Source organism: Petromyzon marinus, unplaced genomic scaffold (assembly GCF_048934315.1).
Source record: "Petromyzon marinus isolate PM22_M1 ecotype Great Lakes invasive population unplaced genomic scaffold, UKy_Petmar_22M1.pri1.0 PM_G_Scaffold_21, whole genome shotgun sequence".
Classification (NCBI taxonomy): Eukaryota; Metazoa; Chordata; class Hyperoartia; order Petromyzontiformes; family Petromyzontidae; genus Petromyzon; species Petromyzon marinus.
In genome coordinates, this window is record NW_027422773.1 from 1 (window position 1) to 72,089 (window position 72,089).

Below are 72,089 nucleotides of genomic sequence, written 5' to 3' on the forward strand. Positions count from 1 at the left end.
AATAACAGTACTCACTGGGCTAATGATAAAATAACGGTACTCACTGGGCTAATGATAAAATAACGGTACTCACTGGGCTAATGATAAAATAACGGTACTCACTGGGCTAATGATAAAATAACGGTACTCACTGGGCTAATGATGAAATAATGGTACTCACTGGGCTAATGATAAAATAACGGTACTCACTGGGCTAATGATAAAATAACAGTACTCGCCGGGCTAATGATAAAATAACGGTACTCGCTGGGCTAAGGATAAAATAATGGTACTCGCTGGGCTAATGATAAAATAACAGTACTCGCTGGGCTAATGATAAAAAAACGATACTCGCTGGGCTAATGATAAAATAACGGTACTCACCGGGCTAATGATAAAATAACGGTACTGACTGGACTAATGATAAAATAACAATCCTCACTGGGCTAATGATAAAATAACGGTACTCACTGGGCTAATGATAAAATAACGGTACTCACTGGGCTAATGATAAAATAACGGTACTCACTGGGCTAATGATAAAATAATGGTACTCACTTGGCTAATGATAAAATAACGGTATTCACTGGGCTAATGATAAAATAATGGTACTCACTGGGCTAATGATAAAATAACGGTACTCACTGGGCTAATGATAAAATAACCATACTCACTGGGCTAATGATAAAATAACGGTACTCACTGGGCTAATGATAAAATAACGGTACTCACTGGGCTAATGATAAAATAACCATACTCACTGGGCTAATGATAAAATAACGGTACTCACTGGGCTAATGATTAAATAACGGTACTCACTGGGCTAATGATAAAATAACGGTACTCACTGGGCTAATGATAAAATAACGGTACTCACTGGGCTAAAGATAAAATAACGGTACTCACCGGCCTAATTATAGAATAACGGTACTCACTGGGCTAATGATAAAATAACGGTACTCACTGGGCTAATGATAAAATAATGGTACTCACTGGGCTAATGATAACATAACGGTACTGACTGGGTTAATGATAAAATAACGGTACTCACTGTGCTAATGATAAAATAACTCTACTCACTGGGCTAATGATAAAATAACGGTACTCACTGGGCTAATGATAAAATAACAGTACTCGCCGGGCTAATGATGAAATAACGGTACTCGCTGGGCTAAGGATAAAATAACGGTACTCGTTGGGCTAAGGATAAAATAACGGTACTCGCTGGGCTAATGATAAAATAACGGTACTCGCTGGGCTAATGATAAAATAACGGTACTCGCTGGGCTAATGATAAAATAACGGTACTCACTGGGCTAATGATAAAATAACCATACTCACTGGGCTAATGATAAAATAATGGTACTCACTGGGCTAATGATAAAATAACGGTACTCACTGGGCTAATGATAAAATAACCATACTCACTGGGCTAATGATAAAATAACGGTACTCACTGGGCTAATGATAAAATAACGGTACTCACTGGGCTAATGATAAAATAACCATACTCACTGGGCTAATGATAAAATAACGGTACTCACTGGGCTAATAATTAAATAACCGTACTCACTGGGCTAATGATAAAATAACGGTACTCACTGGGCTAATGATAAAATAACGGTACTCACTGGGCTAAGGATAAAATAACGGTACTCACTGGCCTAATGATAGAATAACGGTACTCACTGGGCTAATGATAAAATAACGGTACTCACTGGGCTAATGATAAAATAACGGTACTCACTGGGCTAATGATAACATAACGGTACTGACTGGGTTAATGATAAAATAACGGTACTCACTGTGCTAATGATAAAATAACGCTACTCACTGGGCTAATGATAAAATAACGGTACTCACTGGGCTAATGATAAAATAACAGTACTCGCCGGGCTAATGATGAAATAACGGTACTCGCTGGGCTAAGGATAAAATAACGGTACTCGTTGGGCTAAGGATAAAATACCGGTACTCGCTGGGCTAATGATAAAATAACGGTACTTGCTGGGCTAATGATAAAATAACGGTACTCGCTGGGCTAATGATAAAATAACGGTACTCACTGGGCTAATGATAAACTAACCATACTCACTGGGCTAATGATAAAATAACGTTATTCACTGGGCTAATGATAAAATAATGGTACTCACTGGGCTAATGATAAAATAACGGTACTCACTGGGCTAATGATAAAATAACCATACTCACTGGGCTAATGATAAAATAACGGTACTCACTGGGCTAATGATAAAATAACGGTACTCACTGGGCTAATGATAAAATAACCATACTCACTGGGCTAATGATAAAATAATGGTACTCACTGGGCTAATGATTAAATAACGGTACTCACTGGGCTAATGATAAAATAACGGTACTCACTGGGCTAATGATAAAATAACGGTACTCACTGGGCTAAGGATAAAATAACGGTACTCACCGGCCTAATGATAAAATAATGGTACTCACTGGGCTAATGATAAAATAACGGAACTCACTGGGCTAATGATAAAATAACGGTACTCACTGGGCTAATGATAACATAACGGTACTGACTGGGTTAATGATAAAATAACGGTACTCACTGTGCTAATGATAAAATAACGCTACTCACTGGGCTAATGATAAAATAACGGTACTCACTGGGCTAATGATAAAATAACAGTACTCGCCGGGCTAATGATGAAATAACGGTACTCGCTGGGCTAAGGATAAAATAACGGTACTCGTTGGGCTAAGGATAAAATAACGGTACTCGCTGGGCTAATGATAAAATAACGGTACTCGCTGGGCTAATGATAAAATAACGGTACTCGCTGGGCTAATGATAAAATAACGGTACTCACTGGGCTAATGATAAAATAACGGTACTGACTGGACTAATGATAAAATAACAGTACTCACTGGGCTAATGATAAAATAACGGTACTCACTGGGCTAATGATAAAATAACGGTACTCACTGGGCTAATGATAAAATAACGGTACTCACTGGGCTAATGATAAAATAACGGTACTCACTGGGCTAATGATGAAATAATGGTACTCACTGAGCTAATGATAAAATAACGGTACTCACTGAGCTAATGATAAAATAACGGTACTCACTCGGCTAATGATAAAATAACGGTACTCACTGGGCTAATGATAAAATAACCATACTCACTGGGCTAATGATAAAATAACGGTACTCACTGGGCTAATGATAAAATAACGGTACTCACTGGGCTAATGATAAAATAACAGTACTCGCTGGGCTAATGATAAAATAACGGTACTCGCTGGGCTAATGATAAAATAACGGTACTGACTGGGCTAATGATAAAATAACGGTACTCACCGGCCTAATGATAAAATAACGGTACTCACTGAGCTAATGATAAAATAACGGTACTCACTGGGCTAATGATAAAATAACGGTACTGACTGGGTTAATGATAAAATAACAGTACTCACTGTGCTAATGATAAAATAACGGTACTCACTGGGCTAATGATAAAATAACGGTACTCACTGGGCTAATGATAAAATAACGCTACTGACTGGGCTAATTATAAAATAACGGTACTCACTGGGCTAATGATAAAATAACGGTACCGTGCATTAGTGCACCTGTGTGGTGCCACAACAGCGAAGCCGCTCCGTCGAAACCGGGGCAGTCGCTGTGCTGCTGCGACCGAGAAGCCACCCGGCTCCCGTCACAGCACTTCCCCCCCCCCCCCCACATAAACACACACACTCACGTAGGGCCTCGTGGGGAGGGGGCGGGCACCTGCCCTGAGTTTTTACCCGAGAGGCCCCCTCGTGGGGGTGCTCCACGGTTTCTAAGGGCCAGGGAATTGGCAGGCACCCCCCCCCCCCCCCAGGCCAAATGACACTGGGGCGCCGTGGCTTAACTTAAATGACCACGGCGAACTCGCTGAGAACCGCAGTGAGGAGATGCCCAGGACACACGCGGACCAGCAGGCAGGTGGGGAGTGGGGCAACGCGGGTTTAAGCTTCTCTACCCATGGTGCACCACGGGTTAGCATCTCTACCCATGATGCACCGTGGGTTAGCGTCTCTACCCATGATGCACCGCGGGTTAGCGTCTCTACCCATAATGCACCGCGGGTTAGCATCTCTACCCATGATGCACCGCGGATTAATGGTTCTACCCGTGATGCACCGCAGATTGGCGGCGCGAGGGCTTTGAAGATCAACAGGAGGGAGGGATCGAGGAGCCGTCACCTCACTGTTACTCGCACGTCCGTGAGACGGGGCAGAGAGCAGCCAGATTCCGTTTGCAGCATCATCTTGCCGCGACCTCCATCGCCGCGAGGTCGGACCGCAAGTACGAGGGAGAGGGGTAAGACTAAAGGTGGCGAAATTCGGAGAGAAAATAGAGAGAGCGGACAGGTCGATTAAGCATCGGGCAGTAGAGAGATAGGTTAGACCTGTCCTGCTGGTCCGCACTGACATGCACAGTCTAGTCTTCTTTGGTTATTTCGGTAAAGTCACGTAGAATGAGAATAAAATAATAAATTGATAAATAAAATAACACAATAATATTCTCACGACGTTTCGGCAACAACACAAGCAGCCTTCATCAGGTGAAGGGACGAGACTGTCTGGTAGGACAGCGCTAGAGTGAAAAAAGGCCACGCTCAGATCACGACCTTTAAGCTGTGTCAGAACAAACAAAGCACCTTTACAAAGGAATTAGCATATAATTTAGCATTGAAATGGCTGAGTGATTAGCTTGTGATTGGTCACAGAAATGGCTATGTTAAAGTTAAAGCATACACATCCGCAGAGGCACCCCTTGACAAAGGAATTAGCATAGAATTTAACATTGAAATAGCTAAGTTAAAGCATACACATCCGCAGAGGCACCCCTTGACAAAGGAATTAGCATAGAATTTAGCATTGAAATAGCTGAGTGATTAGCTTGTAACTGGTCACAGAGATAGCTATGTTAAAGTCAGAGCATACACATTCACAACACACATACTTCACCTGGAATGGAACTTTCTACAAACAAACTGAGGGCACCCCAATGGGCTCCCCTTATCTCGGGTTGTAGCCAACGTATTCATGGAAAAATTTGAAACTGACGCCATCCAGACTGCCACTCTACGCCCGACCTTATGGAAGAGGTACGTGGATGACACCTTTGTCAGCTGGCCACATGGCCAGCCTGCTCTAGACCAATTCCGCGACCACATCAATTCCATACACCCAGCCATCAGATTTACCATGGAGGTCGAAAAAGATGGCAAACTACCCTTTTTGGATGTCTTAAGTAAAAGGAGACATGATGGTTCAATGAGCCACTCTGTCTACAGGAAAGCCACCCATACAGATGCTTACTTGAAACCGGATTCCCACCACCATCCATCCCAGAAGAACTCCCTCATCAAGACTCTATACCATAGAGCCCAATGCATTTCCAACCAGGAACACATTACCAGTGAACTCAATCACGTACACCAGGCTCTCAGGGCTAATGGTTACTCCGACTACACAATTCGCAAAGCCATCACTCCAGTCATAAAGAAGGATTCTCTTGTGGAGCCACTCAAAACCATCACCTTACCCTACATTGCAGGGGTCACTAAAAATATCTCCAAAATCCTGAATAAACACAAGATCCAGGTCCGATTCAACACAATACATAAAACGACATATCTCGGACCGCATCCGCGAACATAAAGCAGACTTGAAACACGGTAGGACGAACTCCTCTGCCGTGGCAGATCACTGTTATAATTCAGTGGGCTCACATGACATTGACTTCTCCAAGACGGAGGTTCTTTGCAAACTAGCCGGCTACCATGAGAGATTCGTTCATGAGGCCATTCACATATACAAGCACAGAGACAATTTCAACCGAGAAGATGGATTCTGGCTTAGTAACCATTGGAAAGATGTTTTAAACCATTTCCGTTCTTAATTAATTGTATTTCACGATGACCTTCAGACCGCAGCTCTTTCGCCAGCATTGACTCTTAATACCTCTCACACCACGGTTAATGGTATGGTTTACAACATGGAGTATAATAGCGCCTCGCAGCTGTCTCTCTCCCCCTCCTCTGTTTCGACCTTGGATGAACTCGTCCGTCTGAACGGGGCCCGTAGCTATCCGTGTTGCTAAAGTTGAGGGTAAGAATCCACCCATTTTTTTTTCACCATATAGCATTGTGATATATAACGACTTATTGTTGGTAGCTTAGCTGATTGGAGAATATAGAGTTTATTGATAACATTAAGGTAATTTATATTTTAGTTTTTTATTGGTTCACTATGTAGTATTCATTATACATTGTATTGTATACCCAGTTACTGTGAATAGCTCAGATGTATAGGCCTTGACTTCAACATAGCCATTTCTGTGACCAGTCACTAGCTAATCACTCAGTTATTTCAATGCTAAATTCGCCTAGTTATTTCAATGCTAAATTCTCCTGTTTGATTTGTACTAGGTGCCTCGGTGAATGTGTATGCTCTGACTTTAACATAGCTATTTCTGTGACCAGTTACAAGCTAATCACTCAGCTATTTCAATGCTAAATTCTATGCTAATTCCTTTGTCAAGGGGTGCCTCTGCGGATGTGTATGCTTTAACTTAGCTATTTCAATGCTAAATTCTATGCTAATTCCTTTGTCAAGGGGTGCCTCTGCGGATGTGTAAGCTTTAACTTTAACATAGCCATTTCTGTGACCAGTCACAAGCTAATCACTCGGCCATTTCAATGCTAAATTATATGCTAATTCCTTTGTCAAGGCGCTTTGTTTCTTCTGACACAGCTTAAAGGTCATGATCTGAGCGTGGCTTTTTTCACTCCAGCGCTGTCCTACCAGACAGTCTCGTCCCTTCACCTGATGAAGGCCGCTTGTGTTGTGGCCGAAACGTCGTCAGAATATTATTGTGTTATTTTATTTTATCAATTTATTATTTTATTCTCATTCTACGTGACTTTACCGAAAGAACCAAAGAAGATGAATCCTTGCAGTCACGAAAGCTTTAAATCGAAACAGTCTAGTCTGTTTATTCGTGGAGAATAAATAATCGACGGTAAAATAAAACAAGATTATGCAATTCAAGTGCGTGATGCTGCTGCTGGCGGTGGTTACCGCGTGTGTGTAGAGCTGCGCCGTGAGGTACCCGGGTACGCGCGTGCATAATCATACAACGGTTGTTGCGGTTGTGGCAGTGGTAGTTGTGGCTATCGTGGTGGTGGTGGGCATTGTGGTCGGTGGCATGACTGGTGGTGCTCGTGCGGAGCCGCGGTCGCGCATCTTTACACGGCTATTTATAGCGCGAGTCGTAGCGGACGAAGGGAGCGACGCGCGGGCAGCCGCCGCGCTATTTTTAGCGTGGGCACGTGGTGGGTAACCGCGCATGGCCGAGTGTGGGCAGCGGCGTATACCTGGGTACGTGTAGGGGAAATGCACGCGGGGAGCGTGTGTGTGCGAATGACCCGAGGTGGCCGAGAGCCAGCCAAGAGACGTGTCTCGTAGGAGTTTGCGCGGAGGCAGCGAGCTCGGAGCTGCGAACGGCAGCAACGAGGAGGGAAGAGGAGGAGGAAGAAGATGAGGGGCAGCAGCCCCCACGCACTTGCCACTAACAGAAAATCAATCTCGTGTTCCGGTGCCACAGCCGTTCCGTGTATTTGGACTCTTTCAGCTCGCTGTCGCATCAATGCGCACGCCTCCAATGCCCCGGAGGAGAACTCATTAGCAAGCACGGCCAACGCCACTGCCTGGGAATGTGCTCCAACAGGACAAAATTAATCCGCGACAGAATGAATAATAAATTACGGTCGCATTTTAGGCCCACGTATGGAATAATCAGGCGTGGATTTACCCATATGTGGAATACCGCTACGGGAATCGACGTATTTTAACGACCCAACAATCTTCAAATAAACGGGGAATCGACCGATTTTTTTTTTTACCATGCAAAATCTCGAACACTGCTTGATCCATGCTCGAGCAGAAAGAAACAGGTGTTCAAAATATCACAGCTTGATCCATGCTTGATCATTCCGCCGCGGATTCATTATCTCCCGTTACAGCGCGCCTGTCGGGAAGCACGTGTTTTATTACAGAGTGCGGTGTAGCGCACGCGCCTGCAGACATTACGTAATCCACCGGGTATTAATAATAGCAACTCTGCCCCTGCCGCGCGCATGTCACTTGCGGAGATGCGAGAGGCGCGCAGAAGTAAAACTATGACCCAGTTCAAAATGTCCATAAAGATTGATTCCTTTGAGAGAGAAAAAAAATGCCGTGCCATTTATTACTTACTTATCCATCTCTTATCCATCTCTTGTCCATCTCTAATCCGTCACTGTGCCATCACTCCTGGCATGAATCGTCCATGCAGCCATTATTCATGAGCTGTAAAAATAATAATGTACAGCCTTTAGTCAATCCACTGCTGAACAACATACAGCGGTATACAACAACATACCTGTCCTGGGCCTTCCCAAGGTCAACTCAGCCTTAAATATCCGACTGATGTCGTGTGTGAACATCAGCACTGGGGAGACAAAGGTGGCGAGGCCATGCTGCAGATGACACCACAATTGATGTGCTATGCTGGTCTTTATAGGTGCCTGCAGTCTGCATGTGTCTCTGTGGTATATTAAAAGCCAAGTAAGAGATCTGGGTATTTGTTTGCTTGATGTATGCGCTATGCAATGTCAGACTGAAGCACACATTAACATGAATAATAAATGTCATTTAACATTTATATACAGCCTAAAACCAAAACAACAGTGAATCTTCACCCACTCACTCACCACTCACTCACCACACTGCAGGTCACAACAACACTCACTCACTACTCACTCACCACACTGCAGGTCACGACAACACTTACCCACTCACCACCCACTCACCACACTGTAGGTCACAGCAACACTCACTCACCCACTCACTCACCCACTCACCACACTGCAGGTCACACCAACCACTCACCACACTGCAGGTCACAACAACACTCACACATCCACTCACCCACTCACTCACCACTCAGGTCAGGACAACGGTCACTCACCCATTCACCCAGCCACTCACTCACCACACTGCAGGCCAAGATGATGATGATCATCATCATCTTGATCACTCACCCATTCACCCAGCCACTCACTCACCACACTGCAGGCCAAGATGATGATGATCATCATCATCTTGATCATCATCCAGCGGTGGACTGACAGAGTGATGTGAGAGAGACAGAGAGAGATTAAATGAAAGCCATTTCATTTAATCTCTCTCTGTCTACTCGTATTTAGATGGATTCACACTGTTGATATTCTCTGTCAGACACTCAGATATCTCTCTCTATCAATATAGATGGATATTAAAAATAAACCTGCGTGTGACGCTGTTGGGCCACAAGGGCTGTTAGAGAGGCACCGATGGAAGCTCCCACACCCGTCCGCCTTTGTATTCCCAACTGCGGATATTAAAAAAATGTTTTTTTACTCCACCCGCACTGAAGGCCGAGGGGAGCTCTATGGGACTCACAGAACCGGTTCCGACACCGTTCGCCACTGATGACAGCCGTGGTCGGTAATGGAACTGCTCTTAGTAGAAGCTGCTGCTGGGTTCGTGGAGCGTAGATACGCTAACCACTGCGCTACCGCTCCCCGTACACACACACACATATACATAACTACACGCGTGTCTATTCGTACTTAATGTGTACATGACGTTATCATCATGCACACTCGACGTGGTCAATCCACTGCTGGATGAAGTCTCCGTGGGCTCCATGCTACAGCCATATCCCACCATCCTGCCAAGCGACACACACACACAAATATAATAATAATAATTATTTTTTTACTTAAAACTTTCGTCAATGCCGACATTCGTATTCTGGGTTCTTTCGGTAAAGTTACGTAGAAGGAAAATACAAAATAAATTTTAAATTCAAAATAATAAATGTAAAATAATAAAAGCTGTTTCTTTAGGTCATTCGGTAAAGTCACGTATAAAGGTTCAAAGGAAATAACAAAAAAAAGTTGTAAGTCTAAAATTGTATTTCTTACACTTGGCCAAAAGAATGGGGGAGGGGGGTATCGCGTGATTTCAAGAGGACATTTGGAAACCATATAAAGCAACACAGACGGTCGGTCTGTGTTGCTTTATATGGTTTCCAAATTTTGCTAAAACCTGTTTAATTTAGTGTGCTCCTCTGTGTAGATATCTGCAGTTATGTGTTTCCTCTCTCTCTTAAATTTAGCTCTTCTGTACCTGATGATTGCTTTTGTTGCAATCAAAACGTCGTACGCTATTATGTAATTTTATTATTTCTTATGCCTACGTGACTCTACTGAATGTTATTAATTAGGAACGGGGGCGTGACCAAGGGCGGAGCCTGAAAAGGGGGCGTGGCCAATGGATGGTCCTGGAAAGGGGCGTAGTCAAGGGGCGGGGCCTAAGAAGGGGCGTGACCAAAGGGCCACGCCCACGAAGGCCGAGTCCCGGGAGCGATGGCGTCTGTTTGCCGTCTCTGAGAAGGATTCCGCCTGCTCCGACCCCGGCTCCTCGGCGTCGGCCTCTTCGGTCTCCGCTCTTTGCGCAGCAGGTAGAGTGTCACGACGAGGAGCTGTCCTCGTCACCATTGCATCGTCATCCCCGTGGAGTGTGTGTGTCTCGTTACCCGTGGTGGTCACCACACACACGCGGCACGCAGTAGTGAGCTGCTAGATGCCAGCCAAGAGCAGTACAAAGTGGAGCCCTCTCTCTCTCCATCTCTCTCTCTCCCTCTCTCTCTCGCCCTCTCTCTCCCTCTCTCTCTTTTTTTACGATCAGAAGAAACAAGGAGATGCTCGGTGTAGTCGGCTCTTTGCTCCGTTCATCATTTCGGTTTTTTTGTGTTTTTTTAATGCTTTGCTTTATATAAACCACCCCCCTTTTAAGTGAAAGACCCAAAAAAAATATTTTTTTTCTTTCCCCTTCCCTCTCTCTCCCTCTCCCTCTATCTCCCTCTCTCGCTCTCTCTCTCCCTCTCTCGCTCTCTCTCTCTCCCCCTCTTTCTCTCTCTCTCTCCCTCTCGCTCTCTCTCCCTCTCTCTCGCTCTCTCTCTCGCTCTCTCTCCCTCTCTCTTTTTTTACGATCAGAAGAAGCAAGAAGATGCTCAGTGTAGTCGACACTTTGCTCCGTTCATCATTTCGTTTTTTTTGTTTTTTTTATCTTTGCTTTTTGTAACCCCCCCCCTTTTAAGTGAAAGACCCAATTTTTTTTACTTTTTTTTCCCCTTCCCTCTCTCTCTACCCCCTCTCTGCCCCCCTCTCTGCCTCTCCTCTCTCTCTACCCCCTCTCCGCCCCCCCTCTCTCTCTGCCCCCTCTCTTCCTACTCCATTTGGCTCTCTCTCGCTCTCTATTTTCTTTATAACTACGACAAGTGCTGCACCTGCACGCAGCCCTTCCCACAGTCAAACGGCCTCCGACGGGTAGCTCAGATCTGCATGCAGAGCTCTCCGTCATCTGCCACCGAGCACACGGCCTCCTCCAGCGCCCACTGCTCCTTGAAGGCCGGCACGGCGTGGGTCAGCCGGGCGTGGCGGAACTCCAGCCACACCCTGGCTCCGACCAGAGCGCGGAAGATGCCCAGGCTGCTGGCCGGACGTTGCCCCTCCAGGGCCACCTTCCTCGCCCTGTATATGGCAAGCTTGGCGTAGCCGAAGAGCACGTTGACCAGCCCCTGAAGATGTTGGGGTCCGTCGCCCTTCGGGTATCCAAAGATGAGGACCATCGGGGAGAAGTGGAGGCTGAACCTTAGGAGGATGTTTCTCAGGACCTTGAACAGCGAGTCCAGGCTCTTGCACTCCACGTATTGGTGCGCCACCGTCTCCACTTTACCGCAGAACCGGCACTCCGGGGACGTGTCGGTGAAGCGCGCCAGGGAGACGTTGGTGGTGACGGTGCCGTGGGCGATGCTCCAGCTGAGGTCGCCGATGCGGTTGTGCGTCGGTCTGCAGTAGAGTTGCCTCCAGCGAGGCCTCTCCGGAGAGACGCAGGGCAGGGCTTTCCTCCAGGCATGGTCCTTGTGGCTCCTCAGGGTGTCCTGTTGGTGGAACCGGACCATGTAGGAGTAGAGCACCTTCCTCTTTACATTTGCGAAGGCCACCTCCGGTAGGTCTTCTAGCCGGCACAGGTTGTGATCCGCCTTCGTTTGTCGGCATTGGCGATGCAGTGGCACGACTGAGAGCTCCGGTGGAGGGGGATCGAGAGGGGCCTCGTCATCCCCAACGCCGATGGGGGGCGTTCTCCCCGCTGCCGCTGAGAAGGCCCCTTTGGCTTCGGCCAGGATCCAGGCAACCACCCGGAGCGACTGCAGCCCTGTCTTTGCGGCCACGTCTGCTGGTCCGAACCACCGGCCCCTTGTTTCAGGCTCCACAAGATCTCCCATCCTGGTGAGCCGCGCGTTGGCGAGGCGCCTCTCTATGCCAGGGGTGGTGGTGGTGGATGGCAGCTTTGTCTGTGGGTTCCTGAGGATCGGTTCGAAGACCAGATCCTCGGCCGATTGCAGTTGGTTCAGCCTCCTGACGGCGAGGGAGCTCCATGTCTGCAGGACGCTTCTGTAGAAGGGTGGCAGCTGTCCCAGTGGGAGGCCCTGCAGGTCCATGTAGAATAGTTACTTGGAGCACTGCAGACCCCCCAGCTGTTTCAGGAGGAAGGAGGCCGTGACGCTCCAGGCCAGTGCAGGGGCGGCGTGCAGGAACTTTTGCGCTGCCTGCAGTCGGAAGGTGGCCAGCTGACTCCGCACGCACACCAGCCCATGACCGCCCTCGTCCAGTGGCAGGGCCAGGACCCCACCCGCGACCCGGTGTCCTCCACCCGACCAGAAGAAGTCGAGGACTCGCTTCTGAAGTGCGTTGACGAGGCTCATGGGGGGGTGCAGGGAGAAGAGTCGGTGCCACAGCATGGACGTCACCAGCTGGTTCACCACCAACGTCTTTGTCCTGAAGGTGAGGAACTTGCACAGGCGACTCCAGGTGGCCAGCAGCTCCTTCACCTTCTCCTCCAGCTCGACCCAGTTCCTCTGCGGTGGTTCCTCCTCTGGTCCGAGGAACACCCCCAGGTGGTGCAGCGATGTTGTGCTCCAATTGATGGCTTTTTCCTTCTCGGGACACTCGGTCATGTCCCACGCTCCAACCAGCAGGCCGCTGCACTTTTGCCAGTTCATCTTTGATGAGGAGGCTTTCGAAAAGACCTCCTGGCACTCATGCAGCAGGGCGACATCAGCCAGGGAGCGCAGGATGAGGAGGACGTTGTCGGCGTATACCGTCAGGACCAACTTGACGCTTGGTTCCCTCAGCACCAGGCCGCTGAGTCTCCGCCTTATGAGATTCAGGAAAGGCTCTAATGCCAGGGCATAAAGTTGGCCCGACAATGGGCATCCGTGTCTCATTCCTCGCTCGAATTTGACCGGGGCAGTGAGGGCGCCGTTGATCTTGATCATGCACTCCGCCTTGGTGTAGAGTAGGCGGATCGTTCGGACAAAGGCATCCCCAAAACCCAAGGTCTTGAGGGTTCCCAGCAGGTACTTGTGGTCCACTCTGTCAAAAGCCTTTTCCTGGTCAAGAGCAAGAAACGCAATTGGGATGCCCAACCTCTGGGACACCGCGATGAGGTCCCTGACCAGGAAGATGCCGTCGTGGATGGTTCGTCTGGGGATGGTGTAGGACTGGTCCCCGTGTACGACTTGTGCAATCACCCCTTTCAGTCGCAGGGAGAGAGCCTTCGTCAATATTTTGTAGTCTGTGTTCAGGAGGGAGACCAGACGCCAGTTTTGTAGGTGCCTCAGGTCTCCGTTCTTGGGAAGCAGAGTGAGCACCGCCCTCCTCCAAGACTGAGGCATCACCCCAGTGACTGAGGCTTCCTCCAGCACCTCTCTGTAGTCCTCCCGCAGGGATGGCCAAAAAGCGGCGTAAAATTCCCCTGTTAGGCCGTCTAACCCTGGGGATTTATTTGGGGCCAGTCCTCTTACAGCTGCGTCAAGGTCAGTCCTGGTGAGCTTTTGCTCTAGCAGCTCTTTCCCGTCTTCCCCCAGGGTGGGTAGACCACTCCATGCCTCCGCCTGGGCCGGTTCCGATGTTTCTTCAGGGGAGAACAGGCTGCCGTAGAAGTCTCTGATGATGGTCGACTTCTGCTGGAGTTCGTGCACCAGGACACCGTCACCATCAAAGAGGCACTCCATGGATTTGCGTCTCCCATTCTGCCTCCCGAGGAAGTAGAAAAGCGGGGATCCCGTGTCGAGGTCCGTGATGAGCTTCACCCGGGATCGCACAAACGCTCCCCTCGTCTGCTCCTCATGTAGCCCTTTGAGACGCTCCCTATTCTCCTCGTATTCTTGGAGAAGAGCAGGGTCGCTGTCCTCGGCGAGGCGACCCTCCAAATTGAGGACTCGGGCTTCCATGTCGGTGATGTCCGCGTTCTTCGGTCTGGTGCTCCCCCAGGTGTATTGTTGGCACAACAGCCTGGTGTGCACTTTGCCCATATCTCTCTCTCTCTCTCCCTCCCCCTCTCTCTCTCCCTCTCTCTCTCTCCCTCTCTCTCTCCCTCTCTCTCTCCCTCCCTCTCTCTCTCCCTCTCTCTCTCCCTCTCTCTCTCTCTTTCCCTCTCTCTCCTTTTTTTAGAATTCGGTGTTTGATGGTCTGCAACCTTTTATACATCTTTCAATGAAAATAACTGAAAGTTACAATCTCCTGTATACATTGGCAAGGTTTGTTATTCGAAAAACACGACTTGCACGAAATGCTATTTTTTTTTTACTCGCGGCTCGTAACTGTAAAGTAAATTGTGACGAGCAATTTGGCAGTAGACTCGCAACGATTGAGGGTTGAGTCTTCTCCATGTAGAATTATTCAGCGGGAAAGTCTGTCAAGTACTTCTTTAGCTCGTCAGCCCAATGGTTTGTCCATCAGAATTTTCTCGAGGGCGTCGTTCACGACGGACGCGTTCCCTGGTGATGGCTCTCGTCACGACCGCGAGCTTCTCCAGGGACTCTGAGACCGAGGAGGACGCATTCCCTTTAAGAGTGTGCTCCTAATCTCAGCTCGTTACCTGTATAAAAGACACCTGGGAGCCAGAAATCTTTCTGATTGAGAGGGGGTCAAATACTTATTTCCCTCATTAAAATGCAAATCAATTTATAACATTTTTAACATGCGTTATTCTGGAATTGTTTTGTTGTTATTCTGTCTCTCACTGTTCAAATAAACCTACCATTAAAATGATTGACTGCTCATTTCTTTGTCAGTGGGCAAACGTACAAAATCAGCAGGGGATCAAATACTTTTTTCCCTCACTGTACATAGGCGTTAAGACAAAATCCCTGCCGAGTACAGTGTAGCTTCACTGTAATACAGTAGGCGACACTGCTAATGTAAATGGCTCCGTTGTGATCAGGGGAACCAAGTGTGTGGGATTATTTTCAGCAGTGTGAAATGCACTGCACGACGACTCCACTGCAGCAGCATACTTGAAATTGGTTTTGGCTAATCAACGTTGATATATGGTGCAATGTATGCTCAATAAAAAAAACGTGTTGTCAAATATCAGACTGGCCCAGTCCGGAATGGTTTTTGAAACTCCTGAATGTTTATATGTATTGAAGACTCTGAATGCATTGTGTTTACTGCCAATACCAATTAGGACATGTATGCATGCCATTACTACAAAACTTCCTTAGTTTGGGACAATGATTAGCCAAAGTTAAACCCCTGCAACTCGTGTTTTCAATTATTTGCTTTTTCGAAGAAACAGTTAACAGTTAAGCCCAACAATTGAAAACTATAAAAAAACATACTTTAGAACAGTAAACACAACAAAGTCTTGCTTCTGATTCAATGCATTCTATCAAGATCGCGGGTTTATTGAAGACCAATTTCGAAGTGAAGTCTGCGCGGGAATTAAACGATACAATTGACAACATACCTACCCCCAAGTGAAATTTAAAATCAATAAAAAAAACACCAGCTTCTCCTCCCCAGTTGCAAACAAAGTGATAGATGTGTATGCAGAGGAGACGACTGACAATAGTTTAACTCGTTGGTGGTTTGTTCATCGTGGCAGGGCGCTGAGAGCCATCTCCTTCATCCGGCGCCGGCTCACGGTGAAACGACCACAAGTCCTGTTAAAGCTGTCACCAAAGGGGGCCACAAAACAAGAGGAAGTTATCACGACAGCAGTGTATGAAACAAACCCATTTTTACGACGATTAAGGCACTGGAGAGCAAGAGCAGGCAGTGGTTAAAACAAAAACCTAGATTTTTTAAAAAGATTTATGGAGCTGTTAATCAGAACAAAGGATGTGTTTGCATTTTAGTCAACTTTAAAAAAAGAGCAAATGAGACGTGGAAACCAAGTACATTTGTTGGTAATGATTAATAATTTGGATATATATAAACTCCCAGAAAACAGATTGTACGTGCTGATGTAAGATATTATTTTCATATAAAAATATTCTGTTCTGCACCATCACTGAACCGCGTCTTATCTCCCTCGCTCTCTCCCTCTACCCTCTCTACTACCACCACTATCACTACTACTACCACCACTATCACTACTACTACCACCACTAACTACCACTACTACTGCCACCACTATTACTACCACTACTACCGCCACTATTACCACTACTACCACCACTAACTACTACCACCACTAACTTCTACTACCACCACCACTATTACTACCACCACTAACTACCACTCTTACTACCACTACTACCACCACTATTACTGCTATTACTACCACTACTACCACCACTAACTACTACTACCACTACTTCCACCACTAACTACTACTACCACCACTCTCACTACTATTACTATCACTACTACCACTACTATCACTACTACCACTACTACTACCACCACTATTACTACCACTACTATGATCACCACTATTACTACCACTACTATGATCACCACTACCACCACTATTACTACCACCACTACTATCACCACTAACTACCAATACTACCACCATTATTACTATCACCATGCTACCACTACTACTACCGCTACTGCCACTGCTACTACACTCTATACTAATGTGTAGTGTACTCTATACGCGACTGTGCACAATTCTGAGTCACTTTAACTGCTTTGCCATTACTTATTGCCAATTATGGACTCGGACTAATATTCTATCATCTCATAGAGTCCCTGGCACATAATAATATGCTACACAGTGGCAGTGGGTGTCGCAAAATGTTGATTTACTACTAATAAACCCCAATGATTCGATCATTGGGGAGGGCACGTGCTGTTGTATATGCCGGGTATGAAAATTTTGATGAAAATAATAAAAATTAAATGAAATTTTGAAAAATGTGTATTTATCCAAAATTATAGTATTTGATGTAAATATGTGCATAAATTATGCTAATTAGAGAATCGTATTATTTTATGTGATTATGCTAATGTGGGCAGTTATGATAATTAGGCTTCGCTTCGTTGCTCAGGGCCGTATCATCAATCGGGATCATACAATGAATTGTATGAAGTTATGCAGGTGTGTTGTAAGTATGCTAGATTAAGCTCAGCTTCGTTGTCTAAGTTTGTATTATAAATCATAATACAATTATTCCTGCTTTAACATTTACTGATTATGTATTACTGTTTATGTCAGGTCTCCAAATTCAAATCTCACCGCAGGATACAGTTCTTATTATTAAGATTATTACGCATGAACTCAAGAAGGAAACACTCAAACACTTCTGTGTTAAGAAATTTTAATTATGAACAAAAACATGACACTTTAATATGCGAACTCTCATGTTTGGAATTACCCCCGGTACCATCGGGGAAATTTCCTTCAGTGAGCAGTACATTTAACCATCAATGGTTGCGTTGTTTGACTTTGGCAACCGCACATATGATTAATTCCACCGCGTAACTCGAGCTTAGTTGGTGATAGGGAGAGTCTTTAAAACAGGCATGCAACGATATTTATACGAAAGGCAATAAAAGCAAATTATTATACCCCAAAGGCAAAAGTATACATCAATAGATTCATCGGCAAGATTATATAATTAACTAAATGTCTTGGAATAAGGGTGTGCAGCAGGGTGCGTGCCCTCCTACGGGAGATTCTTATCTTTGGCTAAGCTTTAATTAATTCGTAGACAAGATTACATGCTAAAGAAACGGGTTTAACACGATGTTATCTCTGTGAGCGTGTAGATTCGTGATGAAGATTTCAAAAGTTTAGTTTGTATCGATGAATCTATTGGTAATTTATGTGATTAGAAGTAAATTCACATAAAACAAAATAAGGAAAAATTAATGTACTTATAAACGGCGTATTCTTATCACTCGCTGAGCCGCGATGCCTTCACGGCCAGCTGATGGTTCATGCACTTTTATAATTAGTCTTCTTATTGTGTGGATTGTCTCTTTGGTAAATTATTGTGTGAGCAGACGCCGGGAGCGTCGTGGGTTTGTGAGGGTGGGGGAGGGTATACGAACGACGGCTGGTTCCCTATCTCTTGTCTTGGTTCCCAGCTGGTGCTGGTCGGTATGCGTGCGGGTCGAACCCACTGCGCGCTCGCTGGCGCTGCCACTCACACGGGCGGCTGGTCAGGCTCTTTCCCCTGCTGGATGAGCCGAGTTGGCACAACGCTTGGCAGCTGGCACCCTTGCTTGGTGGCGCTGGTGGCGCTGCTGCGCGCTCTTGCTCCGTCTCTCTCTGGCGGTGCCGATTGCGTGTGCAGATGGTTTTCTACAAGGCTGGCTTGGCCGATGCTTGGCCCTCTCCGCCCTTTCTAGAGGTTGATTGCTTGACGCTGAGAATAACTTTCAGCGATACTCTGTCGGTCCATGCCGAACTCAGCACAGAGCATCACCTCGCCCCTCTTCTCTGCGATGCACCACACGCATTGTTGCTCTCGAGGCCATGCCCCGGAGCTGGCTTGCTGTCCTCTTCCGAGCTGCTGTGTCTTCTTGTCGAGCTGATGGTCGCCGTCTTCTGCCGCTGGTAGCTGCGATTGTGATGTATGGCCCGTGTCTCTCTTTTTATGCCAAAATTTCTTGTTAGTATCTGATATCCCGAGGATAGAGGATTCGTTTTGGCTTAGGAATAACCCTGACTGCTAGAATTATTCTTGATGCTTCGGTCAGGTGTAGAAAATTATTAAAGGTGAAAATAACATTAGTATTGAATTCATAAATGAGTAATGATCCACTGATGTAGATTGTGGCTTGGTTTTTAAGTGGAGTGAGTGTGAGGATCGATAATGTTAGCTTCATCTTTGGTCGCTAAGTTTTGGAATTTTTACCATTTGTTAGCAGAAGCATGAAAAAGTTCACCAAAACGAAACGCCTGTTTGTTATTCTTCGTCGGGGGGGCGGGGGGGGGGCGTGTGTTTTTTTAATTGGACTTTATGACTGACCGTTTCCGTTGGTGGGAGGGGAGGGTGTCATTATCTTTGCGAGAGTGATAAGACAGCTGCTCGAAAGGGGGGGGGGGGGGTTCTGTTTGTTTGTGCTCCCAGCGACCCCGCGAGTGATTATATGAAAAAAAATATTGGCAAAATCATTAATATAAAAAAATGGAAAAAGGCCTATATATACAACAGTGCCACCCCACCCCCCACTGGCTCCGCCACTGCGAACGAGCGAACGTTGAGGAGTAATTTGGCCGCCGCAAATGTCTACGTTGGGGATGGGTCTCTGGAAAAGGTGGTCGGGAGATGTCACCTCCCTCGCCTGGTACGCAGGAGGTCGTGGGTTCAATCCCAACCCTGAAGACGCCTGCTGCTGTAGATTTGGAGTTTGCATCTCTCATCATCATCACGGTGGCTAGGAGATGTTAACTACTGCGCCTGGTATTTGGCCACGTGACGACGATGATGAGCCACTTTGCTGAGCTGTCATTTACGACGGCCAGTTCGCTACTGAAAAAGCGCTACCCGGTCGCTCGGTGGGGGGGCGCCTTGCCTGGCAAACATAAAAATTGTTTGGTTTATGTTTGGTCTTGATCTGACATGTTACAGGATGAGGAGGACCCATACCCTATTGGGAGCACCGAACGGACCCGGAGACTTTCGCGGCACCCGCCTTTCCGACCGCTGCTCGGTGTCGTCATTGTCGTCATTGCCTCTCGAGTGCAGACCATGACGCCCAACAAGATGGCTTCGGTGCTCCTCCCGCTGCTGCTGCTGCCGCCGTGCGGCGGCCAGCCGGAGCCGCCCTTAGCCAGATATTTCTACAATGCCACCGTCTACGAAAACTCCGCGCCCAGGACGTATGTGGAGAGCCACAGCAGAATGGGGTTCTACATCGGCCTCTGGGGCTTCATACCCACGTACTCCATCGTATCCGGGGATGAGGGGGCCGGGTTCACGGCAGAGGGGTTGCACTTGGGTGAGACTTTAATCTTGCGCATCCGCACGGGGAATGTGCCGTTGAACCGCGAGGAGCGCCGCGGCTACGTACTGGGGATAAGGGCGGTCACCTGGAGCCGCCGTTGTCTGGCGTTCATCACGGTCTACGTCCGGGTGATGGACCGCAACGAATTCAGCCCGCTGTTCTCGATGTCATCGTACGGCACGAGAGACTTAAAAGCGCCGGCGAGCACCGTCGGCCTCTTCGTCACCGACGACGCGCCGGCGGGCACCGTCGTCGTTCGCGTCGCCGCCACGGACGCTGACGAGGGCCCCAACGGGCGCATCCGTTACGCCCTGGCAAATCGCGTGTTCGCCGTGCACCCGACGAGCGGCGCTGTGATGCTCGTCAAGAGGCTGAAGCCCGATGATTGGGGGATATACATATTGAAGGTGCTTGCTGTCGACAGCGGTGGCCTGTCCAGCTCGGCGCACATCACGGTGTCCGTGTGCTTGACAAACCACGACTCCCCGCGTATTGCCGTCGTCGCGACCCGCGAGCCGCGGGCGTCATTTGCTAACCCCGCCGCCTCGTACGCCGAGCTCGCCGTGAAGGACGCCGATATCGGCCCCGCGGGGGAGATCAGCGCCGTGGAGATCATCGCCGGCGACCCCCTCCGGGCGTTCTCCGTCACCCTGACGGACGGAGCCGACCCCGACTCGACCTACGCGGTGAGGCTCTCGGGGCGGCTAGACTGGGCGGACTTCCCCTTCGGGGTGAACCTCACCGTGCAAGCTCGCGACAGGGGGAGGCCGCCCAATTACTCGGGGCCCGTCACGGTCACGGTCCGGGAGGGCGGCGCCGCCGGCGCGTTCGAGCGGAGCGTCTACACAGGTGCCGTCGAGCGGCGGTCTCCGCCCCGCACCGTCGTGCTCGCGGTCAGAGCCTCTTGCGGCGCGCGGAGCTGCCGGTACGTTGTCCGAGGTGGCGCCGACGGCGACTTCTTCGCCGTGAACCCCGCCACCGGGGTCGTCTCCGTCCGCAAGTCTCTGGCGGCGGTCGACAGACCCCGCCTCGCGTTCGACGTCGGTACCGACGTCGGCTCGGGCATCGCCAGCGTCACGATTGACGTCGTGTACTACAACGACCACGCCCCGGTCTTCGAGCGGCACAACTACTTCGCCTCGTTGAGGGAGGACGTCCCGGCGGGCACCTTTGTGCTCGTCGTGTACGCCACGGACAAGGACGAGGGGTACGACGGCCGCGTGACGTATGGCCTGGCGGACTCTGACCCCGGCCCATTCGCCGTTGACCCCTTCACGGGCATCGTCGTCACGACGGGGCCGCTGGACCACGAGGAGACGGCGGGGGTCTACTGGCTGCACGTGCGAGCCTCGGACTGGGGGACTCCGTTCCGCCGGGAGGCGGAGGTGATCGTGACTGTCCGCGTCGTCAACGTGAACGACAATGCGCCCGTCTTTGTGAGGAACTGCGTGGGTCAGATCCCCCGGGACCTCCGGCCTGGCGAGCCGATCTTCACCGCATTGGCCATCGACGCCGAGCTCCAGCCGGTGCTCTACGGCATCGCGTCCGGGAACGAGGGCGGCTTCTTCGCGCTCGACGACGCCCTCGGCGTCGTGACGCTCGCGCGTTCCCTCGCCGACGTCGCCGTCGGGCCGGTGGGGGCCTTTCACCTCGGCCTCACGGCCACCGACGGGGAGCTCTCGGCAGAGATGTTCCTGAACATCTCGGTCCTGGACGCCAGTCCCGGTTCGGGGCCGTCATTGCGGTGCGTGGCGACGGGGATTGTCCGGAGGATGGCCGAGATTCTCCACCGGGCGGACCAACAGCGAGACCGCCCGCGGCCTGTCGCCGCCAGCACCGTCAATCGGCACGCGCCGGCGTTCGCCACCCCGGCGGCCGCCGTGGAAGTCCGCGAGGACCTGCCCGTCGGGGCAGAGGTCATCCGAATGGAGGCCGAGGATTCGGACGACGGCTTCGAGGGGAAGCTGCTATACGCCCTGACGGACGACGGGGCGAGCGGCTTCACCGTGGACGCAGAGACTGGCATCGTGAGGGTCCTGGTGCCGCTTGACCGCGAGGCCGCCGCCTCCTACTCCATGAACGTCGTCGTCCACGACCTGGGGACGCCGCGGCGTTCTGCGAGCGCCACCCTCCGGGTCGTCGTCTTGGACGTCAACGACAACCGGCCGGAGTTCTCGCGGCGCGCCTACGCAGCCCGGGTGCCGGAGAGAGTGCGGCCGGGCCACGAGCTGCTCCGGCTGGAGGCCGCCGACGGCGACGAGGGCGACGCGGGCTCCGTGCGCTACCGCCTGCTGTCCGACACCGACCTCTTCCGCGTGGACGCCGAGACAGGCGCCTTGGAGGTGGCGGCGCCGCTGGACCGCGAGCGGCGCGCCGAGCACGCGCTGCTGGTGGAGGCGTCGGACCTGGCGCCGGAAGAGAGCCGCCTCTCTTCCGTCGCCGCGGTGATCGTGACGGTGGATGATGTGAACGACCACGCGCCCACGTGCGCGCCGAACCCCCTCCGCCTCCGTGTGCCCGAAGACGTCACGGTGGGGGCCGTCCTCGGCTGGCTGGACGCTCGAGACCCCGACGTGGGGCCGGCCGGGGAGGTGCACTACACGCTGGTTAGCGTGGACGGGGGGGACGGCACGTTCACGGTGCACAGGACGAGCGGGGCAGTGCGGCTGGCGCGGCCGCTCGACTTCGAGAGACGACGCCGCTACGACCTAAAGGTGGCCGCGCACGACAGCGACCCCAGGGGGCCACCGTCGACCATCTGCCGGGCGACGGTGGAAGTGACGGACGTGGACGAGAACAACCACGCCCCGCGGTTCGCGGATTCCATGGACAGCACACGCGTGCCGGAGGACGTCCCCATGGAGACCGCCATCTTCACCGCCACGGCCACGGACCACGATGAGGGTCTGGACGGGGAGGTGCGGTACTCCCTCGTGGGCGGATCCGACCTGGGGGTCTTCAACATTCATGTGGAGACCGGTAGACCACACCCACTACAACCACCACTACTACCCTCCTTCTCCCCGCTCCTCACGGTTCATGATGCTGGCTCACAGTTGATGACGCCGGCTGAAGGCTCACGCCGGCGCCCGTCTCTGCTGCGTGTCGTTCACGGCGTTTCGCGCCGGCAGGGGTGATTGTCACGACGCGGCCGCTGGATCGCGAGACGGTGAGGAGCTACTGGCTCGAAGTGCGCGCTACGGATCGCGGAGTCTTCCAACGCTTCTCCACACTGCACATCTACGTGGAGGTGCAGGTACGGAAATTCACGCGCACTCACACGTGCGTATGCACCGCTGCGTTTTAAAACGCCACGATGAGAGTACCGTGTGTGGTTCCCCCCCCCCCCCTACCCAAGGACGTGAACGACAACCCCCCGTGGGTGTCGCAGACGTGGTACCAGGCCGACGCTATGGAGAACTCTCATTCCGTTATATTCCAAGTGAAAGCCTGGGACCCAGACAAGGACAGCGTGCCCCGGGGCAAGGGCCTCACGTTCAACATCGTTAGTGGAGACCCACAGGGAATGTTCACCATAAACAAAACGTCAGGTGCGGGCGGTGGTGGGGGTGGAGAGCAAATTCACAACATTTACAATTGTAGTGTATAGTGGACACTACACGACACTTCTATACACCACAGAACGTGCCAATTCATTACTAGTACAGCACTAACATACAGCAACATTTACTATCGACGCATTTCCATTTGACGCGATGTGACTCAACAGAGTCCGACATCACAGTAACGAGCTCCCCCCCCCACCGCGTGCGTGCATGTGCCGGCCGGCATATGGTTGTGGTTGACCTCCGGTGAACCGACTCGTCACAGGCGCCATATCTAACGTCCCCAACAAGTCGCTGGACAGAGAGACGCAGGCGGAGTACGAGCTGGAGGTGAGAGAGTCACCGTGAGGGTGGTGTTGGTAGTGATGGGGAGTCCCTGACCCTTCATGATGGTGAGCGGGCCCAGGTAAAACTACGTGGCCGAGAGTCGGAGCCGTTTCCGCGACAGGAATGTCCTCTGGCTCCTACAGTATTTTATCTAACCTACTAGCAGGAAGTATCTGGCGTTGCCCGGGTAAAACAAATTATTTCAAAACTTCTCTTAAAAACCTTACATATACATACACAGATACTAAGGTATTGTGAAAGCCCGGTGGGCCGTTTGTCCATTTCTCCACCAACAAAATTATAAGAGGCTTGCACAAGTCCAAAAAGTCATAGAAAGTGTGGGGTACATAGTTGATCTAAAAGGTTTCTGAAAATTGTCGACCCACCCCCTCAAAAAATATCTTTATCCCTGCGTAGGTATATAAACCTACACACCCTTAATACAATAGAGTAAGTAGTATCTCTTGCCTCTGTAGTTGTATCTACTGACTGTATAGTAGTATCTACTGAGCCAGTAGTAGCTACTGACTGTTTAGTAGTATTTAGTGACTGTAGTAACTACTGACCGTAGTAGTATCTTTTGGGCCTACAGTAGTATCTACCGACTTTATAGTAGTAACAACTAACTGTATAGTAGTATCTACTGACTGTGTCGTAGTATTTACTGACTGTAGCAGTATTTACTGACTGTAGTGGTATATACTTACTGTTAGTATCTACTAACTCTATATAGCAATATCTACCAACTGGATAGCAGTTTCTACTATCACTACAGGAGTGCATACTGGCTGTGGTTGGACCTGCTATGATTACAGCAGTACATACTGTGGTGGTTCCTGCTTTCACTACAGCAGTGCATACTGACGGGTGGTATCCTGCTATGACTACAGCAGTGCATACCGACTATGGTGGTTCTTGCTATGATGACAGCTTTCACTACAGTAGTACATGCTGACTCTATCTTATATATGAAAGGGAAATTTGTGAATGTGTGTCTGTTCGAATTGTTTAGCATACTTGCCGACATGCAACCAACTTACTGTATATTAAACGAGAATATGCGATTCTAAAGAAATCTACAGTCTTCGATTCCTTTGCGCGAGATTCTTGGTGCGCTCAGGTTGAATTTAAAATGACTGAGTTATATATTTTCATTGGTATGTTATGTTTTTAAGTTTTCAGAAGTTTTAAAATATATTTTTGCCCCGGGCAACGCTGGGTATATCGACTCTATAGCACAAAGTCCTCACCTGACAAGTGTGGCGTGTTGAGGCCTAGTACCGTGCAGAGCCCCCGGCCTCGCCTAGATTGCCCCCCCCGCCCCCGCGCTAGAATAATCGTGTAAAGGCGCGATAATTTTAGTATCTACCGACCCTATAATAGTAATTGCACACATTGGGGTGGGGGGGGGGAGAGAAGAGCACGTGACACTTTGATGAATTTACCTCGGCGTCGCGTGTACATTTTGTTTGCATTTAGAAGGTGAATGAGAAATGGCGTCCACCCTGCAGCGACGGCGTGCGCGCCCATTGTCAGGGGCAACTCGCGTCAGCGTTTCGCGCATGCGCAATGGCGTGCTTTGTCGCGAGCCGGTCGGCAAAAGTAAATTACTAAATTAAGATAGATCGCACCAAAACGCGATTTTAACCACTTTTAAGGTGAAGGATGGGAAAACGAAATGGCCTATTCCCACTGTGGGGCCCGGGGCGTGCCCCCCGGCAAATTTTTTTCGACGTCAACCCCACGGTCCGAGAGCCAAATCCCCCGCAAGTGAGCGTATGCAGACAGACAGACAGAGACAGACAGACCAAAAATGCCTTTTATAGGTTAGATAGCGTATGTGGGGATAATGGGAAAATGTCGTTCGTCGCCAAACAAATGGCAGAGTCGTGTCGGTGGGGGCCAAGTCGACTCTGGGAATCGACACCGAAGCGTAGGTTTGCAGTGGCCCCTGCATGAAAACGACGGAAAGTGCAGCGTTCATCACAGATAGGTAAAGTCGTGCGCTTATTTATATAAATGGCTGTTATTGCGACCACGTCTTTATGCGCGAGGGAATGACACTTATGCAGACGTTTTCTCTTTAAGAATAGCTACTTTTCTAAATATCACTGTCCTGCTCACAAAACAACTACTTTGAGGGGAATCATCGCGTTTCCTGTACTCTGGAGGAACCAGCAGCCACCTCATATCACTGCACTGAATGCTATTATTACGTCTTCTTCATTCTAACATATTTACACTTGCCCCCTCAGTACGGGGGATTGAGCGGCGACATGTCAATTATGCTTAATTGGTGCACATCAGCTCATAGTTACGGGTAGGATAAGTTGAATTTTTTTTTCCGTTGACTTTAATTTATTTACCGATTTATTTATTTTTTTGCTCGCGCAAAATGTTTGCACAAAAATGTTGGGACACCATCGCCCTCGCTCTGAATTACTCATGGCACACGCCTGCATTTCCCCACCTTGCTTCTTTCACTTAAGTCACGCAGATAGAAAACTATTATTTTAAAAGTTAGTAAATATGAAAGTAATGTGTGTGCGAGTCCATATACGTGTGCGTCGTATGAGTGTACAAGTCGATGTGTGTGTGTGTCTTTTTCGCCCAGGCAACGCCGGGTACTTTTAACATCTATTTCGACCATGTAGTTTGAAGCCTTCAATAGCTATACCGGAGGAATTTCCATCTGGTACAGATACGATGAAAGGCTGATCGATGCCCAGGTGCGGTCAAGGGATGGCTCACTATTGGTCAACCGCGTTATGTATGCCGATGATCTGGTAATTGCTGCTCGCTCAGAGGAGGAGTTGGAGGCACTGCTGCTGAACCTGGAGCTTGCCACTAAGAGGTGTGGCCTTACCATCAGCCCCATCAAAACTAAGCACCTGCCTGGGTTTTTTGTACCATCAGACATTCCACCCCCACAACAATTGGTGATAGGGCAGTTGTGGGTTGGAGAAGAGATGGAGTGATGTGGTGTAGGAGAATGTGGAGCTGTGTGGACTTGGTACCAGAGGTGTCAAGATCGGCCTCTGTGGAGGAGGCTCGTGAAGGACGCTACTGGGCAGTTGGAGGCAGTCCCCCTCCAACAACAACGGAGGGCGGAGGAGCGATGCTCAACATCGAGCGGAGTGCCGGGTGGCTAAAGCACAGCAAGTGGGCACATGTTGTGCATCAGCCAGTCAGTTGACCCATGGCACCTGCTGGGTTTGCCCCGTGACCTCGTGTTAGCAGGCGTTCGATGCTTCACGTGGCCTGAACGTGCACGTGCACTTAGCCTGGCACAAGCATCGTGGTGATGTCACCGCCACTTAGTGGCTGAATGGCGGTTGTTGTTGTCCATGTGTGTCTGTGCGTGCATCCGTCCCACCGGTGCCAGGTGTCCATCGTGGATACCGGCGTGCCCCCGCGTGAAACGAGGGTGGCGTTGTCGGTGAACGTCTTGGACAGAAACGACCACACCCCACGCTTCCCCAGGGACCTCCAGCACGTCTACGTGGTGGTGGCGGATGACGAAACGGAGGTGGAAATCGCACGTTTCTATGCCACCGATGCCGACTCGGGCGACAACGCCAGGATAGCGTACGACATATCGCCACAAATAAAATATCGCGTGGACAGCTATCAAGGAATCGGAATCCTCTTCACCCGGAGAAACTTGCACCGTGCGGGGACATCCGACACCATGGAGGTCAGGGGCATACTCCATCCTCCACCCTGTTCCCCCCGCATCCCGCTTCCTCCCTCCTCCACACGCAGACACACATGATGATATCACCCCGACCTCTTATCACCGCGATGATTCGACCGCGAAACGGAACTCTCCAATCTCTGTTGCCGGCCCCGCAGCTCACCGCCATGAACATGGATTTGGACGCAAGAAAGGTGTCTACCAAACTGCGTGTGAATTGGGTCGCCACTCCTCTGCCGCCGGAGACGCCCCCGGCCTTCGCCCAGAGTCGGCACGTGGTCACCGTGGCGGAGACGGCCACCGTGGGCTCCGTGGTGATCGCCCTGCCCACGCAGAGCACGGCGGGGAGCCTCCTCTGGTTCAACATCACAGGTCACGTGGTGCCACCACACACCTCCCCCCACCCCAACACACCCCAACCCATCACAACCCACATCATGATGTGTTAACGGTGACATGATGATGATGATGGGGTTAACGGTGACATCATGATGATGGGTTAACGGTGACATGATGATGATGGGTTAACGGTGACATCATGTTGATGGGTTAACGGTGACATGATGATGGGTTAACGGTGACATTATGATGGGTTAACAGTGACATGTTTATGGGGTTAACAGTGGCATCATGTTGATGGGTTATCGGTGACATCATGATGATGGGTTAACGGTGAAATCATGATGCTGGGCTTAACTTTGACATGTTGATGGGTTATCGGTGACATGATGATGGGGTTAACGGTGACATGATAATGATGATGGGTTAATGATGACATGTTGATGGGTTAACGGTGACATGTTGATGGGTTAACAGTGACATGATGATGATGACGGTAGGGGCACCGCGTGTTGACAGGCGGTAACGTGGAGGACCGCTTCTATGTGACGCAACATGGCGGTGTTGTGGAGTTGGCCCAGCCGCTGGATGCCGAGCAGCGCACCTCCTACGAGCTCACCATCAGGCTCACCGACGGGACCAACGCTGCAACCACCCTGGTGGGCGGGCACGCGTGTCTGTCTGTGTGTGTGTCTGTCTCTGTGTGACTGTGTGTGTCTGTCTGCGTGTGTGTCTGTCTCTGTGTGACTGTGTGTGTCTGTATGTGTCTGTCTCTGTGTGACTGTGTGTGTCTGTCTGTGTGTGTGTCTGTCTCTGTGTGACTGTGTGTGTCTGTGTGTGTCTGTCTCTGTGTGACTGTGTGTGTCTGTCTGTGTGTGTGTCTGTCTCTGTGCGACTGTGTGTCCGTCTGTGTGTGTGTCTGTCTCTGTGACTGTGTGTCTGTCTGTGTGTGTCTGTCTGTGTGTGTGTCTGTCTCTGTGTGACTGTGTGTGTGTCTGTCTGTGTGTGTCTGTCTCTGTGTGACTGTGTGTGTCTGTCTGTGTGTGTCTGTCTCTGTGTGACTGTGTGTGTGTCTGTCTGTGTGTGTCTGTCTCTGTGCGACTGTGTGTGTCCGTCTCTGCGGGTGACGTGGTGACGTCACGAGGCAGGGGACGGCCGCGGTGGCCACGTGAGACATGCCTGGGGCATCGTCACCTCTGACCACTTCCTCCTCACCGCCACCCACATCACCGCTGTACTCACCCCTGCTACCCTTGCCCCCCCACCCCCCGCTAGGTGGAGGTGACGGTGCTGGACGTGAACGACAACCGGCCCCGTTTCTCCCGTGGCCGCTACAATGCGACCGTCGCCGAGGACTCTCCTGGCGCCGTCGTCAGCCTCCGGATGGAGGCGACCGACGCCGACGCCGGCGACGCCGGCCAGTTATCCTTCTCGCTCGTTGGCTTAGGCGGCAATAACGCCGCCGAGAGCGTGCGTCTGTTCCGCATTAACCCCGTCACCGGCAAGGTCACAGCTGCCGTGGCGCTGGACCGAGAGGCCAAGCAGAGCCACGTACTCACCGTCATGGTGAGGGGGCGCCACGCCGGGTGTGTCTTTGTGCGCACCGAACGTAGTCGACTGCTGAATCGAAGGTGCCGACGATGATTGTGACGACGACGATAACGACGACGCCGTGACCATCGTCTTGCGTGGTGACCATAGTGTACTGCATAGTAGCGTGTAGTGTAGTTTGTCATGTAAACAAACCGTGTCACCGATCGCTACGTTTTGTTAAGGTGACGCCAAACCTTGCCGATCGGCCGTGTCGGGCGGCGGTGGCGCAGTTTGACGGCACTGCAGCGCCGGTAACGTCGCACGCGACCAGCACGACGTGCCTCCGCCGCGGATGGCGTCGGCCGCGAAAGCCTCCTCCTGTCCGGGGGGCGTTCGAAGCAAGCACTCCCCTCGGCTCTCACTCTCTCACACTCTCTCACACTCTCACACACTCTCACACACTCTCTCACACTCTCTCTCACACTCTCTCACACTCTTACTCTCTCTCCCCCTCTCTTACTCTTTTTTACAATCGGAGGAGGATGGTCGGTTTAGTCGGCACTTCTTTTAGTTCATTTCGGTTTCTTTGTTTTTTGTTTTGTGCTTTCCCCCCTTTTAAATGAAAGATTTTACGTGTTTTACCATTGTGCAACAAAATCAATCTGTGCTACTTTTTTTGTGGACGCAAAGATCAACACGAAGAAGCACGCTCTGCTCCTGCTCCCATACCCCTCTCTCTCTACCTCCCCCACCTCGCGCTACTTTCTCCCTGTTCCCCCTGTTTTCAACTACGAAAAGTGCTACATCTTCACCCAGCGCTCCTCGCAGTCCTGTGACATCCGACGGCAGCTCGTATCTGCACGCGGAGCTCTCTGCTCTCCGTCTTCTTCCGCCGGTCACACGGCCTTGTCCAGCGTCCACTGCTCCATGAAGGCCGGCACGGCGTGGATCGGCCACACCCTGGCACCGACCAGCACGATAGATGCTCGGGCTGCTGGCCGGACCACCTTCCTCACCCTGTATATGCCGAGCTTGGCAAAGCCGACGAATACGCTGACCGGCCCCTGAAGATGTTGGGATCCATGGCCCTTGGGGGTGTCCAAAGATGAGGACCGTTGAGGACCGTTGAGGAGAAATGGAAGCTGAACCTTAGGAGGATGTTTCTAAGGACCTTACTCTGTCACTCACTCTCTCCCGCGCGAGCAGGTGCAGGATGCCAGGATCCCCGTGAGGCGAGCGTACACCACGGTGGTGGTGAGCGTCATCGATGGCAACGACAACTGGCCCCTCTTCAACAGCTACCCCTACGAGGCCTACGTGGCGGAGTCGGCGGCCGTGGGCTCCGCCGTGATACGCGTCGTGGCGTTCGACTGCGACGACGGCCCCAACGCCAACTTCAGCTACAGCTTCAAATCCGGTGACCACTTCACCACCACTCCCTGTCCCGCCGCCACTCCCATCCCACCGCCGCCACTCCCACCCACCCGGGGGGAGTTTTTCTGCACCGGGGCACATTTCCAGCATTGTGGTTTCTTCGTGGCGACGCTCTGTCGCATCTCTCTCCCCGAGCGAGTCGCGGGTCCAACTTGGATCGCTGGGGGGGGGGGCCAGGCAGCCGACGGGGCGCCGAGGCTTCCCCCGCGTCGTTTGTCCTCGACAGCTCCTTTCGGTTTTGACGACGCGAACTCGCGTACGTCCGACGACGACGATTCAAGACGCCCTCCGAATTCTCCTGACAGGAAACGTGGGGAATTCCTTTGCCGTCCACCACACGCTGGGCGTCGTCTCCGTGGCGCGGAAGCTGGACGGTTCCGTGGTGGAGAGCTACGAGCTGATGGTGAGGGCGAAGGACCACGGGCGCCCGCAACGCTCCACGGTCGCCACCGTCCGCATCGTCGTCAACGCGTACGGCGTTCCCCCCAAATTCGCCTTCGGAGACGGCGGCGGCTCGGCGGAGGTCGCCGAATGGGCCGCGCCCGGGAGCTTCGTGCTCGCGGTGAGCGCCTCCAGCTGGTCGACGGTCACCTATGAAATACGGGAGGGCGATTCCGAAGGCGCCTTCGACATCCACCCGACGTCCGGGGTCGTTGCCACCAAACGGCCGCTGGACCGCGAGCGGACGCCGTCGTACCGGCTGACGGTGCGGGCCACGGACGCGGCGGGCCTCTCGACGGACACGTCGGTGTCGATCCGCGTGCTCGACGAGAACGAGAACGCGCCCGTCTTCGACCGCCCGCGCTATCGCGGGGCCGTCAGCGAGGAGGCGTCGGCGGGAACCCTGGTACTGGACCCCGACGGCGTCCCGCTCGTCATACGAGCCGCCGACGCGGACGACGGCGAGGGGCCCGCGACGGTCGCCTATCAGATCGTCGAGCGCGAAGCCAGAAAGTACTTCTCCGTCGACCCGCGCACGGGGGCCGTCAGGACGGCCGGGGCCCTCGACCGCGAGACGACGGCCGAGTTCCGCTTCCGGGTGGCCGCATCGGACGGCGGCAGCCCGAGGCTGTCCGCCGAAACGCCGGCCGAGGTGACCGTCACCGTGCTGGACGCCAACGACTGCCCGCCGGCGTTCTCGACGGCCGCGTATGAGACGGCGCTGATCGTGCCGACCCTCGCCGGCGTCCGCCTGCTGACCCTGGCGGCCTCCGACCTGGACGTCGGCGCCGTGTTGACCTACCGCGTCGCCTCGGGAAACGTCGGCGGTGCGTTCGCCGTCGACGCGCGCACCGGGAACGTCGTGGTGCGGAACGCCTCCCTCCTCGCCGCCGGCTACGACCTGCGGGTCGAGGTGTCCGACGGGAGGTTCTCGAGCGCCGCGCGGGTGAAGGTCTCCGTGCTGGAGGCGGTCGACGGCAGGCTGCGGGTTCCGCCAAAGTACTCGGCGCGCGTCCCCGAGAACAGCACGGCGATCGTCGTAGTCGCCGTGGTCGTCGCGACGGGGGGAGATCTCAACGAGCCGCTCGTCTTCGGCTTGCTCGACCCGAGCGGCGCGTTCCGGATGAGGCCGACGGCGGGCGTCCTGGAGACGGCCGGCGTCGCGTTAGACAGGGAGGAGCGCGATCGCTACGAGCTGCTGGTGGATGTGAGGGACGGCTCCCGGGCGCGCCCGAGCGTCGCTCACACCGTGGTCGAGGTGGACATCGAAGACGTCAATGACAACGCCCCGGCGTTCGTCGGCCTGCCGTACCGCGCCGTCGTTAGGGTGGCGGCGGCTTGGGGGAGCGCCGTGCTCACCGTGGCGGCCCTCGACCGGGACGTCGGCGAGAACGCCAGGGTGAGGTACTCCTTGAGGGATGGCCACGATGGCCGCTTCGTCATCGATCGCTCCGGCGGCAACGTCTCGCTAAGGAGGAGATTCGCCCCGGACGCGTCGGGCAAGGACTTCGTCGTGACCGTGGTGGCGACGGATTGCGGGGTTCCTCCGCTGTCGTCCGCGGTCGACGTCACGGTCACGGTGCTCGACGAGGACGCGCCGGCGTTCGAGAGCCTCTCCCACGTCGCGTGGGTGCCCGAGGACGTCGTGCCGCCCGCGCCGATCGCTCACGTCCGCGCAACGGCTCCGGGGGGCCCGCCTCTCGTTTTCTCCATTGTCGACGGCGACCCCTTCGACCAGTTCTCCGTCGACTTCGGCACGGGCGTCGTGAGCGTCGTCGGCCCTCTGGACCGCGAGACGCGGGCCAACTACCGCCTCGCGGTGCGGGCCGCATCCCCGGCGACGGGCCTGTACGCCGACACGAGCCTGGACGTCGTCGTCGGGGACGTCAACGACAACCGGCCGCTCTTCGCGCGGGGCGCTTACGCCGCCACGCTGTCCGAATTCGCGCCCCCGGGGACCTCCGTCGTCCAGGCGAGAGCCGCCGACGCCGACTCGGGCTCCAACCGGGCGCTCCGCTACGAGATCGTGGACGACGGGGAGAAGGGCGGCGAGGGATTCCACGTGGACCCGGACGGCGGGCTGGTCGTGACAACGGCGCCCCTGGATCACGAGCGAAGCCGGCTTCATCGTTTCTCGGTGCGGGCGACGGACGGCGGCTCCCCTCCCCTCGCCGCCTACGTTCCGGTGACCGTCACCGTCGAGGACGAGAACGACAACGCCCCGGTGTTCGAGCGGCCGCTGTACGAGGCGTCCGTGAACCGGCTGGTCTTGGCCGGGCACTTCGTGGCCGCGCCGAGGGCGTTTGACGCCGACGCGTCGGACGCCCACCGGCTCCGATACGCCATTGTCTCCCCCTCCAGGGACGACATTCGTGAATCATATCGCGACATCGAGACCAGCTTCGCGATCGACGTCGAGACAGGCGTCGTCTCCGTCATCGGCGACAGCCTGCGATTAGGCCTCGGCAAGGTAAGGTAATTTACCTTTTTTACCGGGTAAAATGGTAAAGGCTAAAGGTGTCGACATGCCAAGGGGTAAGGTAGTTTAAAGGTAGCTCGGAAGAATTACCCGATAGGGTAAAGATAGAGCGAAGTATTACCCGGTAAATACGGTGCCTTGTTTACTGCTAAAAGCTCCGTGGCGCAGTCCGTGGCCTTCATTGAATAAGTCATATTTTTTAAAAACTTTTTTAAAACACGCTGTTATGAAATGTACCGTAGAAGTAATGTAAGAACTCCAGGAAGTGGCCCCGAAGCTTGCCACAACGTAAGGGGCCGTGGCCAATTACAGCCAACGTCAGTTGACAGTGGGCAATTAGACCCAAGCCGAAACACAACATATAAAAAATAATGTTTAAAAATATTTTATTTTATTTTTAATGATAGTATATAGTATTGTCATCAGTATGACATAAGTATACCAAGTTTGCAGTCGAAACCACATTGGGAAGTAGGTTAAAATTGAGTTAAAAGATTTGAGGCTACAACAATGACAACAACAGAGTGAGTTAATAGAAAGCGTGTAAAATTGGAATAATCGAGAATATTCTATATGATAAAAGCGCTCTACCTAGCATTTACCTGTTTTAAACCTTTTTCATGTGTAGTACCCCAGTAATTACTACCCTGTAATCGGGTAATTTGTATGGGGTAAGGGTAAAAGGTAGGGTAAAGGTAGGCTCGTTGCTTTTAACCTTTTACCTTACCTGCTGAAGGGTAAAAGGTAGGGTAGAGTGATTGTATTGTGGTAAGGTAAAAGGTTGGGTAAAGGTAGGCTCGTTGTTTTTACCTTTTACCTTACCTTGCCGAGACCTACCTGCGATGGCAGCTGCCCGCCCTCTACCGCTTCCGGGTCTCGGTCACGGACGGAACGTTCGTCAGCGTAGCCACGGTGGCGGTCGACTTGCTGCCCGCCTTCGAGTGGCCCAAGTACGCGATGGAGATCCCCGAAAACTCAGAGGCAGGGACCCCGGTGGTCTTGCGGCGGGCCATGGACGCCGACGCGAGCGGGCGCATCTTAGGGAGGGCGCCCCCCGCCGAGGTGATCTTCGCCACGGGCTACGCCAACGACCGCCCCCCGCGGTTCTTGGACTCGGTGGTCTACGTCCGCGTGCCGGAGGACGCGGAGCCCGGCCTGGCGTTGGCCGTCATCCGGGCGGACGACGCGGACGCCACGTCAGAACACCTGCGGCTTACGTACCACCTGACGGGTAGTGTATAGTAGTTAGTAGTGTATAGTGTAGTATACCGGTACAGCACGACACACGTTGCGTTGGAGAGTGAACCCACCGCTACATTTACAGTCGGCTGCGGAGACCCCCCACGTTAAACCGACTCTCGTCGTCAAACTCTCGGTCACATTCTTTGGGTCTTTCGGTAAATGAAAAAATTATAATAATAAAATATCATGACGTTTCGATCGCAACACAAGCAATCGTCATCGTGAGAGAGAAATTAAAACTCCCTGTCCGTCACGACGGCGATCGCCGACCGCGTCCTACCCACCGCAGGCGGCGACCCGCTGGGCCACTTCTCCCTCGGCCCCGTCAACATGGGGGGCGAGTGGACGCTGCGCCTGGAGCGGCCGCTCGACCGCGAGGAGAAGGAGTACCACATCTTGCAGGTGACAGCCACGGACTGCACCTACGCGAGGACGGTCGTCGTGGTCGTCATTGTGCTGGACGTCAATGACAATGACCCCGTGTGTGACAAGGTACCGGTGGCCGTAGACTCGCCGCACAGACCCACACACTATAACGACCACCGCCATTCGCCACTAAGTGGTGGTGACGTCACCACTAATACGTGACCTCACCACTAATACCAACACCACTACAAACACTAATACCACCACCACTACTACCACGACTACCACCACCACTACTACCATACTACTGCTGTGCCCCACGGTGCCCCCCCAGCTGTGGTACAACGTCACCGTGCTGGAGGATGTCGCGCCAGGATTCTTCATGCTGAGCGTTTCCGCCCGTGACTCCGACCTCGGCCCTAACGGCACCGTCAGATACTCGCTGCACGACGCCGGAGCAACGCCCTTCCGCTTGCACCTCGTCAGCGGTAACACTTATCCTGTCACTCGCATAGTCACACTCCTCTCACACCCCTCTCACTCTCATAGTCGTTAGGGTCGGGATCGAACCCACGACCTCCTGCGTACCAGGCGTGGTAGTCAACATCTCATGGCAACCGTGGTGATGATGATGAGAGAGACACAAACTCAAAATTTACAGCCGGGGTCGGGGTCGGGATGGAACCCACGACCTCCTGCGTACCAGGCGAGGTAGTTATCATCACCACAGTGGCCATGAGATGTTGAGAGACGCAAACTCCAAATATACAGCAGCAGGCATCGTCGGGGTCGGGATGGAACCCACGACCTCCTGCGTACCAGGCGAGGTAGTCAACATCTCCTAACCATCGTGGTGATGATGATGAGAGAGACGCAAACTCCAAATATACAGCAGCAGACATCGTCGGGGCCGGTGTTGTATATGTGGTGTGTGAAATTTTTTAATTTGCATAATGTATCCGAAATTATGTTAATTATGCATATAAATTATGCTAATTTGAGAGATTATTGTGTTAGTTTATGCGAGTGGGTGTGGTTATGTTAATGACAGCCTTTATGATAATCAGCCCCCGCCTCGTAGACGAGGTGGGGTTATCAATCTGGATAATGCAATCAATCGTATGCAGTTATGCTAGTGTCAACTCGGCTTCGTTGTCTAAATTCGTATTATCGATCAGTGTAATGCAATTATTCTCGCTTTAACGTTTACTGAGTGAATTAGTGTGTTTATATTTTAGGTCCCCAAGTTCATATCTTGTCGCAGGATACAGTCCTTATGCAAAAATTATAGAAAAGAATCACACGACCGCTTCTGCATTAATCAATTTATTTTCTAATTAAACCTTAACTCTAACATAGTATGTGACTCTCAATCTCGGAATTTTTAACACTGTATCAATACAGTATCATCAACATCTGTATGATTTCACTTTGACAATGGCACATGGATTCCTTTCCCCGCATGACGCGAGCCATTGTAGAGATAGAAATTTAAAACATGCATATAATATTCGAACCAAAAACCTTCACTTATAATATGCAAGTTCATATATTTGAACTTATATATATAGCCCACACCGTCCTGCATTCATTTATAGTTCCATAAGCAATTCTTGCAGGCAATTCTTATCCATTGTTTCCCTTTTGGTATCGGAGCTATTAATTCTTATACAGCATAACACGAGCGTATAGAAAATATGAATAAAGTCCTTAAGATTATGCGACGGTATTCATACGAAAGACAATCAAAAAGTTATTTCCATTCCTAAAGGCACGAATATACGTTCATAGATTCATCAGCGATGTTGTATAATTAAGAGATGGCTTGGTGTGCGGCGGGACGTGCTTCTCACGGGAGATTAATTAATTCGTTCCGACCATGGATGAACTCGTCCGTCTGAACGGGCTCGTAGCTATCCGTGGTGCTAAAGTTCAGGGTAAGAATCCACCCATTTTTTTCGCCATATAGCATTGTGATATGGTAGCTTAGCTGATTGGAGAATATATAGAGTTTATTGATAACATTGAGGTAATTTATATTTTAGTTTTTTTATTGGTTTACTATATAGTATTCATTATATAGTGTAGTGTATACCCAGTTACTGTGAATAGCTCAGATGTGAAGGCTGTGACTTTAACATAGCCGTTTCTCTGACCAGTCACAAGCTAATCACTCAGTTATTTCAATGCTAAATTCTCCTAGTTATTTCAATGCTAAATTCTCCTGTTTGATTTGTACTAGGTGCCTCTGTGAATGTGTATGCTTTGAATTTAACATAGCCATTTCTGTGACCAGTCACAAGCTAATCACTGAGCTATTTCAAAGCTAAATTCTATGCTAATTCCTTTGTCAAGGGGTGCCTCTGTGGATGTGTATGCTTTGACTTTAAAATAGCCATTTCTGTGACCAGTTAAGCTAATCACTCAGCTATTTCAATGCTAAATTTTATGCTAATTCCTTTCTCAAGGCGCTTTGTTTCTTTTCACACAGCTTAAAGGTCGCGATCTGAGCGTGGCTTTGTTCGCTCCAGCACTGTCCTCCAGACAGTCTCGTCCCTTCACCTGATGAAGGCCGCTTGTGTTGTGGCCTAAACGTCGTGAGAATTTCATTGTGTTATTTTATTTTATCAATTTATTATTTTATTCTCATTCTACGTGACTTTACCGAAAGAACCAAAGAAGATGAATCCTTGCCGTCACGAAAGCTTTAAATCGAAATAAGTCGTTATATATCACAATGCTATATGGCGAAAAAATGGGTGGATTCTTACCCTCAACTTCAGCACCACGGATAACTACGTGCCCCGTTCAGACGGACGAGTTCATCCATGGTCGAAACGGAGAAGGGGGAGAGAGACAGCTGCGAGGCGCTGTTATACTCCATGTTGTAAATCATACCATTAACCGTGGTGTGAGAGGTATTAAGAGTCAATGCCAGCGAAAGAGCTGCGGTCAAGGTCATCGTAAAATACAATTAATTAAGAACCGAAATGGTTTAAAACATCTTTCCAATGGTTACTAAGCCAGAATCCATCTTCTCGGTTGAAATTGTCTCTGTGCTTGTATATGTCAATTGCCTCATGAACGAATCTCTCATGGTAGCCGGTTGGTTTGCAAAGAACCTCCGTCTTGGAGAAGTCAATGTCATGTGAGCCCACTGAATTATAACAGTGATCAGCCACGGCAAAGGAGTTCGTTCTACCCTGTTACAAGTCTGCTTTATGTTCCCGGATGCGGTCCAAGATATGTCGTTTGGTTTCTCCAATGTAGCTACTACCACAGAGGCACTTTAGTTTGTAAACGCCCGGGTACTGTATGTCTGGAACTGCATCTTTTACAGATGGAACCAGATCACGGATTTTATGTACTGTGTTGAATCGGACCTGGATCTTTTTTGTGACCCCTGCAATGTAGAAGGCCACTTGTGTTGTGGCCAAAACGTCGTGATAATTTTATTGTGTTATTTTATTAATTTATTATTTTATTCTCATTCTACGTGACTTTACCGAAAGAACCAAAGAAGATGAATCCTTGCAGTCACGAAAGCTTTAAATCGAAAAATAGGTTGGCGTAGGTCGAGCAGTTGACACGCTGTTGCAGTTGTGGAACTCGGTCGGTAGATGGCGCACGCAGCTTGCTCGCAGCGTGCTCGGTGGTGTTGTAGAGTGTTGACACCGGTTGCGCAATCGGCGCTGGCGATGCACGTTCGTTGCATTACTACTTTTGATGATGCTGACTCGCACCATGTAGCCTCGTCGGACGAACTCAGTTGAGGTGATGATCTCCTTGCTGGTGAGCTGAGGAGCTGAGGAGCTCCGTTGAGGAGCTCCGTTGATGAGTTCCCCCGAACTGAGGTTTCAATGCTGCAGTGTCCTCTTTTATGCCAAAATCCTTCCTGTTGGCTCCTCCCCACCAGGTGGGGCTTCTTTTGATTTAGCGGTGTGTCATGGTCTGGAGCGCGTGTCCGTATGCGTGTCCGTATGTGTGTCCATCCGTATGTGTGTCCTTGTCTGCGCCATATGTTGTCCTCTTTCTATAAACCACCAAAAGTAAAACAAACATGTTACAAACCGTCTCGAAGGCGTCTCTCTGTCTGCCGGTGCGAGAGGGAGGGCAAGCTTCCCTCCCTGCATGTCATATTCCCGACACACAAAGGAATGGTTAAGGTCTAAAGTTAACACTTATCCCTCACAGTTTGGTATCGCACCACCCGCAGCCATGATTCTGTATGTAACCCAAGGTCTGTGTCAGCTTTCCATTGTGGTATTTGACTCATGTCAAGGGAAGGTGTTTTCCCGAGCGTATGCACACTCCTACCCCGCGCTGCTGGGAGACAAAGACGGCCGGGATCTCTTTCTCTCTCTGACCCTGGGTTTAACATCACTTAAGTCATGTAGTTTATGTTTAACAAAGTTGTGTAAGCGGAGTATAGTTTACGGTGAACAGCGTTAGCATTAATGTTATGTATGAAATTTTGTATTGTGATTTTTTTTTAACTTAACTTTGCCTGGTGTCTTGGCTGACACGCTGCCATTCCAAGCATCTCTTCCCCCCGCCCTTGGGTTTTCCAGGCTCTTTAGCTTACGTTTGCAGTTTTGCTGTGCGCTTGTTTTTTCCTCTCTAACCTTATATTAACTCTACTTATTATGTCTGGAGGTTAGAGAATTCATTTAGACTTAGGAAAATTCTTATTGTCATATGCTTCGGGTCAAGTTGTATAGAAATGATTAAAATATGGAAATAACATTTCATATTGAATTAATAGATGGGTGATGGTTCCATGATATAGCTTGTGGTCTGGTTGCCAATTGGAGTGAGCGTGAGGGTCGATAATTTAGCCTATTCCTGTTGTTGAATTTCGAACTGTACGTTACTTTAATAGTAATGCAGGATAAATGGTTGGCTGTTTGGCTTGGCTGTCTGCGGCTAGCACAAACTCTCAGTGACCCTGGCTTTGTGTTTACGTCAGTCTCTTGCAATTCGCTGCTCTGCACTCTGTCTGTTCCCTTGACCCTGGGAGTTTGTAACTGTCAAAATCATGTCAGTAGGTCATGGTAAATGGCTTTTCCATGACCTCCACATACCATGCTGAGGGCCTGGGTTGGTGTTGTTTTTATTCATTATATAAAAAAAACAATAGAAATATGCATCTATATGTATGGGAAAATTACTTGTTAATATTAAGATGGAAAAAGGGCCTATATACAACATCGGGATGGAACCCACGACCTCCTGCGTACCAGGCGAGGTACTTAACATCTAGCCATCGTGGTGATGATGATGAGAGAGACGCAAACTCCAAATTTACAGCAGCAGGCGTCGTCGGGGTATGGATTGAACCCACGACCTCCTGCGTACCAGGCGAGGTAGTTAACATCTCTTGTCGGCGTGGCCCCGCGTAGGGAAGCTCTTTACGCGGGCGCCGCTGGACCACGAGGCCGCCCCGGTCCACGCGCTCACCGTGGTTGCGAACGACCGGGGCGGCCGCTCCTGCCGGGCGGAGGTCCTCGTGAGGGTGGAGGACATGGACGACTCGGCCCCGCGCTTCCTCGCGGGGTCGCCCCCCCGTGCCGTCGCCCTGCGTTGGCGCCACGCCGGCGTGGGGACGGCGGTGACGAGCGCGCGCGCCGTCGACTCCGAACTGGGTACGGTGACGACGAAGTTGACGATGACGACGAAGATGATGACAATGACGACGATGACGTACACACACACACGTGAGTGTGTACATTATGGGGAGCGGTGGTGTAGCGGTTAGCGCTACGCCGCGCTACGAACCCGGCGACCGGGGTTCGATTCCCGCTCACGGCCAACACCAGTGACGATTATCTAAACCGGTCCCGGGCCTCCCCTAGGTCGACTCAGCCTCAAATGAGTACCTGGTGCGGTGTGTAAACATCGCCAGTAGGGAGGCAAAGGCGGCCGGGCGTGGTGCTGGCCAACCACCCACTCGAGTGCCACAGTGCCGGCCTTTATAGGTGCTACTCGCTGACAGCACTTGCCCCAAAAGTCTGAGGCTACACGTGGGATCTTTAGCTTTGGCGATCTGGACACATTCCCATCGGTGAGCTCCTCCAGCAGGCAAGGCTGCGTTGGCTGGGTCATGTGGCCTGCATGCCCAGCCACCGCATGCCGAAACAGCTTTTGTTCGGCCGGATCGAGGGGGCTAAACGGGCGCGGCACGGGCTAGAGAAGAGATGGAGTGACGTGGTACAGGAGGACGTGGAGCTGAGTGGACTTGCCGATGACCGGTACCAGCGGTCTCGAGATCGGCCTCTGTGGAGGAGGCTTGTGAAGGACGCTACTGGGCAGTTGGAGGCAGTCGCCCTCCAACAACAACGGAGGGCGGAGGAGCGACGCTCACAACAACGAGCGGAGCGCCGGGTGGCTAAAGCACAGCAAGTTGGCACAGTAGGCGGTACAGGTGGTGCTTCAGCCAGTCATCTCGGTCATCTCAGTCAGTCGACCCGTGGCACCTGGGTCTGCCCCGTGACCTCCTGCCAGCGGGCGTTCGACACTTCACTTGACTGCCTCAAGGTGCACATTGCCTGGCACAAGCGCCATGGTGACGCCACCGCCACTTAGTGGCGAATGGCGGTTGTTGTGTGTTTTAGGCCGCCGCCGCAGGGTGACTCACTTTCTGCTGGACTCGGCCGGCTACCGCTTCGCCATCGATGTCCGTTCGGGCCTCATCGTCGTCAAGCGTCCGCTGGAGCGCCGTGCCCTCTACAACCTCACGGTGCTCGCCCGCGCCGGGGGGGGGGGCTCGGCGCCTTCCGCCACCGCGGCGATTTCCGTGTCCCTCCGTGACGACGATGACGTCGCCACCCCGGCGTTCCGGCGGCCGGCTTACCGCGTCACCGTGCCGGAGGACGCGGCGCCGGGCACCACGGTCGTCACCGTGGCGGCCACCTTCGGCGGGGCGGGCGCGCCGAGCTATGGCATCGCCAGCGGCAACGAGCTCGGGGCGTTCGGGATCGACCGGAGGCTCGGTGAGAGACGCGGCACGGGGCACAGACGGCGGCCCTCTTGGGTCTCTGTCTCCCATAGAATCACGCAGAGGTGCGTTTTGTGTGTGTGCTGTGTGTGTGCTGTGTGCATGCTGCGTGCGTGCTGTGTGCGTGCTGTGTGAGTGCGTGCTGTGTGTGTGCTGTGTGTGTGCTGTGTGTGTGTGTGTGCTGTGTGCGTGCGTGCTGTGTGCGCTGTGTGCGTGCGTGCTGTGTGTGCCGTGTTGCCCCAGGCGTCATAAGCGTCGTGGCGAGGGCCCTGGACTACGACAAGCGCCGCCACCACTACCTGACGGTGTGGGCCGCCGCCGCCAGCGACGGCGACGGCGACGACGCCGGAGGGGCGGCGACCTCGCCGAGCGCCGTTACCGTGGTGACCGTGGACGTCACCGACGAACCGCGGTTCGCCGCGAAGAGCGCCGTCGTCGGGGAGGAGGACGCCCTGCCTGGTGACGCCATCGTCACGGTAACGGCGTCGACCCGTGACGATGCCGGTTACGTCGTCGTCAGATCGTCGTCACGGTGACGGCGTTAACCTGTAACATCGCGTTTAGGTCGTCACTAAACCAGCAGAAGCAGCAGCAGCATGATGATGATCATGGTGGGTGGTAGGGTTTGTGTCGTGGTTAAAGCTGTCTCTCTTGCGGTGTTTGTGTTGTGGTTGAAGCTGTCTCTCTTGCGGTGTTGTGGTTAAAGCTGTCTCTCTTGCGGTGTTTGTGTTGTGGTTGAAGCTGTCTCTCTTGCGGTGTTATGGTTAAAGCTGTCTCTCTTGCGGTGTTTGTGTTGTGGTTGAAGCTGTCTATCTCCGGTGGTTGTGGTTGAAGCTGTCTCTCTTGCAGTGTTGGGTTGAAGCTGTCTCTCTGCGGTGATTGTGTTGTGGTTGAAGCTGTCTCTCTTGCGGTGTTGTGGTTGAAGCTGTCTCTCTTGCGGTGTTTGTGTTGTGGTTGAAGCTGTCTCTCTCTTGCGGTGTTTGTGTTGTGGTTGAAGCTATCTCTCTTGCGGTGTTGTGGTTGAAGCTGTCTCTCTCTTGCGGTGTTTGTGTTGTGGTTGAAGCTGTCTATCTGCGGTGGTTGTGGTTGAAGCTGTCTCTCTCGCGGTGTTGTGGTTGAAGCTGTCTCTCTTGCGGTGTTTGTGTTGTGATTGAAGCTGTCTATCTGCGGTGGTTGTGGTTGAAGCTGTCTCTCTTGCGGTGTTTGTGGTTGAAGCTGTCTCTCTCTGCTGTGTTTTGTGTTTTGTGCCACCGCCGTCTGTCTCCTTCACCGTCGCATCATCCGTAGAGCGGAGCAGCCGGCGACGCCAGCAGCGAGGAGGAGGAGTAGGAGGAGATTGCCACGTCCTCGCCGCTGCCGGCCGGTGGGCGGCGGGTCCACGTTTGACCGACGGAGCCCCTCGCTCGCTCGCTCGTTGCGGGAGCGTGTCCGCGTGCAGATCACTCAACTCGAGGCTGACGGATGTTGTTTTATTGTTGGTGCCTAATTGTACGTCGCCGCTTGGGGGATGCACCCCGCCAGGCGAGGATCGCACGCCTCCAACGTATCCGCTGTCGGTTAGCATCGGAGGGGACTTGTGGCTCGGCTCGGGCAAACGTTAGCTGCCACGGCAGTGCTCCGGTGCCATTGAATTAAAGCCCCTCCTCCTCGTTTTGTTTGTGTTGCAAGACAATTAGCATTTTGCTGTGCGGTGCGGAAACAAAAAACCGATTGCCCGCCGAGTAAGGGGCTGTTTATCTTTGTTTTTTGTTCAATGTTTTTTCTTCGAAACACATCGGCTCTGGTAGATGTTACTAAACCCGAAATCTTTTAATTTGCCACTGATAACGGTGCGTTGGATGCTCGCACTACTCTCTCTGTCCGCTGTAAAATTAACTCGATGCGTTCCCTTGACAGTTCTTTCCTCGGATTCTCTGCGAGCACCATCGACCCCCCCCCACCCCCCCCCCCCCCCCCCGTTGCACTGGAGCGGAGTGCCATTAAACAGCATCTCTTTTGTTTGCATTTTGACTGCTTGTGTTGTGGTTATTGCAAACACGATGCCTTGAATAAAGGTGTCAGTTTTTGTGCCAGTTAAAAGGGTAAAACCTATTTCTAAGTCACCCCCTGTGAGTGGCTGGCTAAAGTGCCATCTGTTGAGGAAGTACTGAAGGCGTTCCGGAGTCTGAGACCAGGAAAGGCAGCGGGTAGAGATGATCTCCCAAGCAAAATGCTGAGAGAGGGTGGCGTTTGTGCACAAACTGCCCTTTATGACATCATAACAACAGCCTGGACCACTGGACGGGTTCCGCAGGATTGGAAGGATGCCCTGGTGGTCCCCCTCTTTAAGAAGGGGGACCGCACAGACTGTAACAACTACAGGGGCATCTCACTCGTCAGTGTGCTGGGAAAGGTCCTGGCAAGGATTATTCAACATCGCCTTGCCAGGCACGCTGAGGAAAGGCTTGCGGAGCCCCAATGCGGTTTCAGGAAAGGGTGGTTGTTGTATATATAGGTGTTATGGAAATTGATGAAAATAATGAAAATTAAATGAAATTTGAGATTTGCATAATTTATCCGAAATTATGTTAATCAGTGTAATTATGCGCATAAATTATGCTGATTCGAGAGGTAATCGTATTAATTAATGCGAGTGGGCGTGGTTATGATAATGCTGGTCGTTATGGATTATCAGGTCGAGCCTCGGTGACTAGGATTGTGTTATGAATTGGAATGACGCAATTAATCGTATGCAGTGACGCAGGCGTTGTGAGCGTGAATGAGAGAGAGTCGATTCGACTCTGCTCTTTAATTCCGTATTATCGATAAGGATACGATTACTCTCGATTGAACATTACGAATTATGCGTGTTATGGATTATGTATGGTGATAGTGTGCTTATGATAGGTCCCCAGGATTCAGATCTCATACGCAGAACAATATTATGCAGAATTTCAGGAAGAATCACACACAAACCTTCTGCTTTAATCAATTTTATTTCTAGCTAACTTTAATTTTTGGATAATATGAAAACTCAATCTCGGGATTTTGGAATTTCAACACAGCGTTAACATGATACCATCACGATTGCGTTGTTTCACCTCGATAGCGGCACCTGTGGTTAATTCCCGACGCGTAACGCAATCGATCGGTTGTTGAGAGAGAGATTAAAAACATGCGAACTATTCTATCAAACCTTAACTTTATAATATGCAAACTCGTATGCTTGAATTGTTACACAACACAGCACTTGGTCTTTGATTCGTATCCAATCCTTAATACATCCTGATATGCGAAGTTATTATGCTTGAAATCGTCAGCACAGTACCACGTTGATGTTCGTTCATTGATTCATAACGATTATGAATTTAAAGCGTTCGACTGAAATACTTCGAATTGCCTTATCAACACCACTCGATGGCCACAATGCTTCGTTACTTGAATTGTCACACAACACAGCATTCGGTCATTGATCATGCGCGGCCCTTAATGCAATTATTGTCACGTTGTTCACAATAGGATGACTGATTATTATGCAACGCTACTCGTTGACAGGGGCACTACAACCAGTATTATTCTTGGAGGCACAACTATGCGTTTCAATTCGTTATTTCATTCGTGGATACCAGCAAGATTATGCATAAAGACAATATTAACGAACGACTCAAGTATTTCTAATCAACTTCTCAACGCGACTCAATGGGTGGCGATGTTTCCTTTTGATATCCTTATCTCGGGCCAATCTTTTAATTAATTGTGGCCAGACCCCTGACAGGGAACCGGTTGAACCCGCTCTCTATCCCCGCGAGCGGCGCTCCGTGGTGAGGTGCCAAGAATTAATCCTTGTTAATGGGTCAGTTGGTAATTTATGCGGTTAGAAGTACAGCCCCAGCACAATATTACAGAGAAAAATTATGAACACTCTTAAAAACGATGGATTATTCACTCGGTCGTTGCGATGTTTCCACAATCACGGATGGTTCAATGGCTTGAGGTTTTTAGGCTTTGTTAATGACCCGTGTGTGTGTGTGTTGAATGGTGTGAGTGGTGAAAGAGTAGGCCAATGTTCGGAATCGATTCTTTGCGTCAAGCAGACGTCTGGTTTGTGTGTAGTGGGGGGCAGTGTATCATACGTATCAGTTGATTCTTCTTTCAGTAGTTGGTTCGGACTCGACGGACGTTGGTGAACGAGTAGATGCGTTGTTGTAGCTGAGATGACCGTCTGGTAGACGGCGTTAGAAGCACGCCCGCAGCGGCGCGCTGGTGCTCCGTCGTCGGCGGTTGTAGATTGCAGGCTCACGATTCGCTCGTGGTGGCGCTGGCCGCTAACAGCGGCAGCGGGTCGCCAATTCGGCGAGTTGTAGAGACGTCTCCGGCGTCGGTGATGGCTGCTCTTCTGCTGAGATGAGTTGAGCGGGTCTTCTGCTGAGATGAGTAGAGATGAGTCTTCTTCTGTTGAGCTGAGTTGAGATCAGTCTTCTTCTGTTGAGCTGAGTTGAGATGAGTCTTCTTCTGTTGAGCTGCCCCCGAGGGCTGATGAGTTGGCCCCGAGGGCTGATGAGTTATTTTCAATGCTGAAACGGCTCCTTTTTATGCCAAAAATCTCTCTCCTTCTCGGCTCCCCCTCACGAGGCGGAGCTATCTTTGATCTGATCGTATGTCGGTGGGGGGGGGTTCGTGTGTCGGTGGTGGGGGGGTTCGTGTGTCAGTGTGTATGTTTGTGTGTGTGTCATTTATGACACGGTCCTGTTCGGGTCTTTCCTCAAGCCATAAACATCAAGACAACAGACACCTCGATTCATCTCGGTGGCGTCTGGTTGTCTGATCCCTCCACCCAGAGAGAGGGGCGGGTTCCCCCCCCCCCTTTTCCGTTCGCGTTCCGACGCACAAAGAAATGGTTAAGATTTTTTAAAGTTTAACATTTCACATCACAGTTGGTATCTTATCATACACAGTTATGATCCTGCTTGTGATTCATAGTATTTGATTTATTTCCAAGTGAAGATGCTCTTCCGAGCGTATGCATTTTATCACGTGCTGCAGGGAAAGACAAAGGTGGCCGGGAGCACCTCTTTATACTTTTGACTTATATTTCTCAAATACCATTTGGTCCCATGTTCGCCAAGACTCGTGTTTGTAACTACGTCCTCCCGACACCTCTCGGTTTTACCGAGGTTCGAATTGTTATGATGGAATTATTAAAAAGAAAAATAATTATCATCCTGAGTTTAAGAGGTCCATTTCTTGATTGTTGGAATCCATATCCCTTGGTTCTGTAAGGTTCTATAATGGAATGTCGTGTAAGGTTAACACGTTGTTATTATTAATATTATTTTGCAATTTCCTTTAAAACTTTCTTTGCCTGGTTGCCGTGTGTGGGGTGGGTGTGTCTCCTCATCAAACCCGGCTGGCTTTTCCAGATGGCCCCTTGTGATAAGGTGTAATTCCTGCTTCTCCGCGCTGTGAGAGAGACAAATGTGGTCGGGGTTGCTTGGAATATTGTTTAAACTCTTTCGCAAGTTTGCCCGTTGTCTCATTCCTTCTCGATAACCTTTGATGTGACTCGGTATTCTTGCTCCAAGCTTTGTTTTAACAGTAAAAGTATTAAAGGTGAAAATCATTTGATAGCGAATTAATCATTGGATAATAATTAACTGATGTGTCTGGTGGCCTGTTCTTAATTGGAGTGAGCGTTAGGATCGCTAATTTTATCTTATTCTTGTTGTTGCCTTTTAATTTTTTTGTTGTTTTACTGGAAAATAAGGAAAAGAATATGTATACGATTTACCCTGTTGGCGTCTGGTGTCTGCTCTCTTGGTGTTCTGACCTCGGAGGGACCTTTCCTAAGGGGCCCATCAAACTCTTGTTCATCTGGAGATTTTCGCCGATAGCTGTTACATCCTCGCCTTGAGAGTTTTATTATTTCTTTATATCTCTATATGGCCTGTTTATGACCGACACCTGGTTTTTCGTGTTTCTGGCTTACGGGTTTGATTCATTATTAAAAAAATATATATATTGTTTGTCACGAAAGAAAGGAAAAAGAAATCTGTGTATGCATCCGTAAATATTCTTATGGATATTAATTAGAAAAAGGGCCGTATACAACACAGATGCCATATTTTCTGTCCGTTTGCTACAGCAGAGGTGTAGGGAATTCCAGCAAGACCTACATCTCTGCTTTATTGACCTGGTCAAGGCCTATGATACCATCAGTAGCCCTGGGCTCTGGGTCGTTCTTCGTGCTTTTGGAGTCCCTGACCATCTGCTCACGATCATTAAGGACCTTCATGATGGTGAGCGGGCCCGGGTAAAACTACGTAGCCGGGAGTCAGAGCCATTCCCTGTACACCTTGGGGTGCGACAGGGATGTCCTCTGGCTCCCACATTATTTAACATCTATTTTGACCACGTAGTTCGTGAAGCCTTCAATATCTATACCGGGGGAATCTCCATTTGGTACAGATATAATGGGAGGCTGATCGATGCCCGGGTGCGGTAAAGGGATGGCTCCTTATTACTCAACCACGTTATGCATGCCGATGATTTGGTAATAGCTGCTCATTCAGAGGAGGAGTTGGAGACGCTGCTGCTGAGACTGGAGCGTGCCGCTAAGAGATGGGGCCTTACCATCAGCCCCACCAAAACTAAGCACCTGCCTGGGTATTTTGTACCATCGTACACTCCACCCCCACAGCTCCCAATCGGTGATGGGGCAGTTGTGGAGAGAGTGGAGAGTTTCCCATACCTGGGCAGTGTGCTTATGACCGGCTCCAGTTTAACAGCAGAGGTCTCACTCCGAATCAGTCGAGCGGCAATATCTTTTCATCGGTTGCGTAACGCTGTGTGGAAGCTACCTGGTCTGTCGCTCCGCACTAAGCTTCAGGTCTTCTCGGCCATGATCATTCCCTCCCTTCTCTACGCTTGCGAAACGTGGACCCCCCTAATGGAACATCTTCACCAGTTAGAAACATTTAGGCTAGCCTGCCTACGATCCATCCTGGGTTTAACCAGGCTGGATTGTGTGAGGAGCTCACAAATCTTAGAAAGATCTGGGAAAGGTCCCATCGGTGAGCTCCTCCGGCAGGGAAGGCTGCGTTGGCTGGGTCATGTAGCCCGCATGCCCAGCCACCGCATGCCGAAACAGCTTTGGTTCGGCCGGATCGAGGGGGCTAAACCGGCACGGCACGGGCTAGAGAAGAGGTGGAGTGATGTGGTACAGGAGGACGTGGAGCTGAGTGGACTTGCCGATGACTGGTACCAGCGGTGTTAAGATCGGCCTGTATGGAGGAGGTTCGTGAAGGACGCTACTGGGCAGTTCGAGGCAGTCGCCCTCCAACGACAACAGAGGGCGGAGGAGCGACACTCACAACAACGAGCGGAGCACCAGGTGGCTATAGCACAGCAGGTTGGCACAGTAGGGGGCATAGGTGGTGCATCAGCCAGTCATCTCAGTCGACCCATGGCACCTGGGTCCTCCCCGTGACCTGCCAGCGGGCGTTCGACACTTTACGTGGCCTCAAGGTGCACATGGCCTGGCACAAGCGTCGTGGTGACGTTACCGCCACTTAGTAGCGAATGGCGGTTGTGTGTGTATGCATGATGGTGTGTGTTGGTGTGTGTGTGCGAGTATTTGTGTAAGTGTGTGTTGGTGTGTGAGTGTATGATGGTGTGTGAGTTTGTGTGTGCGAGTGTGTGTTGGTGAGTGTGTGATGGTGTGTGAGTGTATGATGGTGTGTTTGTGTGCGAGTGTGTGTTGGTGTGTGTACGATGACGGAGTGCACCTATCCTGGCACAAGCACCGTGGTGACGGAACCGCACTGCGCTATAAACCTGGGCCATTTGAGTTCGATTCCCGACTACGGCTACCATCAATGGAGAGTGATTTCTGAACTATCGTGGGTCTCGCCTAGGTAAACTCAGCCTTGAATAAGTACCTGCTCGGGTTTATTAAAATATACCGGCGGAGACAAATGCGTCCACGCGTGGTGCTGGCCAGGCCAAACCAACCCCTCGTGTTCCACGCCGGCCTTAATAGGTGCTCGCTAACAGCCCTTGCCACAACAGTCCGTGCAGGCACTCTGGAGGTGCTTTGCATTCGTCTGCGAGTCTGTGTGTTGGGTGAACACGGCCGAGTGAGTTTTGCGATGCAAGTGAGTGGTCGTGTGCGTGCGTTTCATTTCATGATCCCAGCGACTCCGATCACGGCCACCAACACACGAGTGACCATTATCCGAAGCCAGTTTCGGGGTCTACCCCTAGGTAGACTCGGCCTGAAAACGAAGGCCCGGCACGGTGGGTAAACATCGCCACGTTAGGGAGACAAAGGCGGCCGGGCGTGGTGTTAGACACCCATCCCTTCGTGTGGCGTGCCGGCCTTCACAGTTGCTCACTGACTGCACTTGTCCCAAAGTCTGGTCAGGCTCTACGGGGGATCTTTGTCTTTGTATGTGTGTGTATGTGTGTGTACGTGTATTTGGGTGAATGGGTGGGTGAACGACTGGGTACATTCGTTGGAGGTTAGATGAGTGGACGGGTAGGTGAGTGCGAGTTTGGGTGAGGGGGTGGGTGAGTGGATGGGTAGATGAGTGGTAGATGGGGCGAGTAAGCGGGTGAGTGAATGAGTGAGTGGGTGTGCATTGGCGAGCGGATGGGTAGATGAGGGGTGGGTATATAGATGAGTGAGTGGATGGGTGAGTTAGTGGGTCAGTGGGTTTAAGCAGGTCTGTGGGTAGGTGGATTAGTGGACGGGCAAGTAGGCAGGTGAGTTGGTGGGTGAACGGGTAAGTGCTAGAGTGCGTGGCTAAGTGAGTGGGTGAGTGAGCGTATCAGGTGGGTGAGTGAGAATCGGGGAGTACGAGTGGTTGGGTGGGTGGATAGGTCGGAGTGTAGCTGAGTGAGGGCTAGGCAGCTTCGGTGAGTGGGTCGGGCTTTCACGACCAACATTATTATTCATAATTGGTTTTGTCTGGGTTAGGTCGAGTAAAAATGCGTTGAAAAACCGAACACAGGCAATGAATAACAAGCATCACGTGACTCAAACGTTAGCCAGATGTATCGCTGCTTCAGCGTTTCGCTGGAGGTGACACCCAGCACCATTGGGCTGTCAACAGGAACTCGGATCTCGCGTGAAAGCGCATCCTGATCCAGGTCCTGGAGTGGATGCCAAGACGCCAATGGCACAGTCGTGCACGTGGACCGAATTGAGGAGTTGGTTGTCGAATTTACTAGTTGGTTTCTAGTTGATTGGCCGGCTAGGTTAATGTAACAACCATATTCATTACTCTTTGGGTCTATCGGTGAAGTCACGTAGATATGAAAAAATCACGACGTTTCGATCGCAACGCAAAGCAAAGCAATCGTCTTCAGGTTAAAAAATACAGCGGGAGAACTGCTGAGGCAGGAGAAATATCACCTCAGCAGTATTTTTTCACCTGAAGACGATTGCTTGTGTTGCAATCGAAATGTCGTGATTTTTTATTATTATTTTTCTATCTACGTGACTTTACCGAAAGACACAAAGAGTGTGAATTCCTGAAGTCACGAAAGCTTGAAGTCAAGATTTAACCTTATTAATTGTTATACAGCACAACCGTGAAAACCTACACAGTAGTTACTATGACTGTCTATGTTATCCATATGTGTAGTGGAGTAAACAATACGCAAAGGAATTTGCCACATACAGTACATACAGACAGACAAGGAGAACGGGTCACATGAGGTTGAACAGGTGGTCGAGTCACGGGTGGCGTAAACAACCCGAAGTAATTAAGGGAGTCGTGGCACGAGGGCTGTGATTGGTCGAGAGGCTGTTAGCGTTAAGTGGTGGCGTCTGAATGTCTGATGAAGGGGACAGGTGCGGGCTGGCGGAAAACGGCCAGCGAGCCATGTGGCAATTAAAGCTAATGCGAAAGGGGATAAAACGCGAGGTGATTTGAACGGAGAGAGAGTTGTTGCTGGGCAGTTGTTGGCGAGAGGTGGAGTGATGTGAAGAGGACAGCTGGCAATGTTAGGGAAGAATAGATAGAGCCGAACCCCAAAGACAGTAAATAGCAATAGGGAGAGTTAGCATTAGCGGAGAAAAATAGAGTCACTGTTTGTGAATAGATAGATGGAGTCATTGTGTGTGAATAGATAGATGGAGTCACTGTGTGAGAATAGACAGGCAGGCTACTGTGTGTGAATAGATAGAAGAAGAACCACTGTGTGTGGAAGGGAAGTCACTGCGTGTGAAGAGATAGCGGCGATACTGTGTGTGAGGGGATAGAAGACAAACCACTGTGTGTAGAAGGGAAGACATTGTGTGTGAAGAGATAGAGGAAGAAACACTGTGTGTGGAAGGGGATGCACGGACGATGCTGAAGTAAATCGGAGTGTCCGAGTTGGCGGAGCGCAAAGAGAATTACTGTGTGTACGGAACGATGGAATAATAGTGACGGCGGAAAAAGAGACGGTTGTCATCCGAGTGAATTGCGGCCTGGAAGCGTATTATTAAATAATACACATTACATTTTGATTTAAAGAATTACTAATCTACAACTCATTACTAATCATAACCAATGACTGATTACTAATCGATTATATAATTACATTACCCCCCCCTCCTCCGCCTCTAATCACTGCACCTGATGAGTTAAGTGATGACGTCACCCTGCTGCTCTATATAAAACCGGGAGCAAGCGAGGGCTTTACCATTCTGACGAATTGCCCGATGATGCTGGAAGTATTTACCAGCGAAACGTCGTACTCAAACTGTAAATGTGGATTAACTCTTCAACACACCGGTGGGCTGAAGTAGTGAATTATTTGTCTTTTGTCAACGTGACACTTTTTTTGCTGATTGGCCGTGTCGGGTGGTGGAGGGTTACGACACATTTATAAATAAACGCGATCTAACCCAAAAACCTTTATTATGAATAATATTGGTCGCGAAAGCCTACGTGTTAAACTTATTATGGACTACATTTGGTGTCAGAAAAAGTACGGAACACGCCACGATGTCAAGGAAAGCGGAAAATAAAATAAATGTGCCAGTGGACTCGGGCGGCGACAGCGACAACGACAATTTGCAGCCCGGCCAGATGGCCGGCAGTACTCCGGACGGCGACAGCGGTTCGGGTGGTGCTGAAGGCCTGGGATCGCCAGAGGATTGGCGAGTCCTCATGACCCAGTGGGAGGCCAGGATGGAGAAGTTGTCGGAGGAGTTCCAGAACTTCTTGACGGAGAACCGCATTCAACTACCCGTACCGGGTCCACCGCCAGAGGTTGCCGCTCAGCCGGAGTGGTTGGAAGATTCTGACGACGAAGACGACCAGTCGGCGGGACCGCCACGACGGCTACACGTACAATGATTTGAGGCCAAAGTGGGAGATTGGACGGCGTTCATACGAAGATTCCGTGCGGCTTACGAGTACCTGAATTGGACGGAAAGTGCCGCGTTACGAGCACTGCCGACGGCATTGGATGATGACTCCTTGGCGACTTTTAACGGACTCCCTGCCGCTGTCAGAAAAACATTGGACGGTGCTATTGCGGCAATGAGGAAGGTCTACGAGCCGCGGTCGGTCGCCAAACGTCGATTTCAACAGAGGAAACGGGAGGCCACGGAGTCCCCCCTGGCATTTCGCAGCGCCTTGCTGGCCCTCGCCCAGGTTGCGTACCCGGCGATGGACGAGGAGGGCTGGGACTCCCTGCTGCAAGAGAAGATGATACAGCTGGCAAAGGAACTGAAAGTCGTCTTGTTGCTCCCAGACAAGGATGATGACGACGACGTGTCATCGTTGCTGATCGCCAGGAACATACAAGTCAACCTTGATATACGAGATGAACCAGCGGCGGCGGTAGCGCAGCCGTCGCTGACGACCCCTGCCGGGGCTGCGAGCACGGTGGCGGTGGTGGTGGACGAGGCGCCGCCGATGGCAGCGGCGGCCGGGGTGTCGACCGGAGACCGACGGCATTGTCCCGGGGCATTTGGAGATGGCGTGCATCGGACATGCTACGAGTGCGGGCGGAGGGGTCATCTCGCCCGCGACTGCTGGAGACGAAGAGGTTGTCCTCCATGGGCGCCGAACTACTACAGCGGGCGGTTCCCCCAAGACCAAAGATCCCGGGTGAGTCGAGATGCATTCAATACAGGGCCGCCCTATCCACATCACTCATCCGCGTCATCTCACCCGTATTCATCGGGTTCGGATAGTACGCATGGCCGGGATACGTGCGGCGTGTTGGTACATCGTGTGTTGGGGGCCGCGCCAGGATCGTTGGATGTGATGGGGCGTCGGCGACTCTCATTTCGTTGCAAACTTTTCGGTCGCTGCCGACGTCGCCTGGCTCATTAGCGCCAGTGGAAGGGCCATGCGTAGCGGCAATCGGGGGTAGTTTGGGCATTATGGGCTGCGTGGTTGCGACAATTCAAATTGGGGAGGTGATTGTGACGGGAAGTGTTTTGGTTTCAACGGCCTTGGCGGTACCGTGTTTGTTGGGCACAGATTTCTTGCAAAAGATGCCAATTAAGATTTCAGTGGAAAGAGGTTGTTTGGAATTACCGTCGGGGAGATGTATGAAATTTTTGGGGATACCTTCGAAATTTGCGGTGGTGAACGCTGTGGTGCAGGCCGTGGTGAGCCGCACCGTGCGTGTCCCTCCTGCATCGCAAATTTTGATACCTCTACGGTTAAAGAAGGAATTGCCTTGGGATGAGCTGCAGGAGGGATTGCTGTTAACACCCTCAAATGCTGTATCGAGAATGCCCACCGTGGTAGGGGCTTTGACCATAATACCAACGTATTGCGATCCTTTCATTCAAATTGTAAACACGGGGCACGAAGAGGTTGTTATTCAAGAGGGCACTACGTTGGCGCACGCGATGGGTGCGCCGGGTCCAGAAACGAAAACATGCTTGCCTAGGGGACAGGATGAAATGTTGTCAAGGGAGGAAGACGATCCGGAATGGTTAAGGGATCTTTACAAACAAAACCCAGAGTTATCGCCTGTGCAGCGGTCGGGTTTGCATGCGTTGCTAGTGGAATTTAAAGATGTGTTCAGTTCAGGGAAATACAACGTGGGTCGAACGACGTTGTTGCAGCATCGTATTGACACGGGGAACGCACCCCCGATCAGGTTAAATTCACATCGTGTAGGTCCTCTTGAGAAAGAATGTATTCGGCGATCTGTTGATGAAATGCTAGAGCACGATATTATCGCCCCATCGTCCAGCCCCTATTGTCCTCGTTAAAAAACGTGACTGAACCATGCGATTTTGTTTTGACTATCGGAAATTGAATAAAGTTTCGGTGGCGGAAGCGTACCCGCTTCCACGAATTGATGATTCGCTGGACACCCTGTCCGGCGCCAGAATCTTTTCGACCCTCGAATTGTTGTCGGGCTTTTGGCAATTGCCCCTGGATAAAGAGTCAAAACCTAAAATGGCATTTCGGACACCACAAGGATTGTATCAATTTAACGTGCTCCCGATGGGACTCCACTCAGCGCCGGCGACCTTCCAGCGATTAATGGAACTCGTGTTGTCGGGCCTGCAGTGGGAGTCGTGCTTGATATATTTAGATGATGTGATTGTTTCAGTAGGAATTTCGATGAACATTTGCAACGGCTGCGCGCCGTTTTTGGCAGAGTGCGGCGCGCTGGATTGAAATTTAAACCACAGAAGTGCCAATTGTTGAGAACATCGGTGAAGTATTTGGGGCACGTCGTTAGTGCGTCAGGAGTGGCCACTGATCGGGAAAAGACGAGTTGTGTGCGTACATGGCCAGTGCCGAAAACAGCAGGGGAAGTGCGTAGCTTTGTGGGCTTTGCATCGTATTATCGGCGGTTCGTTAAGGATTTTGCCACGATTGCTCGACCATTGCATACGCTGACCGGGAAAGGTGTAAAGTTTCAATGGGGGATTGCTGAACAAAAATCGTTTGAAGCGTTGCGGGCCGCACTGGCGGACGCACCGCCGTTGGGATACCCAGATTTTACGAAGCAATTTATACTTGACACGGATGCCTGTGATACGGGCATAGGCGCGGTTTTGTCACAAAGGTTGATGGCGTCGAGAGAGTGGTGCCATATGGCAGCCGGGTGTTATCGCCGGCGGAGCAAAAATACTGTGTGACGCGTAGGGAATTATTGGCGATTGTCCATTTTGTGCGCCAGTACCGACCGTATCTATACGGCAGGGAATTTTTGATCCGCACTGATCACGCGGCGCTACAGTACTCGCTGCGCATGGATCAGCCATCGGGGCAAATGGCTCGCTGGATTGAGACCCTCCAGGAGTACTCTTTCACGATCCAGCATAGGAAAGGGACGCACCATGTAAACGCGGATGCTTTGTCGAGGTTGCCGCGACCGGCTGAGACGTGTCGGTGCAAAGAGGGCTCGGTGCGTTGCGGCCCGCCGCTGCAGGAGGTTCCGCAAACGGTCGCTGCAGCGGGTTCGGGGGTGCCAGGGATAGTCCCTGGAGCAGAAATTGGACTGTTGGGGTTGTCATTGAAGCAGTGGAAGCAACTGCAGGTGGAAGATTCCTCGCTGACCAGGATGAGGCTGCGTGCCTCTCATTCAAGGGGATCGGAGGATCGCCAATTTTTGATGTTAACGGAAGGGTTGCTTGTTTGCTGGGATGTGGAAGCACAAAAATTTTGTATTGTTGTCCCGAAGGTGTTGCGGGGGAAACTGATTAACGAGGTACATGAGAAATTGCTGCATCTGGGGGAGAAGAAGACCGCGTTGATGGTGGGGAGTGAATTTTACTGGCCGGGAATGTTTAACGATGTGAAACAGCATGTAAAAGCGTGCCAGGAATGTGCACGGAGGAAAGCGCCGGCACGGCCATATCGTGTCCCTTTGCAATCGATTCAAGTTTCGAGAGTGAACGAAATTGTGGCACTGGATATTTTGGGTCCGTTTCCCGTCACCCCCCGAGGGCACAGATATTTGCTCGTCGGGGTGGAATACTTAACTCGTTGGCCGATGGCATGGCCGCTAGTAGACCAGTCAGCGACGTCGATCGCTGAGGCTTTATTGAATGGATACGTATTAGATAAGGGAGCCTCAGAACATTTGCTTACTGACCAAGGCAGAAATTTTTCATCTAAATTGATTAAGGACGTGTGTGACTCGATGGGGACCAAAAAGATTCGGACGTCCCCGTACCACCCGCAGACTGACGGGATGGTCGAGCGGCTGCATAGGACGCTGACGTCCATGCTTTGTCACCAAGTAAACACCGCTCAAGATGATTGGGATCTGCATGTGGCAGCGACGCTGGCCGCGTATAGATTGGCCCCGCATGCCTCAACGGGGTACTCGTCATTTTTTCTGATGTATGGACGGGAACCGGAAGCGCCGGCTATTGTGAAATTGGGAATTCGAAAACGGGAGAAATCTACGACGGTGCCTGCTCCGATGCAGGTGGCTTTAGACCGTCTGAGGGAAGCCCGGGAGGCTGCATTGAAAAATACAGCACAACGACAAGCCGCTAACGAAAGATTGTTCGGCAGGCAGCGGCCACGAGAGCCGTGGAGTGTTGGAGATAAAGCCTGGTTGCACTGCCCCATGGTGCCGGTGGGAACGTCCCCGAAATTTCACCGCCCCTGGCAGGGGCCCGTTGATATTGTGGAGGTTTTACGGGATCAGAGTGTGCGAATAAAATTCGGTCGTCAGACATGGTTTGTTCACTCGTCGCGCCTGAAGAAATTTGTGTTACCATATGATGCGTCATCCCCCATCCGAGAGCGGCCTGTATTGGATGTGTCCGACAAACCTGTAGGGAGGTCACAAGTGCGCGTGTCCCAGAGATCTGCCCCCCATGTGCCTGCAGGATCGCCCTTTTTGGGCAGGGTTACCGACCGCACGCCGATTGAACGGCCACAGATCCGGACCAATGGCCGTCCCGACCGGGAACGACGGACAGCCCCGCCAGCTGAGTGTCGCTGGGACAGGGATGGGCGCAGGGTTCATTGGCAAGACGAGCGAGGCCCTCCCTTACCACAGGGTATCCCCTGCAGGGGAGATGGACCGGCAGCGGGAAGCCGTTCCAGGAGGAATACAATACATTGACTTTGGGGGTTGGGAATTCTGTATAAAGGTGTGTGTGCATGTCATTGCATGATTGTACAAAATGGTTGTATATTGCAAATGCGTTATGTATATATGTTGTCATCGTTCCGTCCGCTTCACTCCACTACTCCAATTCGAGTATATCGTAGCCGGGGACGGCTAGGTTCTTTCATCACGGGGTGGGTGGGGGGTGATGTAATGGAGTAAATAATACCCATAGGAAATGGCCATATACAGTACAGACAGACAAGGAGAACGGGTCACATGAGGTCAAACAGGTGGTCGAGTCGCGAGTGGCGTAAACAACCCGAAGTAATTAAGGGAGTCGTGGCACGAGGGCTGTGATTGGTCGAGAGGCTGTTAGCGTTAAGTGGTGGCGTCTGGATGTCTGATGAAGGGGACAGGTGCGGGCTGGCGAGAGACGGCCAGCGAGCCACGTGGCAATTAATTAAGGCTAATGCGAGAGGGGATAAAAGGCGAGGTGGTTTGAACAGAGAGGAGTTGCTGCTGGGGAGTTGTGCTGGAGAGTTGTTGCTGGGCAGTTGTTGACGAGAGGTGAAGAGATACGAAGAAGACAGCTGGAAATGTTAGGGAAGAATAGATAGAGAGCCGGACCCCAAAGACAGTAAATAGCGATAGGGAGAGTCAGCGTTAGCGGAGATAGATAGAGTCACTGTGTATGAATAGATGGAAGTCACTGCGTGTGAAGAGATAGCGGCGATACTGTGTGTGAGGAGATAGAAGACGAACCACTGTGTGTGGAAGGGAAGTCACTGCGTGTGAAGAGACAGCGGCGATACTGTGTGTGAGGAGATAGAAGACAAACCACTGTGTGTGGAAGGGAAGACACTGTGTGTGAAGAGATAGGCGAAGAAACACTGTGTGTGGAAGGGGATGCACGGACGATGCTGAAGTAAATCGGAGTGTCCGAGTTGGCGGAGCACGGAGAGAATTACTGTGTGTACGGAACAATGGAATAAAAGTGACGGCGGAAAAAGAGACGGTTGTCGTCCGAGTGAATTCACGGCACTACATATATATGAAAGGGAAATGTGTGGATACGTGTGTCTGTTTGAAATGTTTAGCATACTTCCCAACGTGCCACACACTTGAAATTTGGCATGTGGGTATGTTCCATACTGTACACAATGTAAAAAAAATATAAAAAGTCTTTTGTATTTTGGGGGGGGGGGGGGAATGACCATGAAGTGTCTGGCGTCAACCCGCAACACCTCTGAGTTAAGTGCTCTGCAATGCTTAGAGCTGTTAACAGCGTGCCAGGAGATTTTAGGTGGCGCATCGCTCCTGGCCGATGAAGCCATTGGTTTCTCGGGAGTTCAATACATATCCTCCGTGCGAAGAACGGGTAGAACTGCTATCTTAAATATGAAGCAGAACATTCCATCTGTTTGTTTGTGTGAAGCAGCAAAAACCTCTCCAACGCTGAGCTCTGGCGTCGTGAAAATTTGCACAGCTGACGCTGTCTGGAATTTCTAAGTGAACGTGACTATTTTCAGCTCGCCACGTCATTATTCCCTTCCCCGAGTGGCCAAAATCGACCTTACGTAGAAGTGGGGTAAGGTTGAATTTCCTTGAGTGAAAACATCCGATTTTGATAAAATGATGTTTCGGCTTTTTTCTTTCTTGCAAGCATCAATTTTTTCAAGGGTTTTTCAGTGAAATAGAAGGGAATGTGAAATTAATCAAAGACAAGAATCCTAGTCCCGGGCGAAGCTGGGTAGTGAAGCTCGTTACTAATAAACCCCAATGATCCTATCAAAATGAGGGATTTCGATCGGATCGTTGGGGGGGCACGTGCCACCCCACCCCCACTGGCTCCAGCACTGTCACACACTGGCATGGTTCACAGGTGGTGGTGTGTCCAGACCCACGCCTGGCCACCTTCACCTGCTCAGTATTAATGCTTCCTCACTCCACCAAGTAGTTAATTGAGGATCAATTAACACAGCCGAGGCTGCGCGTCTCTCTCCCCGTGGTCGTGTGGATTTCCTTCCCGATCCCCCGGTCTCCCCTCTACATGTAGAGAATGAACACCGCCACACGTCTAGAGTGAACACCACCACGTGTCTAGAGTGAACACCGCCACGTGTCTAGAGTGAACACCGCCACGTGTCTAGAGTGAACACCACCAAGCGTCTAGAGTGAACACCACCAAGCGTCAGAGTGAACACCGCCACATGTCTAGAGTGAACACCGCCACGCGTCTAGAGTGAACACCACCCCGAGTCTAGGGTGAACACCGCCACGCGTCTAGGGTGAACACCGCCACGTGTCTAGAGTGAACACCACCACGTGTCTAGAGTGAACACCACCACGTGTCTAGAGTGAACACCGCCAAGCGTCTAGAGTGAACACCACCACGTGTCTAGAGTGAACACCACCACGTGTCTAGAGTGAACACCGCCACGCGTCTAGAGTGAACACCACCACGCTGTTGACAAGCCCCACCTTACACCATTGGAAACCTCATTTGCCAGTAACAAAATATGATAATTGTTTTTTTACCCTTTTATTTGGCAACAAAACTGACACCTTTTTTACAAGGAGTCATGTTTACATTGACCACAATACCTGCGGTTGGAACGCAAACACAAAACAACAACTCTGATAATGTATTGGCACTGTCCTTGAAATTGATTGGTCCACACCCGAGACAGCTTTCTTTTTGGCGTCTTCTGGTCCAACACCATGTGAGACTAGGCTATAAAGAAAGCTGTCTCGGGTGTGGGCCAATCAATTTCAAGGACAGTGCCACATACATTATCAGAGTTGTTGTTTTGTGTTTGCGTTCCGACCGCGGGTATTGTGGTCAATGTAAACACGACTCCTTGTAAAAAAGGTGTCAGTTTTGTTGCCAGATAAAAGGGTAAAAAACCAATTATCAAGTCCCACCTTGTGTTGTTGTGGGCAGGTCGCTTCTGATAACAAGAGCGGTATAGCAGCTCAAGCGGGCTTGGCCTGGTAACAAAAGAAAATAAAAACTGCGTGAATATTTACAATAAAACAAAGTTACAAAGTGGTGAGCCGGGTGAAGACAAATTAAACTTAAGCGAGATAATTAAAGTGAATGCAATCAGGCGAGGGCAGGAAGCAAGGCCCCGCGTGGCTAGGCCCCGCGTTGTAAAGTTCCAACCTGGACATCGATTTCCATGCTCACTGCTACTCAACTGACATCCCTACAAGAGGGAGAGAGGCTCTACCTTGGTAAACAACAACAACAAAGACCACCACCACCATGAGAATTTCTCACCTCGGATTTCAGTGCAAGCGTGGATCAGCAGCCTCCTGATACCTCGTGACATCACGCGTGTAAGCAGGTAACATAACCTCACTTCCGGGGTAAGAGACACGCCCCTCCCATAAAGAGCGGCTCTGTAACTGAATAAATTATGTTAATGTTAAGTGGCCATATGTCGAGGGATGGGGCGTGGCTGCCGAACCCGACGGCTTCAACGAATACATTATGTTAATGAACCGCAGTCACTGGGCGTAGCTTTGCCCAAATAAGGATTGCCACTGGATTGATATCGGCAGTGACCCAAGCGAAAGTGACATCACGCTCAAGAGCGCTGTGGACGGGGTTGGGGGAGTGTGAATACCTTGGTGACATGACGTCACTAGCGAGGTACACCTCCCGCTGGCACTTCTTGCTGAGGTCATGCTGAGTGGTGACGTCACAGAGTGGGGATGGAGTTTAAGTTGATTTAGCTTCATTTTCCATTGCCCCCTCCCTTGGGTGCGTGAACTCAGCAACAACAACGTGGACATTGTTGTGTATACTGTGTGTGTGTACACACACACACTGTGTGTGTGTACACGTACACAGTGTGTGTGTGTAGTGGGGGGCAATGGCGGTGCATTGTCCAGTCATCTCAGTCAGTCGACCCTCATAGGCCAAATCGCTTCTGTAAAATAAGTGAATAGCAGTTCAATGGGCTTTGCCTGGTAGGACGGGGATGGTTTAGTTGCGTGTGTGTGTGGGCGATTTATTTACCATTGTTGTACTTTGCACTACCATCACGTGTTCTACTTTGTGTTGTTTTAACGTTCTCACCCCATGCGCCTACTGGACATCTGTGAAAAAGAGCTTCATAGCTCATCGGATTTCTCCAGTGTAAATAAACATTCTGCTTCCGAGGTGCTCGCTAACGGGCACTTGCCCCAACAGTCTGTTAAAGGTTACCACGGGGGGGATCTGCGTCTTTTGTTGGCCGGGCTAACGCTACGTTAATTCCCGATGCTTCAGAGACATTGCACACGAGGTTTCTTTGCTAGTGGGAGTCATCACGTGAGTACCTCTCAGTCAAGCGTCTCAGCCGTGCCACTGCAAACTGCAAAGGAGGTCCCCCCCCCCACAAGACTTGCAGGGTTCGTGTCGCTGTGTTGAAGGCCAGGAGCGTAGATGTGGGTTCAGTTTAGTTTATTTTGGTATAGCCCTGTGAGTCTTCCGGCTCTTGAATCGGGTGCAACCACAACAAACACAAAAATAAGAACCCAAAAAAACATCTTATTACAATGGGGGAATTGTAATAAAAAATAATTGACATTTATAATGCGCAATTCGTCCAGGGATCACGTTATAACAATGGATTCTACGACATGTAATTGCTCGTTATTTGGTGCTACTGCATTGGCAGTGTGGTAGTGACACAATCGTGTGACGTATTGCTTTCTTGTTAATGGCTCGACACGGGGCTGCGACGTGACTGTGCTGGGATGTGTCACGTGACGGCAACACAATCGTGTATCCGTGACGGCCCGTGTGTTCCAATGACACGCGGGCCTTGTTAGACTGATGGCCTTAATCTTAGTTATCTTGTTGTTGTTGTTTGACTTGCATCCCACTGGGATTTTTGCACACAGCGTTGGTGGTGTACGGTGCTATCTCAGGAATATTTTGATGTTTTTTTTCCTGGATTTTCTGTTTGCACAGTCACACATAATCACTTTAAGATGTTTTCTTGTTCATGTTTTTGTTTGTTGCGGTTGCACCCGATTCAATAGCCGAATGGCTCACAGGGCTATAACCAAAATAAATGAAACTAAAACTAAAACCAGGAGAGAATGTCACGTGATTATGTCTTTGACGACCCAACGGGGGCGGTGACGCGACCACTTGCACCCTGTCATCCCCCACAGCCACCCCACCCTCCCGTCGTGCTACGCGATCTGCCCGTCCTGACAGGGCCTCCAGACAATTCCTTCTTGACCTTCAAGCTCGGTGGGTGGCGATCGTGGCAGGGGCGGAGCCAGGATTTTCAGCCCGGAGTGACACTCAACAAATGTTAATTTCAAGAATGATTTAGAGAGAGTCGGGCTGTTGAACCGGATGCCATCGGTTGGCGACACACTCTGACATTGCAGTTGCACGGAGTTCGCCAGACCGAGTGTCGTGCACTTACACGCAGAATGTCACCCCTGTCACCCCCCCCCCCCTGGCTCCGCCTCTGGATCGTGGTATATGCAAATCCTGGCCATTTGCACAAGACACCGGGGTCAGCCCTTACCACAGCCACCGCGTCTCCCCCGCCTGCAGGCCCCAGACTTGATTGGCCGGTGGGACGTGCTGCTGGTTGGGCGGCGATTCTCAAGGCCCGCGCGGCGCACGGAAGGGTGGCGTGGCCAACTCCATTCCCGGTTGTCACCTTTGTCTCCCCATGCCGAGTAGACCCAGGGGAGACCCAGGACCGGGACTAACAGAATCCTCCACTCGTGTTAGCCGTGGCCAGGAATGGAGCTGGGGTCGCTGGGGTACATCGTGCAGTTGTCTCGCTACTGCACCCACCACTCCCCCCATAATAGATACACACATGTATCCCTTGTACAGCATTAACACACTTTAGGGGGAAGTGCCGTTATCGAGTGGCGCCGATGAAGGCCGGCACATCACACGAGGGGGTGGGTGGCCAGCACCATGCCCGGCCACCTTTGTCTCCCGAGTGGTAATATACCCCTGCATACACACACACACACAACAAAACCTCGTTGGACATGTGTGTTTTGTTTTGTTGTAGTACTGATGGCCTTAATCTAAGTTTTTGTGGTCGTTGTTGTTGTTGTTGTTTGACTTGCATCCCACTGGGATTTTTTGCACACAGCGTTGGTGGTGTATGGTGATTTTTTTTCAGGAATATTTTTGCTGGTTTTTTTTTCCATGGATTTTCTGTTTTGCACAGTCAACACAAAGTAGTCACTGTAAAATGTGTTTCTTGTTCGTGTTTTAGTTTTTTTTGTTTGTTGTGGTTGCACCCCGATTCAAGAGCCGGATGGCTCACAGGGCTACACTCTTTGGTTCTATTCGGTAAAGTCACGTAGGTAAAAAATAAAACAACAAAAATCACGTTTCGGCCACAAAACAAGCGGCCTTCATCAGGTATGGCAGAAACGTCGTGATTTTTGTTGTTTTATATTTTTCCTACATGACTTTACCGAATAGAACCAAAGAGTATGGATCCTTGCAGTCACGAAAGCTTTAAATCTAGAACATTCACAGGGCTATACCAAAATAAACTGAAACTGAATAAAACTGAACTGATGACGACCGTTTGTGTTATGGTCGAAACGTCGTGAGAATTTTTATAGTTTTATATATATTTTATTGTTTTATTGTTTCCCTTCAACGTGACTTTACCGAAAGAGCTAAGAATATGAACTGAACCTACTATTGAAGGCACCGCTTTGTCTGATGCCCAATTCGTGTTCGCCCCCTGGCGGACTGAATGTGAAACCACTGGCAGGCAGTCGGTGCGCCCTCTCACACCTAAGTGGAAATTCCACACTCGCGCGGCAGGGACGAGTGTTTCAAAAAGGACAAACGCCGTTGACCTCTCACCAAGTCGTTGTTTTTTGTATCGACGCCGCGCCAAGGCGATGGCTGCCCGCGACGATTGAACCGTCCACGTGACGATCGCGACGCAGTCCCCGTGTCAGTCGCTGATGGATCAATTCGGGTGCGCATCGGCCTGGTGATGTTCTGATGCGGTTGTCGATGAAACAGGTGTCTTCCGAGGAACGCCAAAGCCAGGAGGGTTGCCGTGTTTTGGGGTTTTTGAACGAGTTTTTTTTTTATTCTGGACGTCCGCGCTAATAATGGTTGATGTTTTTTTTTTCCTGCATGCCGGTCGTCCAGCCCGCGTGAAGCCTGGAAGAGTTTCGATTTAAAGCTTTCGTGACTGCAAGGATTCATCTTCTTTGGTTCTTTTGGTAAAGTCACCACGTAGAATGAGAATCAAATAATAAAATAAAACAATAAAATAACACAACGTTCATTGAAGCTCTGTCGTCCTGACAGGTATGTTCCTTTCACCTGAAGAAGGCCACTTGTGTTGTGACCCGAAACGTCGTGAGAATTTTATCGTGTTATTTTATAAATTTATTACTTTATTCTCATTCTACGTGGTGACTTTACCGAAAGAACCAAAGAAGGTGAAGCCTGGAAGAGTTTGTTGTTTGTCTGGGCGACCGTCCGCGTGGCGAGCACAGGGCTGTTTGTTTCACCCGCCCTCCTGCAGCCTCTTGACAGGGCAATGTGGACGCCCTGAATGCGCGTGGAGTTATTCACGTCCCCGGGATCTAGTGTGCCTGCGCCGGTGGCCTTTATCTGCCCAAAAGAAATCGAGCTCATCTCCTTTGGTTCTTTCGGTAAAGTCACCAACACGTAGAATGAGAATAAAATAATAAAATAACACAATAAAATTCTCACGACGTTTTGGCCACAACGCAAGCGGCCGTCTTCAGGTGAAAGGTACAGAACTGTCGGGACGACAGAGCTTCAATGTACCTTTCACCTGAAGACGGCCGCTTGCGCTGTGGCCAAAACGTCGTGAGAATTTTATTATTTTATTATTCTATTCTCATTCTACGTGGTGACTTTACCGAAATAACCAAAGAAGATGAATCCTTGCAGTCACGAAAGCTTCAAATCGAAAAATCGAGCTCAGTTAATTGCATCGTCGCACCGCAAATCGACGGCGTGCTGTAATGTCTCCATCGTTACAATTCGCCGTGCGCCTGCGACTGTAATGATTTGCTATTATGGACCCGTATCCCTTGGGTGGGTGAATTAATCGCATCCTTTCAAATACTCTCCCTTGGTTGAATTCTGCTATGGAATGTTGGCCGATGGTTGGTTGAGGATAGTGATGGAATGACAGCCAAGGAATGGAATGCGGCCAATAGGATGCCCATCGAGACGACGGGATGATATCAGCTGATGAGTATCACCTGCAGGTACTGGGTGGATTAATACTTTTCGGGATCTTGGGAGATGGTGAGAGCTTTTTGGGAACCTCATCCAGCAGTGGATTGACCATGGATTCTGATGGTGATGGCACTGGACCACTCAGCAACTGTCGGTACAAAGGCACAATCAATGTTGAAGGCCTCTTTTTACCTGTGTTTCACAAAGCCAAGATAATATAACACATCTGTTCCATTTTTCGATTTAAAGCTTTCGTGACTGCAGGGATTCATCACTACGTTTAGCGTCTTTGACCGATAGACAGTGACACACGTATTCTTGTTTCTTTCGGTAAAGTTACGTAGATAGAAAATAACAATAACAGATAATACAATTACATTAAATAAAGACCACTTGTGTTGCGATCAAAACGTGGGTTTTTTTGCTTTATTTACAATTTATTTTTTATTTATTTTCATTATGTTATTTTTATTAAATTTTCTATCTACGTGACTTTACCGAAAGAACCAAGAATATTAATTCCTGCAGTCACGAAAGTTTTAAGTCAAAACATTCACACACGTTGACAAAGCCTCACCTTGTGTTGTTGTGGGCAGGTTGCTTCTGATAACAAGAGCAGTATAGCAGCTCAAGCGGGCTTGGCCTGGTGAAAAAAATAAAAACTGAGTGAATATTTACAATAAAACAAAGTGGCGAGCCGGGTGAAGACAAATTAAACTTAAGCGAGATAATTAAAGTAAACGCAATCAGGCGAGGGCAGGAGGCAAGGACGAGCGTGGCTAGGCCCCGCGTTGTAAAGTTCCAACCTGGATATCGATTCCCATGCTCGCTGCTACTCAACTGGCATCCCTACGAGAGAGCGAGGCTCTACCTTGGTAAACAACAACAACCACCACGACTACCATGAGAATTTCTCACCTCGGATTTCAGTGCAAGCGTGGATTGGCAGCCTCCTGTTACCTCGCGACGTCACGCGGGTAAGCAGGTAACATGACGTCACTTCCGGGGTAAGAGACACGCCCCTCCCGTAAAGAGCGGCTCTGTAACTGAATAAATTATATTCTTAGTTTTTTCGGTAAAGTCACGTTGAAGAGAAACAACAAAATAACAAAATATATATAAAACAATAAAAAATTCTCACGACGTTTCGACCATAACTCAAACGGTCATCATCAGGTGTGTCGGTTTGCATAAATTTATTTTGAAAACGGCATATTTATTTATATATATAAAAATAACGTTTGCGTCACGCGCAACGATGGCAGTTTGCCAGGACTAGTCCATCTATTTTTTGAAAAGAGGAGGGGGGAGACGAAATTTGTTTTTATGTATGCTGTCTGAAAGGCACTGTAAGCGTGAACAATCAATCAAGAACTGAAATGATTTATCAAATCTTTCCAATGATTGCTAAGATAGAATCCATCTTCTCGGTTGAAATTGTCTCTGTGTTTGTATATGTGGATAGCCTCATGAACGAATCTCTCATGGAAGCCAGATGGCTTACAAAGAACCTCCGTCTTGGAAAAGTCAATGGCATGTGAGCCTACTGAATTAGAACAATGATCTGCTACGGCCGAGGTGTTGGTCCTACCGTGTTTAAGGTCTGCTTTATGTTCACGAATGCGGTCCGAGAAATGGCGTTTGGTTTCTCCAATGTAACTACTACCACAGAGGCAACTTAGTTTGTAGACACCAGGGTATTATGTCCGGAATCACATCTTTTACAGACGGAACCAGATCACGGATTTTATGTAATGTGTTGAAACGGACCTGGATCTTGTGTTTATTCAAGATTTTGGAGATCTTTTTTGTGATCCCAGCAATGTAGGGTAAAGTGATGGTTTTGAAAGGCTCCTCAAGAGGGTTCTTCTTCATGGTTTGAGTGATAGCTTTGCGGATTGTATAGTCGGAGTAACCATTAGCCCTAAGAGCTTGGTGTACGTGCTTGAGTTCACTGCTTATGTGTTCCTGGTCGGATATGCATTGGGCTCTATGATACAGAGTCTTGATGAGAGAATTCTTCTGTGATGGATGGTGGTGGGAATCCGGTTTCAGATAAGCATCCGTATGGGTAGCTTTCCTGTAGACAGAGTGGCTCATTGAACCATCAGGTCTCTTTTTAATTAGGACATCCAAAAAAGGTATCTTGCCATCTATTTCGACTTCCATGGTAAATCTGATGGCTGGGTGTATGGAATTGATGTGGTCGAAGAATTTGTCTAGAGCAGGCCGGCCATGTGGCCAGATGACAAAAGTGTCATCCACGTACCTCTTCCATAAGGTTGGGCGCAGAGTGGCAGTCTGGATGGCGTCAGTCTCAAATTTCTCCATGAAAATGTTAGCTATAACTGGAGAAAGGGGGGAGCCCATTGGGGTGCCCTCAGTTTGTTTGTAGAAAGTTCCATTCCAAGTGAAGTATGTATTGGTTAAACAGTGTCTCACCAGGGGGGGTACCTCAGTGTTTAGTCCTTGATGAACCAAGTCTTCAATGATTGCAATGGTGTCAGGTACAGGAACCTTGGTGAATAAGGAAACTACATCAAAACTGACAAGCAGGTCGTCTGGGGACAGGGAAATACCCTTGATTGTTGATACCAGGTGAGTAGAATTTTGTACCGCAGAGGTGGTCTTTCCAGTGAAAGGACGCAGGATTTCAGACAAAAAACGAGCTAGTTTGTAGGTGGGGGAGCTGATAGTAGAGACTATGGGACGAAGAGGTGTATCAACTTTATGTATTTTTGGTAAGCCGTATAATCTTGGTGGCCTGGCAGCAGAAGGTTTCAACGAAAACTGTTTAGATTGATCAATTAATGCGGTTGAATCAGAAATTATTTTGTTGGTTTGTGTGACGAGGCTGTTGGTGGGATCTCTTTTTATTTTTGTATAACTACCATCGTCGAGTAATTCTTTAATTTTGTTGTTGTATTCTATTTTATCCATGATAACAGTAGCATTGCCTTTGTCAGCTGAGAGAACTACAATATCATTCCTCTTTTTTAATTTATATAATTCAAAACGCTCATCTTTGCTGAGGTTGCTAGCTGGCATCTTAGCGTTTTTGAGGGTTGCAGCGATTTCAGATCTTGCTACGTCTGCAGCGATGTGACCCAGGCCCCTGAGAGCAACGTCTACTTGGGCAATTATATCATTAACTGGTATGTGTTTAGGTGTGACTGCAAAGTTTAGACCTTTAGCTAAAACGGATTTCAGACCATCGGAAATAGAACTGTTACTGCGATTAATTACGACTTTATTAACGTCTAACTTTTTGGTGTGTGGGTCCGGTCTTTTGTTTAAGAGGAGGTTAAATTTGGAAATCAGGTTTTCCTTACATTTGGTCGACATAGTAGCAGCTGAAGAGGCAGTCATATTGTCTACATGTTCCCAATCCGATGTGGACATTATTGCCGTCAATGATAAGTGTGATTTGTAGAGTGTCTTGTCTAACTGATCTAGTTCTGTGCGTATAAGTCTGATTTTTTCTGAGATAAGAGCTAAGCTAGTTTTGAAAAGAATTCGTTTCGCATTAGAAGAAGTTACAGTAGCAGAGGTGAGTGTAAATGCGATTGGTATTACCCCAGAGTCGCGGCATCTCTTCAGGAAGGTGAGAGACTCGATCAGCTGAGCTTTCTTATCCCGGAGTTTGTTGAAAGATCTTAAAGTTATGTGAAAACCCTCCCCGTAGAGGCGATTAAATTTTGATTTAAAGCTTTCGTGACTGCAGTAATTCATATTCTTAGTTTTTTCGGTAAAGTCACGTTGAAGAGAAACAACAAAATAACAAAATATATATAAAACAATAAAAAATTATCACGACGTTTCGACCATAACTCAAACGGTCATCATCAGGTGTGTCGGTTTGCATAAATTTATTTTGAAAACGGCATATTTATTTATATATATAAAAATAACGTTTGCGTCACGCGCAACGATGGCAGTTTGCCAGGACTAGTCCATCTATTTTTTGAAAAGAGGAGGGGGGAGACGAAATTTGTTTTTATGTATGCTGTCTGAAAGGCACTGTAAGCGTGAACAATCAATCAAGAACTGAAATGATTTATCAAATCTTTCCAATGATTGCTAAGATAGAATCCATCTTCTCGGTTTAAATTGTCTCTGTGTTTGTATATGTGGATAGCCTCATGAACGAATCTCACACACCTGATCTCACACACCTGATGATGACCGTTTGAGTTATGGTCGAAACGTCGTGAGAATTTTTTATTGTTTTATATATATTTTGTTATTTTGTTGTTTCTCTTCAACGTGACTTTACCGAAAAAACTAAGAATATGAATTACTGCAGTCACGAAAGCTTTAAATCAAAATTGAATAAATTATGTTTAATGTTAACTGGCCATATGTCGAGGGATGGGGCGTGGCTGCTGAACCCGACGGCTTCAACGGATACATTATGTTAATGAACCGCAGTCACTGGGCGTAGCTTTGCCCAAATAAGGATTGCCACTGGATTGATATCGGCAGTGACCCAAGCGGAGGTGACGTCACGCTCAAGAGCGCTGTGGACGGGGTTGGGGGAGCGTGAATACCTTGGTGACATGACGTCACTAGCGAGTTACACCTCCCGCTGGCACTTCATGCCGTTGAGGTCATGCTGAGTGGTGACGTCACAGAGCGGGGATGGAGTTTAAGTTGATTTAGATTCATTTTCCATTGCCCCCTCCCTTGGGTGCATGAACTCAGCAACAACAACGTGGACATTATTGTGTATACACTGTGTGTGTGTACGTACACAACACAAGCGGCTTTGTGTTATGGCCAAAACGTCGTGAGAATTTTATTGTGTTATTTTATTTTATCAATTTATTATTTTATTCTCATTCTACGTGGTGACTTTACCGAAAGAACCAAAGAAGATGAATCCTTGCAGTCACGAAAGCTTTAAATCGAAATTTATTATTTTTATTTGTTATTTGTATTAACTTTTTCATTTTTAAATCTTTTATTGTTTATTTTTTGTTTTATATCTACGTGACTTTACCGAAAGAACCAGGAATATGCGCTATTTATTGCTGAGGTT

At 50.3% G+C, this 72,089-nt stretch overlaps 1 protein-coding gene across 1 annotated transcript; it reads left to right on the plus strand.

The window, feature by feature from the left end:
- The first annotated feature begins 10,400 nt into the window (after positions 1-10,400).
- LOC116937077 (protocadherin Fat 1-like) lies at positions 10,401-48,577 on the plus strand. Its single transcript, XM_076060672.1, has 18 exons — positions 10,401-10,566; positions 19,990-23,344; positions 23,497-23,621; positions 23,724-23,916; positions 24,197-24,261; positions 27,644-27,955; positions 28,114-28,327; positions 28,814-28,953; positions 29,570-29,860; positions 31,034-31,244; positions 31,567-34,172; positions 35,013-35,412; positions 35,713-35,915; positions 36,124-36,277; positions 41,192-41,434; positions 42,404-42,781; positions 43,030-43,262; positions 44,074-48,577. The coding sequence occupies exons 2-18, from the start codon at positions 20,110-20,112 to the stop codon at positions 44,113-44,115; spliced, it is 9,045 nt and encodes a 3,014-aa protein (XP_075916787.1). The 5' UTR covers positions 10,401-10,566; positions 19,990-20,109; the 3' UTR covers positions 44,116-48,577.
- The last annotated feature ends 23,512 nt before the right edge of the window (positions 48,578-72,089 follow it).

Coding starts and splice junctions, on each gene's coding strand:
- LOC116937077 (XM_076060672.1), top strand. CDS start 20,110: ATGACGCCCAACAAGATGGCTTCGGTGCTCCTCCCGCTGCTGCTGCTG. Junction 28,328..28,813: donor CCTCTGGTTCAACATCACAG/GTCACGTGGTGC, acceptor GCGTGTTGACAG/GCGGTAACGTGGAGGACCGC. Junction 36,278..41,191: donor CCGCTTGCACCTCGTCAGCG/GTAACACTTATC, acceptor GGCCCCGCGTAG/GGAAGCTCTTTACGCGGGCG.